General features: G+C 33.4%; 2 protein-coding genes across 2 annotated transcripts; both read left to right on the forward strand.

Moving 5' to 3' along the window:
• The first annotated feature begins 43,338 nt into the window (after positions 1-43,338).
• Positions 43,339-45,584, forward strand: LOC133177309 (uncharacterized). Its single transcript, XM_061312366.1, has 2 exons — positions 43,339-43,552; positions 43,837-45,584. Exons 1-2 carry the CDS (start codon positions 43,339-43,341, stop codon positions 45,582-45,584), a joined length of 1,962 nt encoding a protein of 653 aa, XP_061168350.1.
• Positions 45,585-60,180: 14,596 nt separating this feature from the next.
• On the forward strand, positions 60,181-60,582 carry LOC133177310 (uncharacterized protein F54H12.2-like). Its single transcript, XM_061312367.1, has one exon. It carries the CDS (start codon positions 60,181-60,183, stop codon positions 60,580-60,582), a length of 402 nt encoding a protein of 133 aa, XP_061168351.1.
• The last annotated feature ends 11,507 nt before the right edge of the window (positions 60,583-72,089 follow it).

Genomic DNA, 72,089 nt, shown 5'->3' on the forward strand with positions numbered 1-72,089 from the left:
TGATGAAGAGCGTGTAAGTTCATTTTTTTTAAAATCCAAATTACACCTACTAGCTGACAATATTTGATGATATGATTATGTGTTTAAAATCTAGGATAAAGACAACTTATATTTTCATGAAAGTAACATACTTTCTGTAACGTAACACTTGAAATACAAACGTTTGTGGCTTCTGGGGCTCTCTCTGTAGCTCTTCGTATCGAAATGTAAACACATTTGCATAGAACACTGAAGAAAATTTAAATATTCATAACCTTTAAGTCAAATGTATAAGAAGAAGCATATTCGAGCTCCATTCTTAAAATAAAACGTAACGCCCACTTGCAATGACAGACACAGGAAGCATCCCACAGATTTGTTAATTTCAAAGCACACGTGCTTTTCTGTTGAATCTGCGAACACTTACATGATAAACAGGTAAATTTTCTATCAGTAGACAAGAAAGATAAAATAGTTTGCATAAACAATGGCCCATTTTATAACAATGTACCCGGTGTATTGAGTCTGACAGACGTTACGTTCAAAATATGAGAAGAAATAAATTCCAAATTTTCTTTTATTTGAGACATAATGTGCTTTAAAATACTTTTGTATGTTAGTTTTATCCTTCCTAAACAGTAGTGAATGAAGATATTCTGTGTACAATGTATTATCGCCGTATATTTGTCTTTTATTTTGACATGGTTGAAAATGTCCCCCCCCCCCTACAAATGCGTAATTCTAGTGGAATTATCAAATTCATTTCAAGAAAAAAAGTAAGTTGATGAAAAAATCTGTTTATTTTATCTTTTTTATTTATTTGCAATATACTTTTCAATATAAAACATTTCTTATTTCATTTTTTTTAAATAATTTATTTTATATTCCTCTTGTTAAATTCATAAGTCAAGATGTACTCAAGAGCAAAATTAGACCCTATTACTCATCAAATAATATAATTTGAGCAAAACGTCTATGGTAGCATTTGTATAATTTGCTCCGAAGTGCAAAAAATAGTATTTTCCTATATAATTCTATAGTAAATGAATCTGTATTTTGAGATGGTCCCTAAAGAATAACCGGACGGTAGATTTTCACTGAACTTGTCATGTATACTGAAGTCAAGGTAAGATACATATTGTATAAAATTAAAGAGGTTCTCTATAGTAGTTTTCACACAATAAAACCCCAGTCGGCTTCCTTAAATCTAATTCTTACACTGGAAAAATTGAAGAAATTTTCTAGTGTTACTCTTTGGCAAACGTCTAACATCACTGTATATTTTATTTTGACTACCGGTATAATGTGTAAGGAAGTTTGAAGAATTGTTCAGCGAAAATATATTTGTTTAACCTTTCTCATCAATCCCTTTTCACCACCTTTTACCTGGGAAACTTAAGTGAGAATACAAAGGAAAAGTATTTTCGATGTGAATCCTAGATAATTTAAAAATGGTATATTCAGAAATATTTTAACTAATGGTAGGACCATTATCTGGATTCTGTATTTCATTATACACAAAATTATGTATATATCGATTGAAATTATTAACACGGGTACATGTATTTATTACTATGGAAAAAGACAGTAACTGCAAGCTGCAAACATACACGGCTCAGGAATATTTTGCGTCATAACAGTTGGAATCTTTTTCTTAAAAGCATTCTCACTGATATCTTTAGGTGTCATTTCCTAAGTTTGTTCTGATGGCTTTTTTATTGCAAACTTTGTGAAGCTTTCTTCGGTAAACTCATTGTTTTCTGGAATACCACGTTGACCTAAAATTGGATGAATCACTTACATTGATATTCAAAGGTTCAGGCATGCTTTTTAGTTTTATATCACAACGTCTATCCTAGTGCTATGGGATACTTTAAACGAAGGACAGTGTATATCATGTTGCTAATTTTCTTCAAAACTGCCCTTTTTGAAACTTAGTATCTTTCATTTATTTTCCCCGTACTCCTGTTATCTGCATCTTAGATGTGGAATGTTTTAAGAAAATACAAAATTCTTCTCTGCATTCTGATTCATGTTTAATTCAATGAAAGTTTTGAATAATAATGAATGATTTATTTATAAATATCTCAATAATAAATATTATATATATTAATATATTAATCATAAAAATTATAGTTATAAATGTGGAAATTCTTAATTTGTTCATATTATTTTAAATTTAGAATTCACGAAGTATGTGCATGTACATGTTTCAAATAATACTGTTAAAAAACCCTCTATTTCTGATGATTTTCCCTCTGTCTTGCACAGTGTCACTTTGATAACGATTTCTTCCCGATTTTTTCGACAGGTTTCTTTTCGTACAGTTTAACTTCTTTCCATAATTCGATAAATAATAATAATTATAATAGAAAGAAACAATTCTGCCATTTTTAAATTCTAAGTACCGGAAAATAACTTTATGTGTGCCAGATATTGATCACTCAGACGTTTCTGTATGAATTAAATCAAGGTCATAATATTTGAGCACAGTTCAGGACACCGCCTTTATCAATACAGACTCCCTTTTTCAAGGAGTCAGATTTTAAAAAAGGTGAATATAAAATGTTATTAAATATATATTACATGTAATGAAAAGATATACAATAAAATTTGAAGAAAGACATGCAATAGCATTTGTAGAAAGGTAGTTAACTTTACAATGTGTTGAATCTTTATTTTTTCTTCCTGAATATAAAATAGTTCGAAAGGTCTCAAATATTATATAATCGATTTTTTAATTGCTATTTTGGGGGTACTTTGTGTACAATCAGTCTTTAATAATGTACATAATTCAATGTTTATCAGTTTTTGATTTCCATGAATGATGTTGCCATGGAAACTATACTAAAAGTAGATTTAAAATGCAGAAAAAAAGTCATTTTTAACTCCTGTTTGCCCCCATGATGAAAATGAAAATTCCGAAATCTTATTGCAGGACTACATCTACATGACACCATCAATCATCTTCCAAAAGAAGATTAAAATACTTCATAAAATGTAAGAGGAGTTCTGGGAACCAGGGGCCCGTTTTACAAAAAAAGATTTACGACTAGGACCAAAAATTTAAGCTGATTGTGAAATTTTGCAAAGTCAATGATTCTGTCAAAAATTGCCAGCGTAAAATTATCTTTCTACATTCTTTTAAAAAGATTAAAACCATTTTCAATATAATGTAAATTAAAAAGTTATAAGCAGAATCAAATTTTGCTCTTAATCGTAAGTTCTTTTGTAAAACGGGCCCCAGGGTCTTTTTTGTATTTAAAAAAAATGAATTTTTCGACCTCTCCCCGCCCCCTTTGACCCACTGAATGAAAATGAAAATTCTGAAAGCTTATTGCTATATGTATATGGTTTATCGGCCCGTGTGTCATTATTTTATCAAACGTAGAGTATTCTAAGCAGTGAAACATACAATTTTGCTCTGCTGAAAAATAATAAGAAGTTTCAAATTCATTTTCCTTTTTTCTGACGAAAAATTCTGAAAATAAGTCGCCTTTATGAAGCAGACCTTAACAATGACTCTGTTATGTGTAAATGTGTTTAGTTTTATTATCTAATCAAAGAATTGTTACAAAGCATTGTTATCAAATAATCACTTGCTCGAGAAATGACATGCATAGTATTCATGGATAAGATAATTGTGCATAATTTACCGCATGACCTCTCTTTGCGGATTTAAATATCTATATGTTTACAGTTTTCTATTGTTGATTAAACTATTTGTGATATTGTCAACACTTATTATTTGGATTTCCACCTGTGATTAACACTCAATACAGCTAGTTATATGTTGATTTTTAATTCATTTTTCTTTTTGTTTTCTGGCCTGTTTGCCGTGCTTTTGCGTCGTTTAAGCTATAGAAAAGAGTCATCATTCAACTTTCGTTTTAATCTCAAATCTCCTGTAGGTACCCCGTAGCCATTGGAGCGTATTTCTGATAGATTGAGCTATCCCGGAGACGTACACCAGGTAATGATTTATATCTCTTTTTTTTCTTTGTTTCTAAACCTGTATTGTAGTAATATCTTTAACGCATTTGTTAACTAATGATATTGTAAAATATTTTGAAAGGGGGTCGAAATTGGTTGACTGAATTCATTGATATTATTTCATGATCCATTTAGAGATCACTCCTTCAAAATATCAAAAGATGCAGATTGTTTCGTAGCTATATGTATATGGTGTATCGGGCCGATACACCATATACATATAGCTACGAAACAATCTGCATCTTTTGATATTTTGAAGGAGTGATCTCTAAATGGATCATGAAATAATATCAATGAATTCAGTCAACCATTTTTTTTTACCAAACTAAGGTAATCTAGGCCTCGAGACATACAATGTTGCTTATAATGCTAAAAAATAATAGCAGCTTTCACTGTGCCTATTTTTTGACAAAAAATTCTGAAGATATGTCGCCTTAATATAGCAGAACTTTACATTGACTCGGAAATGTGTAAATGCGTTTATTTATTTTTTTTTCATCAAAGAATGCTTACAAAGCGTAATTATTAGATAATCACTTGCTTGGGAAATGACATGTATATTAGTCGTGGATAAGAAAATTGTGCATATTACGTTTAATATTCTTTTTTACCGCATGACCTTTTTTTGCGGATTTAAATATCTATACATTTACGGTTTTCTTTTATTGATTAAACTGTCTGTCAACAATATTCTTTTTTGGGATTTCTACCTGTGTCTTACCAGGTAATACAGCTAGTTTTAGGTTAATTTTAATGCATATTTCTTGTTTTCTGCCTTATTCGTCGTGCTTTTGCGTCGTTCAAACTAGAAAAAAAGGATCTCTATTTTTCAACTTTCGTTTTTAATTTCAAATATCCAGTAAGTACTCAGTAGCCATTGGAGCGTATTTCTAAAAAGTGTGAGTAATCTTGGAGACAGACACCGGGCAATAATTAATGTCTCTGATTTTTCTTAGTTTCTAAAACCTGTATTGTATGTACATTCATGTACATATTTCGTATCTAATGATATGGTAAAATATTTTGAAAGGAGGCTTATGTCAAATCCAGTCCTTTTCATCAAAGATATACAGGAAGGTATATGTAGGTACTGTATTCCGGATGAAAAGGAATGAAATTACAAATTTGAAAAGCAAGGAGGTTTTTTTTGTCATAATCTGCGAATGATTCTACAATATTCTGAAAAAAAAACTTTAATCAAAGACTTCTGTTTTGAAATCTGTAGAACTTGTTTTATTTCAACTAAAAACAATCACCAAATACTTCAAAACATTGCAAGTAACAATAATTGTAACTACTAAGTAATCACCTAAATATACATTGTATGTACCCTTGGCCATCATTTAGGCAAGAAATTGGATTAAGTTGCTCACATGATGCAGGTAAATAATGTGCACGATTGCAAAGAACAATCATGCACCAGTATGATTAATTTGAAAAAAAAATTCTGGTTCCTTGGTCCAACGTATGCTTTGTTGTGAGTCGGTCATGTATTGAAAATACTTTTCAAATATTCCTTATTGATTTGCATATTTAAGCACATTAATTAAATGAAAACAATGGCTCCCAAAGCTTTTGATAATTTTATAAATTGACATGTGTATCTCCTTGGTCTAACGTTTAGGTACTAGAATGGGAGTACTTGGTAATCTTTCATAATGCAGCATTGTCAAAGTAATTTTTCTTTTTTATGGATATTACAATTTAATCAACATTTTCAGCTACGTGGAGATATCTTCCAAATTTTGAAACGTTTGAGGCCCTTGCCTATTGTTCAGACCATAGGGTGGTGGCAAGTACGTCAAATAATGCTTTCACACCTTATAACGAAGTTTATAAAGTTCAACTTTGGGTCTACTGTTGTACTTAATCCTTTGTCAGAGAGAGAGAGAGAGAGAGAGAGAGAGAGAGAGAGAGAGAGAGAATAGAATTCATATTTCCAGGTAAAGAACCAGACTAAATTTCTCAAGTATTGTAAACATTACACCCTTGATTATTTTTTACTTCTAGACCCTCTAACAGTCAAACTGTTTGCATGATTACTGATTTTCATGAGTGTAGTATAAAAAAGGGAAATGGCATTGTTTTCTGTCACCGTCGCAGGAAGTTAATTAAGACCGACCGATTATCAGTTTAAGGTACAGGGTAGTCCGATCCTAGGGTTCCGAAAATCAGGAGCTGAGTAAATGAATATGCTCACAATTCTTTTCTGAACTCTCAAATTAATGTGTATTTACCCATGATATTTCTTGAGAGTTTGTCATTATAGATGATCATATTATATAATAAAATTATCAAATATCAAATATGTTTTCAGGACACTAATAAAAGCACCTTCTCCGCATTTTCTAACTGAAAATTGATCAACAAATTTATTTTAGGATTAGAAAATATAGGTAAAGTGGCATTTGGAGAAAATCGCATTTTTTTTTTTTTTGGGGGGGGGGATTCTTATACGATACTTTAGTTTTTTTTTTCTCTATTTACTCCAATTGATATATAATACACAGCATAAAACGCTTGTTCTATCATTGCAAGACATTACAGATCACTTCTAATTTAATATCATGCTAACAGACTTTGGTATCTAAGAACATTCGATTTCTCTGAAAAACTTTTTTGTACTCTTATGGGGTATAAATGTCAACTTTTAAGATACCGTTACTAAGACCTCAGAGAACATTGAATCATATTGAAATACATGAAATGGAGCCTGTTGCAAGAAAAGATTTCAATTTGAGGCTTCATTTTGAGATTTTCGAATAATGATTTTTATGCATAACGTTAGCCGTGATAATAAACACAAAACATACCAAATATCTGCTATAACCTTTAAACCAATGGTATTTTAAGACGTATTGTACTCGAGAAAGCCCAAGACACTTCTAATTATGATTAGTTAATCTTTTAAAAAGTCATTATTATTAAGACATCAACTCTATTTCAATTCATTTTTCTTATATATGAACTCTTAGTAAATAATATGACATTATAAGTCTTCTGGAAGAAGTTCAAAACGAAATTAATCAATTTTATATATTCCTGTAATACATATGTGCCTCGTAGCATCACTTTTAGTACCACTTACTTTCAAAAACATTACCAACAAGAGGCCCAATGGCCTTAACGGTCACCTGAGTATAATACAACAATTTAGAGGATCCGTTGAGTATAAAATGAACTGAAAGGTGAAACTTTGTTGCCCAAAAGCAAGAAAAATAGGGTGATCAGGATCAACAAAATAATTAGTCTAGTATTCATTAACAGTTCATAAATTAGGTTCTCATCTGTTCCCCATTTATCACTCTCACCAACACTATATTAACAAACTATCAAGTGCTTCTGTACTATTTGAATCCCTTGTTGAAATCTCTTACATTGGCCTCTCTTGGTCTTTGATTAATATTTTTTAAGACGTTATTTTTGTCTCATTTTAATTCATCTATTACTTACAAGTCTACCTGATCATTAAAACTATGAAAATACTTTTTGTATTATACAATAAAAATTCTTGCATAATTCTCTTATTCTATTAACCTTTCAAGTACATTAATTGCAGTGATTAATTATCAAAAGTAAATGGCAGATAACTCCTCTCAGTAGAATACAAATTAATAGAGCCCTGGCCAGGACCAGAACACTTGACCAAATGGTCCAGATGTTCAAAAATCTGGTAAAAATACCCTTCCTTATTAAAACTTTTACTCTTTTTGCCTCTGATATGCCCAGGTGCAGAGAAGATTTTGAAAGAAATAATGCATTTTTACTACAAATTCACTATATTATCAATAAAGCCCCCCTACTCCCCACCAAGCACCAGAACCTCTTATCCTGGGAACAGAAGTTTGCTCACCATAAGTAATCACTTTGTTTATCTGCTTAACACTAAAGAGCAGACAGGATTATTTAATAGAATTAATGCATTTTCAATATATTATCAAGAGCCCCACCCTTACACCAGCACATCTGACCCAGGGGTCATGCAAATCACTACTTTGGAAGAAGCACTCTTGCTCATCATAACTATATACTTAGCTTCTTTGCTTTTTAAACAGAAGCAGAAAAGAATATTTTCAAAGAAAATTTGCTTTTTCACTATATAATCATTAGAGCCCCCTCGACCTTTTCACCAGAACCCTTGACCCTGGGGCCATGAAATTCACAATTTTGGAAGAGGCATCCTTGCGTATCATAACAGTTTGTTTGAATAATATCCAGGAGCAGAGAAGAATATCTTTAAAGCATCAATGTATTTTCACTATATAATAAATAGAGCGCCGCCCTAACATTAGACCCCCTGATCCAGGGGCCATGAAATTCACAATTTTGGAAGAGGCATCCTTGCTTATCATAACTATGTATTTAATTTGTTTAAATTATACCCAAGTAGAGTCGCGGAGTAAGGAGTCGATCCTTACGTCGCGGGTTCGAATCCCACTGTGGGACGTGGAGACCGGTCCTTCGGATGAGACCGTATAAACCGAGGTCCCGTGTCGCAATAGGTGCTGGCACGAAAAAGATCCCTCACTGCTCAATGGCCCTAAGTGCCGAGTATAGGTCAAAATTTGTAGCTCTCCACCGGCAAGTGGTGGCGTCTCCATATGAGTGAAAAATTCTCGTGAGGGACGTTAAACAATAAACAAACAAACAATAAATTATACCCAAGAGTAGAGAAGAAGATATTCAAAGAAATAATGCACTTTCACTATATGATCTATAAAGCCCCGCCCTAGCACCAGAACCCCCTGACCCTGGGGCTATGAATTTCACAATTTTGGTAGAGTCACTCTTGCTTATCATAACTATGTATTTAATTTGTTTAAATAATACCCAGGAGTAGAGAAGAATATTTTCAAAGAAATAATGCACTTTCACCATATGATCTAGATAGCCCCACCCTAGCACCAGAACCTCTGACCCTGGGGCCATGAATTTCACAATTCTGGTAGAGTCACCCTTGCTTATTATAACTATGTATTCAATTTGTTTCAACAATACCCAGGTGTAGAGAAGAAGATTTTCAAAGAAATAATGCACTTTCACTATATGATCAATATAGCCCTGCCCTAGCATTTGGTAGAGGGTTCAATGCTTATTACAATCATCCCAACAGTTTGACTACTTGATGTCCAGGAGTAAAGAAGAAGATTTTTAAAGATTGCATTAATTTTTGTGGTTTTAGCCCCACCCCTCAGGCCCCAGGAAGAGGGGGGGGGGGGGCAGGGACCATGAAATTCACAAATTGTGTTCCCCTTTACACATAGATGCCATATGCTAAAATTGGTTGAAATTGGTTCAGCGTTTCAGAGAAGAAGCTGAAAATGTTCAAATGTTAACACAGGACGGACGACGCACGACGACGAACGAAAACAGATAGCAATAGGTCACCTGAGTGACTCAGGTAACCTTAAAAAAATATTGATAAAATGTTCTACAAACATAATTATAACCCTCCCCACCCCACCCCTACCCCCATTTCTTGTTTACTTAAAATTAATAGAAATATAGAAATTGGAAGAGAAAATGTCTTCACAATTTATACGCTTTATATTCCTTACTAAAATAAAATTAAATGAAAGCAATATAAAAGCATTTTCTTGCATATGGTTCAGCTAATTTTAATGTAAAATTATGTTCTATACATCTTCTGAGGTTCTATGAATTATTTCATGTTTTAGACAGATGTAGAGAGCGGGAAAAAAACTTTGGAAGATTTGAAAGTGAATGGGGAATGGTTGTATAATTTGTTAACAGGAAGAATTTTAACACTTATACGGCGAATTCTTTAAATTGTCTACTTGACGCTAAAAAGAAATCAATTTCTAGCTAAATATATGATAATTCTTCTTCCAGATATCATCCAAGACACAGGGATAAGATGCTGTTGGAAATTACTGTCTTTCTGTCTTGCAGTGTCACAATTTCGGTAAGAGTATTTTTAAAAAGCATCATAGCATACTACGATTCTTGTCAAACCTGTTCAATTTAAAAATACAGTGTATATTGATTTTTTGTTTAAAATTTGTAGGAGGATTAAACTTTTTGCTACAGTATTCCTCAAATGAAAAAAAAATGGGCATCTGAAAGTATCACAATATTCAATAAAAAAAAATTGAAAAAAAAAATGAAAAGTGATAAATTATTGATGCCTACACGTAGGAAATTTACTGACAGCTTTAAAATAAATAATATGGCGCTAAACATCTCACTTTAGCGCTAAATAGTAACCATCTTACTTTTGGACTAAACAAGTTACTGTGACCATTTTATAATGGCACTAGAATAATTAATGTGGCACTAAAATAATTTCTCTGGTCCTACATGTAAATGCATCTATTATAACTGCAATAAGAAGGTTATTGTTGTACTAAAAATATTATTATGGCGCTGAAATAAGGACTGTAACTCTAAAATAGTAACTCTGGCCTTCAATATCTTACAATGGCCCTAAAATAGTCACTTGTGTTAAAAAAAAAACTTACTGTGGCTTCTAAAAAACACTAACTGTTGCGCACAGAGAAATCGTCTTCGTGCTTGTATATTTCTCATTAAGCACGTTGGTCTTACGAAGTATGCCGACATGAAGCTTCCTAGTTCATGTCTTCATGGATTTTCAAAAAGAAAAAAAAATCATTTCTTACATCTGATAAGAATATCCGAGATGCGTTGACTTGAACAGCTTCACTGGATTTGAATGATGAATGATGTTTTCAAGATAAAGAACAGTTACATGTTACATGTATGTAACATGTACATGTAATATATAATGTTACGATAAAAATACTTTCGAAATTGATTTTGTTTAACGTTTCATGTACTTTATCGAGAACGTTTTCATTAAACCCCATGTTCAGTTTATAGTAAAGATGGTATGAAATTTCCAAGATCGAATTGTCACAAGAAATCTATTAGAGGACTTGTCCAACAAACTTTGATTAAAACTACTACTCGCTGACGCCAAGGCGTCAGACACTTAGAACTAATCTTTACAATATTATACAGTATGGACTCTTTCGGTGGTGAATATGGTTTGTTATTCACATCAAAATTGATGGAGGCGAAGACGAAGTCAATGCTGATTTTTTTTTTTTTTTTTCTAGTGAATAACAAAACCAATTTCAGCACTGAAAGAGCCCATTATTTTTTATTATGATATAGTCCGGATTTGAATAAATAAGACATTGAAGATTGCATGACGGTACCAATTTTATTTTAAGAACTAGACTTTTATAGAAAAAAAATGTCCAGATTACAAGTTATAACTTCCACGTTTTTTTTCTTCCTCTGTGGGTACATGTAAGACATCGAAATGTTTGGAAAAAAATCATTCGATAGCCTTGCCTTAAATTTTTCCTGCTCAGATACACAGCTGGTTAGAGTTGTTGCAACCATTGTTTACAATGTTGCTGGAGGTGTTGATTGTGATGTCACAATGCCACCGCATGCGATCTGACCCTCCGGTGAACACGGCTTTAAATCTATTGAATATGTAGTGGATCTACAAGAGAAGTATAATCTGTAAAGGAATCTTGCTTAGGATAAAATGGTTTATAACCTATTGTGTATAAGCTGCGACGAAAAGTGGAAGAACCACTCATATGTTTAGGTAAGATGATGACTGATTTATTGTTGTTGTTTAACGTCCCTCTCGAGAATTTTTCACTCATCAAGCACTTTTCGGTGGAGGGCTGCTCTATACATATAAGTTTAAGTTTTATGTATGGGATTGAGGTAGAACGTATTCAGAATTAAAGGTTAATTATACATTAAAAAGATTATACATTTGAATGTTCTTACCCTTGATAAATTACGCTATATTTACTTCCATGAAGTACATCTTAAAGAAATATATATGTTTTTCATATGTAATATACAAAGTTTCTTATCATTTACTATAGACAAAACGACAGGTCCCTTTTTTTTTGAACATTAAATTTTACTTATCGCATAAAAACGTACGTTACACAGTTTGTGTTTTATATTCATTAAGTCAAATATATTGTTGATGATAGGTGATGTATGGGTCTGATTCTAATTTATATTTTATGCAGCCAACAGTTACTTGAGGAAATGATAAAGTTTTTGTTCGATTTTCATCCGATTAGAAGCTTTCCGAAAATCTTCTTGACTATAGTCTCGATCATTCAGACGCATGTCTATATCTCACAAATCGAAGCGGTTTGATAATCAAGACTAATTTCCTTGTTATCGAAAGAATTTGAGCTCATGATTGATCTTGTTCATGGCTAATTGTCCCCACTAATAATTAGTACATCTTGCATCCATATTTGGTCGGTCATTTTCCACACTTAACTCATGAGTGATTTTGAAGTCTAAAGGTCAAGGGTATATCTATGCATGTAGAAAGTAGTAATAGTAATTTTTTTAGTTATAAACACTGGACTATGAAGTCAATTGCATTCAATCTGGGAGATCAATTTGCCTGATTAACGGGTGTTGACAGATTAAACTCTAGGACTAAAAATGAATGAAAAAGACCATTTATTTAAGTTTTATTTTCAAAAAAAAAAAAAAAAATGATGGCGTTGGTACCTTGCCTCAAGATTAAATTAATTTAAGAATATAGGAATTACAGACACGCCTAAATAAAACAAAATTATGATATTTTACTTCATTTAATTCCCGGGCGACAATTGATGGCAACATAAATGTTTTCTTGTTTTCTGATTGATAATAGGCTACAGAATCTTATTGTGAGGAATCTTTACCTACAATTGCCTACGTGAACGATTGCCCCAGAAACTGGGCTGACTGGATAGAGAGGGCTCAGAAAAAAAGATGTGATGCTGTTTCACATGATTGCACAGAACAAAAGAAAGAATTTGTTTACCACTGTCTATTAAACGAATGGGGAAACGCTACGTTGGAGGTGTGTGCCCCTGAGCGCTTGATAATAGGTAAAATGCTTGGGCCTATGTTTTACAATCTACCGTAAGCAAATTTGTTTTATTCTTGCATTTCAATAAAGATTAATGATATTTCAAAGTTATCCTCCATGTATTGAAATTTAAAAAAAAATATGATAGGAAAGGACACAAGCAACAATCTATTGTGAGTCATTTTAATTTCATTTTAACTGCTTTAATAATCAATTTTTAACTTTGTGGTATGGCTATTTTACAAAGAGGAGAAAGTAAATAAATTATCTTTATTTAATTTTATATAACTTGCTACTCTAAAAGGCATTTTCAGAGCTAATTTTTTTCTCACTGCAAATCGGAAAGGGAAAAAGCGAAACTTTGGAAAATAAAAACAGATTTATAATAAAAAAAAAATCAATTGAGGGGCTACGCTGTACATTTCAGGTGATGTATACTTAAATTAAACATTATTTATTGAATTTCTACATGTAAGATAGCAAAAAATTAAAAAAAAAAAAAAAAAAAACACTTGTATTTAGGCCTTTATGTTGATAAATTGCATGGGATTTATTTAAAAAAAAAAAGATTTTGTGAAGATTAAAAAGAACATTGTCATAAGAATTTTTCGCCTACAAAATGCTTCGAAATTCATTTAGAATAAATTTTACTTTACAACATTGCAAAAAATGTAATATTTTTTTAAAAAAAATATTCTTATCAGTAAATAATTGCATTTTGTATTCGATTGCATTTTCTTACTTTATATATATATATATATATATATATATATATATATATATATATATATATATATATATATATATATATATATATATATATATATATATATATATATATATAGATAGATAGATAGATAGATATATAGATATATAGATATAGATATATATATATATATATATATATATATATATATATGCTCTGATATACAAAGTTATAGAAAATTTGCAACGTAACAGTATTAAATCTATTTGCTTAAAATTTAAAATGAACATAATACACATTTAAATAAACTTTATAGAAAAATCTTAATACCTTATATAATTGAAAAAAAGTCTGGTAGTTAAGGTCATACTGTTAACTGTACCGAGGTCAAACGTTCAAGCTTTTCGAAAAAGTGGCATATATCACTTTTATATATCGCCAAACCCCCAAACTCCGTCACTACCTTAGCTCCGTCACTTTCGGGAAACAACGGCTGTTTGTAAACGAATGCGATTGTTACGTCATTTTACATGCTGAAAATCTACAATCAAATGCCGACATATTTTTACAGTCAAGTTCAAGAATGCGTCAAAACTAAATAACAATTACACTTTATCTATTGTATCTATCATATTTTATGTGAAATCAGTAGGTTCTTATTCCTTTATGCGCTATTCCATCGATACCTCCGACATGCGCGTCAATATGCTCATTTTTACATGTCAGTCATATTTATGAAGGTCTTTGCCAAAGGATTAATATAACATACCATATTGAATATGACTAAAATATTTCAATTTTATTCTCAATTTGCCAAAATACGCTACACTTTGGAGATAACGTAGCCTGACGTTATTACATGTACACATAAAATACTTTATATAAATTTATTTTTTGTTGTTGATACTTTTTTCTAAACATACAATTTAATACTATTTTAAATCTTCAAAACTAATTTCCTATGTTAACAAGTTAAAGATGAAGGGAGAGAAACACTAAACTGGAAAAAATTATAATCAATACGTTGGCATATTGTGGAGGGCCCTGGTGACGGAGTTGAGGTTCATTAGACGTAATGTACACGGATGCGATACGCGTTCTATTTATGGTAGTTTTGTATAAGTCCAATAACTCAGTTTTTCAAAATAGTTCTAAAAACAATATCTTAGTTCATTAGTAATTGTAGTTCATTAGTAATTGTAGCAAACAGGAAAGAAATAAAAAGTAATTCAGAGAGTTACCTGTCGTGGTTTCTGTTTATGGTGACGGAGATTGGGTAGTAGGGGATTATTATATATTTACATCCACTTAATATTTTCTCCTTTATTTCTTTAGAAAACCATTGCCGTTTATCACTCAGTAAACACCACTAAGCATATCACCTGTACAGATTTCTTAAGCAGTGGCTCTTCCATCAATTAAACGCACAATGATGTACATATCAGTAATACAATATTTTATCTACTTAATCTTACTTTAGATGATTATTTGACCAGCTATGAATACAAGCAATAAAATGTCTTTCTTTTTTGTTAGTATGGGAATAAAATGTGCAGCTATAGCTTCTTAAAAGCTTCTTAAAAGCGGGTTATGCAACTTTAATTCCCATACTAACAAACAAAGAAAGCATTTTATTGTTTAAATTAAGTACAGTATACTTTGGTATACATAGTGAACTGATTGGTACTATATAGCAAACAAAAGATATTTTTTCAGTAGACTACTTTAATTTGTCCAGTCAGCTTACCATTAAAGATCAAATTAATTGCAACAGAAATACTTATATTATATACATGTATAATCCAAAGTGTTCACAACATATATGCGGAAATTAGGAAATCATTTTTAATACCAAAATTTTCTTTGGAAATTGCTAGAGAAAAGGGACAGAACACTCTTGTCATTATTATAAAATTTGGCAAAAGAAAAAAAGAAGGTAATTAAAACTGTGTATAACAACATCTATAAAAGAAACATACGCCATTTTTACCCGGCATCAAATTATTCTATTAGATGTCAAATTTTTAGGATAGAGCATACTTACAGTTTTGTGTCACAGTCTTTATACAGAATTTTTTTAATATTATTTTTCATCATTTATATACTAAACACAGTATATGTAATTAATTAGAACTTAAATAAATCCAAACTTGAAACAAATTCAAAATTATTATATTTTTCTTTTCCATACTCTATATCTATTCATTAACAATTAAAAGAGTCTAACACTACACAAAAATCAGAAAGTATCAAGTTAAATTCAAAACAGTTATTTTGACATAATTGTTTGGTACATTGTATCAAGAATAATTAAATCATATAACGCTATAATGAGATCAGGGACTTTCTTCCTGATATTCTATAATAATTCAAACGGATAATCAGCTCATGCCAAAACAATAGTTTTTTTCAGTAAATTTTCTTAGATTTTATTTTCCTTTATGTGATTTTTACACTTAAGATTCCATGTATCACTATATATATATTTCTATTTCTTAGTGTATTTGTAAATGAATTTTAAATTTATAAATGGAAAAGAAAACAAAGATATAAAAAAAACAACAATAGATTATAGCTAGGATTAGATGCAAAAATATCTTATCATTATATCAATGCTGTATTACATGATATAAATATATCTTTAAATTATGTCACAGTCAAAAACTTGATGTCAGAGGTTCATTACTTGAAGTGAAAATATTTTTACATTGTGTCAAGTCTTTATTACTGAAGTAAATGTGTCTTTATACATGTATCATTTCATCTCTTCATTCCGTGATGTCGATGTATTCTAATACGCCTGCTGTGCAATTGATTAAAATCTGTCTGATACCATGTTAAAATATCATATTATGTATACTCTTAACACTATGTTGGTGCCAGAAGTTCATCACACGACGTAAAAATACACTTAAAAAATTTTAATTTATACTTACTTCAGATTGAAACATTTAATTAATTAATTAATTAAACATTCAATATATTAAACATTTAATGTAACATGATTACAAAATCGACATGGGCGTCCGTTTTTTCAGGACTTGGAGCGGGGGGGGGGGGGGGGGGGCGTCCGAAAAAATTAGAGGGGAAAACAGATATTTATCCAACCATTTTAGGACAATAATATCTATTTCTAGAATCTGCCATTCATCTAAATCTAATAACGGTGTCTTAGAAAAGAAGGTACAAACACTGCATTAACAGCAGATAAAAATCTAAGAAAAAAGTCTTGCAGCAAGATTAAAACTAACAGACACGAATTTCTAGCAAGATTTGGTGGCCAGAAGTTATTAGATTAAACTTCATCGAATTTCGGCGTTAGAGAAATAATTTTACTTCAATAAATTCCTCAGTAATATCATCCAATATAAGTTTAAATCTGCTATTGATCGATTGATTGATTGTACGTATATTGTTTTACGTCCCATTCAAGAATTTTTCACTCATATAGAGACCTCACCATATACCGGTCAATGCCCTAACAAAAATACTATAATAATCGTTAGCTAACTATAGTAATTCAAAGTTTCAAAGTTATCACTATAGTAAATAAATGTTTTCAAAGTGATCACTAAAGTGTCACAGTGATCACTACAGTAAATCAAAGTTTTCAAAGTGATCACTAAAGTGTCACAGTGATCACTACAGTAAATCAAAGTTTTCAAAGTGATCACTAAAGTGTCACAGTGATCACTACAGTAAATCAAAGTTTTCAAAGTGATCACTAAAGTGTCACAGTGATCACTACAGTAAATCAAAGTTTTCAAAGTGATCACTAAAGTGTCACAGTGATCACTACAGTAAATCAAAGTTTTCAAAGTGATCACTATAGTGTCATAGTTATAACTATAGTAAATGAAAGTTTTCAAAGTTATTACTATAGTAAATGAAAGTTTTCACAATCGGAAATTATAGTTTTCATAGTGATCACTATTGTATTTCAATTTTTTCATAGTTATCACTGTAGTGTCATAGTGATCATTATATAATTCAAAGTTTTCAAAGTTATCACTATAGTAAATCAAAGTGTCAAAGTTATCACTATCACTAAGTTATCACTATAGTTAACTATAGTTACCTTTAGTATTTTTTTTAGGGTGGCTTCAAATTTACACCTATACTCGGCACTCAAGGCCATTGAGCAGTGAGGTTCCTTATCGTGCCGATATCTAATTCAGGAATTTTAAGTGAATGGTTTTATATTACATGTCATTTTTTTTTTCTTGTGAAGTGTTAATGTTAACTTAAAATTGATATCACACAATGCACTTTCGACAAAACCTTATGAAGGAGTATCATTAGTGAAAAATTCCCTATCATACATCATATGGTAAACTTTCTGATCATATTAAGATATTCACTTAACATAATAAAGATTTAAAGTTATATGAGATATGCTGGCAACATGCTATGTACATTTGACACAATGCAAAGATATAATATGGAATCACATAAAAAAAAAGATTTGCCAAAAAGTAGCTGCAAATTTACACCACGTAATAGATTTCCTTTATCCTTGAGCATGTAATTGACATAATGTAGTAAACAGGGATGGGCACGATTACTGAAAAAATGTAATCGATTAATAATCGATTACTTAGAGGAATTTTGTGTAATCGATTATTAATCGACTACACTCATTTTTGTCCGGTAATCGATTACTTTGGGAGATGTAATCGATTAATAATCGATTACTTCCAAGTTTTTATCCCTTCAAATATCAAAGCAATATTTAAATGGTAATGCTGATGATATCCACTGAAGTTTGAATATGTTCCTGCAGTTTCAGTGCAGATTCTTTTAAGGTTTTATTCTGGCTAACATTCTCACTAAATGCCCAAATGAGGGATTCTCTGCCATGGAAAGTGGATACACGATTCCTACAATAAAATATGCCAAGGAATTAAATATACCTTCAATCTTGGATCTGAACCTCCATATTTATTGACTTGTTGCAGAAATTATTTAATATTTTATTGTGAATTACTTCATTAGAAGTATTTGGGCTGCCCGTATGTTGACAGTACACATTAAACATTCCTGTACGTGTCTTCTTTAAAAAAAAAAAAGTAAATTAGAACTCTTAGTGATAAACATGTAGATTAAATATGTCATTAAGTAATTAAACCAGTAGCACAATTTCATTCTTTATTGAAATAAGTGTTTTGAGAGCTATTAATTGTATTAACAATTATGTTTGTCTTCATTGGAACTATGAATTATAAAAGTTAAACACTAGGTAGTTCACAGTTTACACCTCATTAACTACAAGTCAGGGGTGTCTCAGTCAATTAATTAGCCAAGATAAGCAAACACAGTGACACTTACTCCCTCTCTTACAGACACTTATAACCTCTCACTGATATAAAAGCAACCTTACAATTTTGAATGAAAACATGAGAATGATTTAGAAAATTGTAAAGTTACTGAAACACAAGTTTGAAGTTGTTTAAACATTAATTTTCAGATACGAATAAGTACTTCCATTTTTTTTTTTCAAGTACAATGTAGTTTATTTACCAAATTGTTTATATTTAATACAGGACTTAAAGCTGTTTTTGCTATTTATAATTGTCTCTTACAAGACAAAGTTTTTCAACATCTGAAATATGGAAAAGGACATGGAGCAAGAGGACAGTGAGTCAAATGTAAAATAAAAATATGTCATAAAAATCTGTATATTTTGTTAATAAATGGTTGAAATACACTTCTGAACTGTTTAATACTAGACCAGTAGGTCTATAATGCAAATTTTATTGAGAACATCGTTAAACTTATGATAATAAAAGTTAGGAAATCCAACCATTACACTAGGTGGTTTATATTTGATATTAATGTATGACTGACTGGAAATTATTCTCCATAATAACATCCATTTATGTATAAAATAATCGAAAGTAATCGAAAAAATAATTATAATTACATTGAAAATTTTAGCTGTAATCGATTAAATTACGATTACAAGTAATCGAACATCTCTTCGATTACAGATTACTGTCGATTACTTGAAAAAAAAGTAATCATTACAATCGATTACGATTACTTGATTACGATTACCCCATCCCTGGTAGTAAAGACTAACCATATCTGAACATTTTTTTTCCGTATCATGCATTGGCATTCTGACCTCATATAATAAAGACTTGATATTAATGTACACAAATTCAAATCGTGTAATGAATAACATCACATAGAAAAGAGTTCAGGCAATGTTATGAGTCCAATCATTCATGAATTTTGAAATCATTAATAAAGAGTTGACATTATATTATTAAATAATATTAATGATATTTTAACCACTACTAACAAATTTTCACAACTATCAGTTACTAAAATTGTTGATGATTGAGATATCTAGGATATTGTGCATTGTAGGTAATTGTGGGGAGTACAACCCCGGAAGAGCTAGCATACAGGATAGCCTTGTAAGCTGCAAAAGCTGCCCAGGTTCATATTCTTCTAGGAATGCGTACCTATGTAAGACTTTAAGCAATTGAAAACTATTTTGTTTACCATATTTTGCTTGATTTTATACCCTCTCAATTTTCAGAAACATGTGGCTTTGTATAATAATGTACTGTTTTGCTTTCTGCAATCCGTTAAGCAAGATAACATCTTTTAGCAATAGTTACAAATGTTATATGTTCCACATATAAACAAGTGGATTTCACTTCAAAATTCTACATTTTTAAATGTTCATTACTTTTTTTTTGATAAAATGCCGGAGCAACTAAACAAGCTATCAGACCTGAATTAGATAGAGGTCAAGTTTTAAAATAATTGTATTTAAAGGTTCACTATTGTAATTTTCAACAGGTCAAATCAAGTTTAACACATTCATAGCAATGGAAGCGAAAAGTTTCTTTTGTATTTTTAGTGGAATTAAGTATGAGTGCACATTTGTTGGCTCATTTCTTTTGATTATGGGATTTTTTTTTCAAAATACACGTGTAGTCCTCTGATGAATCGCCGACAAACATGCGCTGTCCATGTATTTAGAAATTGAAAAAGTGTCCCTGATTTCCAATTGATATTCAAAAAATCTTTTGGACCCATGACATAAATTTTGTTTTAAAAGATTATATTACATTCATAAAATGTATCAAGAATCTCAGTTAAGGTATAGGTGATTTATATTACGGAAAGAAATAAGCATTTTAAGCTATTCACGGTTTTTTCATGTCTCTCATGTCCACTCATCCATCAAAAAAAAAAAAAAAAAAAAGAGCTAACTCAATGTTTCTACATTTTTTACATAGTCGTTTTGATAAAGAGATTATAAAAATTAAGATGCTATTTTAAATGGAATTGGAGAGTAAAAACGAAAGCATATTTTATGTGAAATTGTTTGAAAAACAAATGCAGAAAACTTCAAGAAAACAATAGAACAATATCATAAAGCATATTCAGAGATGCAAAAGATAACAAAAATAGTTTTCATATTTTGTTTTTCGCTAAAAATTAAATGTCTCGGTATAGCAAGAAATAGTTTTAATTGAAAAAAATACACATTCTGCTACAATCGTCAGTAATCAAATGAATTTCAAATGACAGCAAAAACTTCTCTTGTAAAATTGTGAAATTCCTGGTATCTGAATCGGAGTCCACCTCAAAAGTGTTGAGATTTTTATGGATATTAAGTGTAAAGATCGCAGGGTTGAGAAAATGTGGTCACAGTTTGAAAATGCAATTTAGATACATTTTTCTGTACTTCTTCACATCAAACAATTTCAATGGATATGGGGAGCAATGAAATCTTTCTCTTAATGGTGACAATTATATATGAAGGATAAGCTCAAGTTTCAGGCCTCAAAATTGGTTAAATCAATTCATTTATTTAAAATACACAGTTTTTATAGTGGTTTTGAAATTATTCATGTAGTTTCATTGCATTATGTCTAGGAGTATGAAGAATATTATGCAAATGCAGTGTAAAATTTCAAACTTATTTATGAAATGAAGATAGTGATTAACAATTTCAAAAATAAACAATAGTTTGTAGTAAACATGGCTTATGAAAAGCAAGTACTCTCCTGGCATATTTCATAATATGCAGTTTTGTTGTTTTAATTTTTCTTTTGTGTTTGGTGATTTTTATTTCACAAACAATTTGTTCTGAAATTGTCTTTTCGGAAATCCATTTTAGACGCCGAATGTTATGACCATGCTTTGAAAAAGAAGAGGGTCAATCAAGAAGAGAGTCGGTGAGTCTTCCTGTGCAGAGAGAAAATTACAAATTTATTTTTGCACTTTAATAAAGTTACTGATCTTCTAAAGTACATGTAATAATTCAAACGTCACATTTTGAGACCTAGTAAGTATTTATACATTTACATTATATTAATCACGCTTTGATTTTTTACTGTCGTGATTAGTGTCTGATGTGAGAAAGTCACATTCACAGTATGAATCTAAAAAAAAAAACAGAATAAAATCTATAGATTTTTAATGACCTTTATTTCTTCAGACCAGATTGAAAAGTGATTTTTACAATACAAATCATGTTAATTGTTACAATCGGTAGTACATATGAAAAGTACAAAAAGGTAAGCATTATTATTTATAAACAAAGTCATGAAAGTGATGCCAACAATACTGTCGGAAAAAAATCCATTTATGAAAGAAAATATCAACTTTTTTTTATTAAAATAAAGAATAAAGCTTACCTACTAAACTGTTACAAACCTTTGTCAAAATCTTATGTTAAATAGATAAATAACTCCCTCGGGAAGTGACACATTAAGTTCAAAATCCGGAAGTGAAGTTCTAGTGTAAGCTGCTATAAATACGCTGGTGGTCTGACTGATGACGAACGAATTAAAATTTAGCAACGGACAAGGAGAACAATACGTACATGTATCTTATGTTTATTATTCTGTGAACTTCTAGATTTACACAAAATGTTTATTAGCAAGGACCCAGGTAACGGGTATATTCGTAAAGTCAGCTTGCGTAGGACCAACTCCTTACTCCGCAACGCTAGAGTAGACGCTCTAACCACTGCGCCACGCGGGCGACAATTGAAACTTGTAAAATTATCTAAGGTTATGCTCTGATATCATGCTAATTTTGTGCATCATGTGGAGTCTTCAACTACGACAGCCTTTTGTCTCTCATGCAAAGGAGAGCAAGTATGCCTAATACTGGAGTAAATCTTGATTCTGAGCTTTTGAGAAACATTTCACATGCAGGGAAATTGCGATACATGAATGACTCCATTTAGAAAAAAAAGTCTATATACAATTAGTAATTGATACCTACTCAACAATTGAAATCAAGGAGGTGCTTCTATTAAATATTATTGCAGCTTTAGCATATTTTAGGCTTTTACGTTAAATCACGAAATGCTTACAGCTTTCAAGAAAAAGAATTTTTTACGAAACATTTCATGACAACCAAGAATTTTTTCCTAGTTTTTTTTTCCTAGATTTGTGTTAAAAATACGAGCCCTTGCAATTCCTCATTTCAGGAGAGGAATTTATTTTTTAAGTTAATATTAGAACGTAATAGACAGAAAAGTTGTTTATTACATGAATTTTGTCTATACAGAAAATAATAAAGAAACGGTTGTCCACTATATCTAAATACCATTTATATTTCTTTTATTGATTACTATATTTAAATTAGTGGCGAAAAATTTTTCTTTTAAATGTGCATGTTATCATGTCTGGATGTCTGCGCTAATCGTTTAATTTTTCTTTCAAAATAAAATTTCATAGTTACAAGACTGTTTCCTAATGGTTTGAGGGAACAAAGTAACTGCCTTTTATTGTTTTCTCCTGACTACTCAGATATAAGGATTCACATTTAAAGAACCACTAATCATTTATAGCTCACCTGAGCCGAAGGCTCTATTGAGCTTTTCTGATCAAAGATTGTCCAGCGTTCGTCTGTTGTCTGTCGTCCGTTGTCTGTGGTCTGTAAATTTTTCACGTTTTCGACATCTGCTCGAGAACTAGGCCGATTTCAATCAAACTTGCAACAAAGCATCATTTGGTGAAGTGGATTTAAGTTTGATCACAGGAAGTGCAGCGCCCACTTTCAAGGGGAGATAACTAAGAATTCGTGAAAATTTGGTGGCATCTTTTAAAAATTATCTTTTCAGGAACCACTTGGCAAGAGAAGATTAAAATTATGTGAAAGCTTCATTACGTACTCTAAATTCAAGTTTCTTCACATTAAAATCCCCTTGGGTAGGGCGGGGTCCCAAAAGGGAGTTTTACATAGGAATATATAGTAAATGCTTTTAAAAATCTTTTCGAGATTAGCAAAACCATGATAAGTCATATTGTAATAGAAGTATCCTCGGTAGTGTAGATTCAAGTTTGTTCCAATCATGACCAATGGGGGTAGGACAGGGCAACAACAGGGGGTCAAAGTTTACCATAGGAATATATAGGAAATATCTTTAAAAATCTTGTTCTCTAGAACAGCTGAGCCATTATTAATGCAGAGATATTCTCAGGTAATGTAGATTCCGTTTGTTCAAATCATGACACCTGGGGCTTGGGCGATAGAATTCCAACCCCACATAATACCAGACCCCTGACCCTGGGGTCACAAATTTTACAAATTTGAAAGAAAAATTTTGATTACCATAACTCTTCACTTAGTATATTCGCCAAGTACACAAGAGCAGAGAAGAAGTAATTATTTTTTTTTTAATTCTAACGCATTAATAAACGCAAGAAATTAAAAAAAAATTAAAAAAAATCTAATGCATTTCTCTTTATAATCAATAAAAAAAGGCCCTAACACCAGAACTCCTGACCATGAAATTCACAATTTTTAAAGAGGCATCTTTACTGGACTTAGCTATACTGAGCTTTACTTAGCTATAATTTGTTTGCTTAATACGCAGTATAAGAGAAGAAGATTTTCAAGAGATCATACATTTTTATTGTATAACCATAGACCCCTGTCCTAAAACTAGAACGCCTGACCCAAAGGCCATGAAATTCATAATATTCCAAAAGAGGCACCCTTGCACTAACTTGTTTGCTAATACCCAGAGGCAAGGAAGATTTTCAAAGAAATAATGCACATTCACTATATAATCAGTAGAGCCCTCTAACACCAGAGCCCCTGTCCCTGGGCCACAAATATGACAACTTTGAAAGAAGCAACCTTGTTCACCATAACAATTCACTCAGTTTTCTCTATTAATAACCGGAGCAGAGATGATTTTCAAAGATTTAATGTTTTTCACTGTTCTATCAATAGAAAAAAATAGAGCCCTGCCCTAACACCAGAGCTCCTTGCCAAGGAGCAATGAAACTCGTAGTTTTGGAAGAGGCACCCTTGCTAATCATAATTTTGCATTTAGTTTGCTTGCTAAATACGCAAAATCAGAGAAGAAGATTTTCACAGAAATAATACTTTTTCACTATATTGTCAACAGAGCTACCCCAACACCAAAACACCTGAACCTGGGGCAACTAATTTTACAGTTTGGGAGATGCATCCTTGCTAATCATAACCGCGCACGTTATGTATCTGCTAAGTATACAAGAGGAAAGAAAATTTTTTAAAAGTCCATGAATTTTATAATTTTGGTAGAGAGGTCAATGCTTTTTACAATCATGCCAACGGTTTGACTGTTCGATGTCCATGAGAAATGAAGATGGTTTTTAAAGACGACACTAGTTTTGATGGTTTTAGTTCCACCCCTTTGGCCTCGGGTGGTGGGGTAGGGAAGGGGAGGGGGTTACAGGAACCATGAAATTCCCAATGTTTGTAAGCTTTAACCCATTGATGCCATGTTTGAAAATTGGTTGTAATTGGTTGAAATTGGTCCAGTGGTTCAATAGAAGGTGAAAATGTTCAAATGTTTACGATCGACGCACAACGGTCAATGGACGAGGAAGGAAAATAACAAGATAAGCAAAAGGTTACCTGAGTGACCTTAGATCTGGTGACCTTAAATTGGATACCCTCATTTGTTTAGTTTGGAGCAGTTCGCAAAATCTGTAATTTATTGGAATATCTCGCCCATTGGTTTATTTTTAAAGCTAATTGGGTAGAAGGAAAAAATGTTCTAAGAAATATATCATTTTAATGGATAATTAATTAAAATCTAAATATATTTTTGCATTACAGATCCGAACCGAAGCAGTCAAGCTCTGATTCAACTTTGCTTGGTCTTGTTCTTGGAGGCATAATTTTTATTGTAATAATAAATCTTACGATTGCTGGCGTGGTTGTGAAATTTTATCAATGTTTTAGAAAAAAATCAAAAAACGCTGATAAAGAAAAATATGTTCAAGAAAGCACAGCGGAGGACAGGAAAATAAAAGAAAATAAAGGTAGTTGTGAAATGTTTTTAAGTTTAGATAATGTGCTTAATTGAGAGAAAGCAAACATGTTGTTGATTTTTTTAAATATTATTTCATATTTTACTTATATATATATATATATATATATATATATATATATATATATATATATATATATATATATATATATATATATATATATATATATATATATATTACATTTTTATTTCATCCTAAATGACATATTTCAAAATATATATAAATGTATACACATCATAATACCAATGAGTCTTCTGAGGAATCAATTCTAAATACATTTTTTTTATTGAGTAATACTCAAATCTCCAGCCATTTAGTACACCTCATTTCATATACATATATGTAGTCTTTTTCTTCTGTCTTATAAGACTTTTCCAACTTGCGTTAATGATTCAGTGTGTATGTGTTGGACGTCCTGGTCCGGGGGGGGGGGGGGGGGGGGACACTGAACATACCATTCGTATTTCACATATATCATTATGCTTGGGGGAGGGGTGATTATATGCTGCTATGTTATGGCAGTCCGAAACATTAAATTGCATTCAAAACACGGTCATTACATTTCCAGCTCGGTTTTCATTTCAATACTTGGACTATGAACATTAATACAAGCGATTTGTGCAAATGGATCCCTAACAAAAAAGAACTCTAGTTAACTATAGTAAATATAAGTTTTTACTGTAGTAAATCAAGGTATTTTTAATATGAATTTCAGATCGATATATTTAATTTTTTTTTTTTAATTCCTACAAGTAATTTTCTTGTATCTTTACATATTTTTCTAAAAAAAAGATGCCTCATCGGTAAGTCATTTAAGAAATATCAAGGCTCTAAATCTTAAAAAAAGTTCTAGAATAAAGTTCCATATAGTAAACCAACGTATCAAAGTAATTACTATAGGTAACTATAGTAAATTTTTGTAAGGGATCTCTCAGCTACACATTATTAACACATTTGTTGTGATATCACCTGGCGCAGTTTGATCACGTGACTGACACTTAAAATATGGAGATAACAAACAGGAATCGAAATGATAAATACGTAAGGATTGACTTTATATTTTAATTAAAAAAAAATCATAATACTTATGAACTTTTCAAGTGTTACACATAAATCGCTTTGGCTCAATTGCAATACAAAATTTATTTACATTTTTTTAATACAAAATATATATAATAATATAAATATATAGAATCACTATATCCTAATGTACTTGGAAAGTGCTATGGACGGGCCATAGCAATATTTGTGTACAAAATAGTTTATAATACTTTCAATTTACCCCCACATTTGATGGTATGTTCCGTTCTTCATCGTAATTTACTGGTACATGTATATCAATGCGAAGCGATACCACTTCCATCCCAAGCAAGATTCATACAGAGAACATTCGCCTATTACGATTTTTCACAAAAAAATAAAGTCAATCCTTATTAAACAGTTCTGTCTACCTGTTATATACGCGCATATAAATTCTACCTCTAACCACGATCTTGTAAACGGGAACATTGCAAAATATCGTTTTTTGTTTTTGTTTTTGTTTGTTTGTTTGTTTGTTTGTTTTTTGTTTTTTTTTTTTTTTTGTTTTTTGTTTTTTGTTTTTGTTTTTTTGTTTTTTTTTTTTTTTTTGCAATATCGTATTGAATACACTTCATTTCAATCTAGTACATTAAAAAAGAGAAATATTGTTATATTCAACAATAATTAAACATTTCATTCCGAAAGCTATAGTCAAGACACATGAATTTTACAATAACATTCTAATACCGTACATCTGCTTTGAAAATAGGCCTTTCACGATAACTGCGGTACTACTTTTTTGCAAGGCATATTACTAACGTATGGCGAATTTTTTGATGACAGATAATTAAATGACGAATATTTAACAATTGCTTCTATGTCATATTTCACCAAAATATATCATTTTGCCCTGCAAAAGAGAAATACTGCAGATATCGTTTGTTTTTGTTCGTTTAATTTTGATTAATGTCCCTCTCAACAATCGAGAATGTTCACCATATGGAACCACTTGCCGGTGGAGAGCTGCAAATTCTGACCAATATTCGGCACTCAGGACCATTGAGAAGTGAGGGATATTTTTCGTGCGGGCACCTACTGCGACACGGTACCTCGGTTTATACGGTCTCATCCGAAGGACCAGTCTCCATGTCCCGCAGTGGGATTCGAACACGCGACCTAAGGATCAACTCTTTACTCCACGACTCTAGAGCAAGCTCTCTATATAACCACTGGGCCACGCGGGCGACCTGCAGTTGTCGTGAAACTGTTCACAAGACGTGAACTATATGACACTCTGACCGTAATGATTGTTCAAGCTTGCATTGACTTGACTTTTCCAAATAGATCTTTTTTTCATAAAAGTGACCTATTAGTAACCTAATAGTAACTTATGCCAGGGCATTAATGGCATACGTTTCCATCTACCGTGGAATATCCAACAAACTAACAGTGATTTCTAAAGTTTATTATAGATATGTAATGAAGAAGTTATAGAACTTACATATTTGCACTCGGTTGCTGTAAAAATTCTCTTGCAAGCTCGTGCATCCATGCAGCCAACTCGTGCAAATATTCACAAATATAAGTTCAATAATTCTTTCATACACTTTTCATGTAATTTTTTTCCCAGAACAAAAACGCAATATTTTTTTTTTATTTGTATTTCCAACAAAACATTGTAGAAAAGAGAAGTTTAAAACTTTTGAATTTTGCTGAATGAGACGATGTCACTATTCAGCTATGGGGATATTTTCATATTTCAGGAGGAAAAATGTGGGTTTTGTTTTTCTAAATTTGAGATGATTATCGGTTCTATACCTGATATCATCCTGACTATTCATTTTAAAGTAATATATCACCAGAGTAACGATTTAAATTATGCGTGTATACGTACTTTTTCCCCTTGCTTTTTAACTTTATTTTTCATTTAGAACGTGGAACGATAAATCTAAAATACACAAAAACAGACACAACAGAATCTTTGCTTAGACAAGACGAAGTTGGAAATGAAACTGCGACTTCTGTGACTTGTACTGAAGAGGATGCTAACTCAGTCGTTGAATTTAGGTACTAAAAGAGAGTGGGGCTTATTTGGTTATGTAGCAGACACTTGCTGCAAAGAATTTCGGTCTTCCTAACAAACTTTTTTCTTTTTTTTTTTTGAAAAAGTAGAAATTAATCTGAAATCAATTGAATTTTTATATATTTTTGATTGTTTCAATTCACTGATCAGTTACTTTCAGGTTTTAAAAATTTTAAAAACGAGTTTTTTAAGATAATTTATCAATTATAATAGGTGTAGGCAAGATTTGTTAAAAAAATAATGAGAAACTGTTAATATATTAATAGCATGTATCATTTTCTTATGTTTACAAGATGAGACGTTTATATATTTTTTAATTTATTCTAAATATAGGTAAACATAATGCAGACTGACTAAGGAAAATGAGGAAATGAGGAGAATCTGGATTCCATTGTGTATACATGTAAACTTAAGATAAATTTACTGCCCTTTTCAATGAGACATATCAACATTTCTGTAATTGTTTTAGGCCACCAGCTCTATATTTTTCTGAACGGGTAAGGAGTGGTCCATATATTTTGGACTTTTGGTCTCTTTCCCTTTGTTGATATTTTTCCCCAAATTAATGAATTTTCAAATAACAATCTGTAGGCATTCACATAATTATTTTTTTAAATAAATAACAAATAAATACGACAAATACATTTAATATCTTTTTCCTGTAACATCACAAAAAAATAAATAAAAAACAATAAAAAATTTAAAGGCATATCATCATTCATTACAAGTGCTATCAGGACGAATCTGATTTTTTTCCAATTAAACATCCGATTATTTTGTTTGACAAAAATAATTTTTTAATATTATTTAATATATTTATTTTCTAAGTAACCGTCTTGAACTCAAAGAATTATATGATTAGTTCAATTTTTTTACACTGAGTTTTTTTGTTCTAAATTTTCTTAAATGAAATAAAAAGTGGATAGTGAATCTAAATCCATTAGATTTGATAATTCATAAAACCTTTCTTAATAATACGTGGTAAATACTGTCTGCTGCTTGTTAACATTTTTTTCTAATTTCCAATGAATTAAACAATTTCAGGTAATTAAATCATTACAGAAAGTATATCAATCATTATAACATCGATTTCAATTCAAGTAGGGACACGCACACAAACGCAATCTCTCTCTCTCTCTCTCTCTCTCTCTCTCTCTCTCTCTCTCTGATGAATGGTTCTACATTCAATTTTTTTTCAATTGTTGATTGTTTAAAAAATGTCACCTGTACATGGGGTATATATCTCCCAGCTGATTCGATACGCAAGAGTATGCATTACTTATGAACATTTTATAAAAAAAAAAAAGCAGGCTATTGACAAACAAGTTGATGGAAATAAGATAGCAACAATCTCGTTTGAAGTCATTTTTTTCACAAGTTCTATGGTCGATAAAGTGACCTTGTCAGCAAATACAATGTATCATTAATGCTGACTGACGTTTTTCATACTAATTGTAAGGTCATTTCTTAAACACGGAATTGCCTACGGATTTTTCCGTTTGCCTGATCATGACAATGAGCACACGGCGGGTGTGGCAGGTTGATAGAGGATGCTTTCTCCTCCATATCACCCGATCCCACCTCTGATGTTTTTGGAGGTTCATGTTTGCTCTGCTTCAAATTTGTTTTGTTTTAATGGACTTTTGAGATTGATAAATGTTGATTATCTTTATATCTCATTCGTTATAATTAGGTATCATGATAATTTTTCATAGATATTCAAATGACAAAATATATTTTATTTTATAATATTCTAATCGCTTTCTCTGCGAGAGAAGACATTTCAAACTTTTTTTTAAATTATTTTGTTCATAATATGTTCTAATTATATGTAAATGTTCTTAATTCACATGATATTCTCAATTCGTATGTTTACATTTTAAATTCCTTTTTCATTGTTAAATTTCTATATGGAGTATTCATACAGTATCTTTATCTTGTATGTTGCGTAAATTGTTCTGTTTAATTATTTAATTGATTGTAAAATTCTGAAATACATAATAAAATAGAAACTCTTGTTCGAATCTAACCTTGGACCGTTTATCTGGAAATAATGTAAAGAATCGACTTTGAAATGTTTATGAAATCTTACTTTCAATCCTTAGATATCTAGAAGAAACATTGATGGTACATGTATGTTTATACTGAGTGAACATTTTCTTACCTGAAATATATTATTCATGTCGATTGTAATAAGATCCAGGCTTCACCGGGTTAACAATTTACGTAGAACAAATTACATTATCACATTTTTTGTATGTTTTGAGAACATTTTAGATTTAAAGTCGGAAAAGCAATGTTTTCTTCATGCAAAAATGACCCTGTCCATATACGATTTAATTGAGCAACAGCCTGTGTCCATTTCTAAGCACCATTACATGTATAAAGTGTAGACTTACTGCTGCCACTTCCTATAAGAAAATTCCTTTTGAGAGTCATCTGCTTAATACAGTTCTATCGATACAATATTTCAAAGTTTGGATCATATAATGTGTTTTAATTGAAATATTGAAATACATCGGTCATCTTTTAAGGTAGAGATTGATAGGTTGATAACAAAAAATCTAACCATTGAAATTTTCTGGATTTTATAATTAGATGTTTGAGTTGAGTCTTTGTTCTAATTCATTTTACAAATTCAAGGTAGGTCACCGGACTTCTTTATGAGAAATTTGATATTTTTAACGTAGCCTTTATCATCCACCTAAGAACAAAAAAGCAGGGTTAAATATAATAAGAAGAAGATATGAAAAGGGCTATAAAATTTTGATTGTTATATCAATTATTATTTTTCTTATATGAATTCAAACATCCATCTATATGAATTAATATTTGACATCAATCTTAAATTTATTAAGCATTGTAAGCAAAAAACAGAATTACAACACGATGCATGGTCAAATTACGTTGAAATACTGCCTTTTCATCGGACAAAGACTCACACTCCTGCTTCAAATGTGAAAAAAATTACCCAGCAAATTGCCATTTTATTACATACTATACTAAGTCAATTAGTATCTTAAATTTCAGAAAAAAAAAACATACAGCCAAATAGGGGATATTTTCATCCTGACGAAAGTTTATAATTTTTCACACTACCCCTACCCACTTCTTTTTACAAATGATGCTTTTTTGAAGAATATGGTGACTAAGAGGGATTATCAAGAATTCATCAAAATATTTTGCAGAAAATGGGTCAAATCTCTGTAAGAGTCTTCTTCTAAATTACATTTTATATCACACAGCAAATAGTTATACATCCTAGAGACATGTTGCACTGGTTGACATTTTTGCTCTTATATTTAAAAGATACGAACTTTTTTCATATCCAGAAATTGACTTTGATTAATTTATTACACATATGTCCCTTGGATGAATTATCAATATCTTTCGACCACTTCTATACATATAGAAACATGTCTTTTCATCTTTGTTTGACAACATAAGCATATTTTCATGAGCAATTTCGTGTTCATTCCAAATATAAGACAATAGGCCCATTGGCCACAACGATTACCTGAGTCACTTTAGCCTTGCTGTTCTGCATCAGAACCCCCTCCCCAATCCCCCCCCCCCAAAAAAAAATACATGGATTCTTTTGTATTTTTGATCACCTTCTGTGGCACAACCCTAAATACAAGGCGTGTGATTTGAACAGAAATGGATACCTAAGGAAGCTTCCACATTCATATGATTCGACAAGAATTTGGTCTTGAGGAGTTTTAAAAACTTTCACCCATATAATCCCCTTTGTGGCCCCACTCTACCTCAGGGGCCATGATTTGAACAATTTAGAATGTACACTCAGGGCTCTAATTGGAGACTAATTTAGTCGCCACGGCGCCTAAAATTTTTGATTGACGCTTAAAATTTTTCCATAAGTAGCCAAATTGGCGACCATTTTAAATTGACTTGGCGATCGTCGGATTTCGGAACTTTTTACATTTTTAACAATTTCAGTTTTTCTGAAGCAAAAGGAAATTTAAAAGAAGAGGAAATTACGAGGGGGTATCAAAAAGTTCGTGGACTAGCATCATACAATTAAAACCGCTTACATCAATGAATTTTAGAATAATTAGTTAGCATCATCTTTTCTACCTTTAGACTAAACCATCAATCATAAATTTTATTTTTTAATAAATTAGTAATGTTTTTGTAAACAATGGTATGTCCATGTGGCGCAACCTCGAACATGATGTTTTTTTCGACCTGAGTGATACTGAGAAAATTCTTTTGTTATGAACATTTGACATCCAAAATCCCGTTAATCAGGTATGTGATTGGACACTATTGTTCCGTAAAATATTAAATTTTTACCTCTTTCTGTACGTTCTATGAAATTTTATCGTAAATTTTGTATTGAGTGTCAAACAATTAAGGGCTTGAAAATGACGTCAAAAAGAGGGAGGGGTTTCTTTTTCCAACATTCTATGAAGTTTTGCCCCCTGAAAAAAAGGTATAGACCTAGGAAATGTTTAAACTGGCCACAGAGAAATAAAATGCATCCAGAGTATTTGTTTTTTAATGCCAAAATAAATTCAAAGAGAAAAGGAATGAACAGTTAATGTCGATTTGTAGTCAAGGTATGAAAAGTCAATCACGTCAAAAAATGACATTGATCATGTGTGGTAGATATTGAACTCCAAAAATCAAAATATGCTGGCATAATCAAGCGAGGATCTCTCCCAATGTATAAATCCATTTACAATATTACATGCACTGAAAGCAGCTGTTCATGACATTGTAAAGTCATATAAACAAGACGGGTTTAAGTCCTTACTCAGCTCCAGGGAATCTTATCAAGATAAGTATATGAGGTAGAAGTATCGGACATTGAAAAACAATGAAGTTGTCGGACGTCATGAAACTAAACGGCGACAGCGCCGGGTGATCATATAATGTCGTTTTTATTTATAATAATTAATAATTTGGCTAGTAATCAACGTATCAAGCTAAATTTTTCAACATTTCTTTATTTTTTGTTGTTTTATGTTCCTTATAAATTTTGAAAGCACAGACTACATAGTACTAATTTTATCGCCTCAGTCCACGAACTTTTTGATAACCCCTCGTATTTTTAGCACTGAACATGTTTTTTCTTAGCCACTTTGTTGTTGTTGTTTTTTTGTTTTTTTGTTTTTTTTTATTGTTTTTTTTTTTTTTTTTTTTTTTGGTTTTTTTTGTTTTTGGTAAACACATGTGCAAACAAAATATCACGTCGCGTCATGGGTCCCTATATTGATTACTACTAACTTTTAAAGTTTGCGCCTAAAAAATATTGCCTGGCGACTAAAAATTTGCATTCGCGACTAAATTTCTTTGATAATGCGCCAGCTGGCGCTTAAATTTTAGAGGTCATTTAGAGGCCTGACACTACCCAAGGAAGCTTCCACATAAGTTTCAGCTTATCTGGTTCAGTGATTCTCGAGAAAAAAGATTTTTAAAGATTTTTCTTATATATTTCAATGTAAAACTTTGATTCCCTATTGTGGCCCCAATCTACCCCTAGGGGCCATGAATTGAGCAATTTAGAATCTATACTACATGTGCCTAAGGAAGCTTTCATATAAGTTTCAGCTTTTCTGGTTCAGTGGTTCTTGAGAAGAATATTTAATAACCCCACCCTATGTTTGCCTTTTCTTGATTATCTCCCCCTTTGAAGGGGGCTAGGCCCTTCATTTTAACAATTTTGAATCTCCTTCACTCTTGCATGCTTTGCACCATCTTTGATTAAAATTGACCCAGTGGTTCTTGAGAAGAAGATGAAAATATGAAAAGTTTACAGATGGACAGACAGACAGACGGACGGGCGCCGGACCAGGTGATCATAAAAGTTCACTTGAGCTTTCAGCTCAGGTGAGCTAAAGCCATTTTTTTGTAGTCCAAACATTTCAAGTAATTTCAAATATGTTGGAATGTCATATGATACAATATTACAGTGGCTGCAACGTTATTGTTGACAAACCAATCGTGTAGAATTGTTCGTGTAAGGTGCGTGATCGTTCGTGTAACATGCGAGATCGTGCGTGTATCAGACTCAATCGTTTGCGGTTTTAATCGTGCGTGATCGTGCGTTAAGAAACGTTAAACTTTAAACGTTTCTTAAATTTCGTTTTGTAAGTTTTTATCGGAATGTTATTTGTTATACAAGTATTTCTCTTGTCTTTTTTTTTTTTTCAATCCAAATAAAATAAATGAAGAGTGATTTACATAATTAAAAGCAGTACGAACTAATTATCGCTTGGAAATAAGCAATATAATAAGTCGTACAATATTGTGTTCTCGTCAAATAGCGTAATTTTTTTTGTGATAAACCGCACTTAGATGATTAAGGATTTTTTTCTCTGATGTTAATTATGTTTACTGCTAATTATGGTCAAGAAATTTTGAAAATCAATAGATCAAAATAGATAATTTTACAAATAAATAAATAAACAATTCTCAATGCTTACATAAATATTTAGTCGGCGAATGTACATGTACATGTATACGACATGATTGTCGGGATTTCGTTTTTCAGTGTTTTTCTCTTGAGCTTAATTTTAATTATTTTTATAATATCTGCAAATAAATGTTTGTAAAATAATTGTTGATTTAAGAGATTCGCATATGGAAACATGGATATAACATAATTTAATTCATTTTCATGCCATTTTTTCAAACTTATCTCTTTCTGCATATTATGAAATCCAATTCAATCAAAACACACGATCCATCTACATGTACATCTTCTGATAGAAAAAAAATCAGTTTTCTTAAGTCGGAGAATTACTTAAATAATTATTTGTTATTTGTAATCTAGAATAATTCATAAGTCTTACATGAATTTGGTTCCAGAAATATCCATTTCTATTTTTTTTTTTTTTTTCATTTTTCAAAGTCGATGAAATAATATCAATATTTATTTGCAAACTAAAATAAGTATTCAGCCTTATTTCGTTTTGAAAATATCCATTCCTAAAGAATTTGAACTATTTTGCGTGAGGAATCGTGCGTTTGCGTTAGCAATCGTGTAAGATCGTGTAACGTGTAGAATCGTGTGCGTGAAGGATCGTTCGTGTAACAGATTTTATCGTGCGTTAATCGTGCGGAATCGTTCGTGTAACGTGATCGTTCGTGTAAGTTGTCAACAATAACGTTGTAGCCACTGTATGACCAAGAAGAACAAGATACTTCTTTGATTTAAGAAAATGTAAGAAATTAAGCGATGCTTGATGGATATTGATGCTGTAAACCTCTTTTCCATAAAGATCCATTTGGAAAGAGTAGGATAAACCTGTTATTTCGCTAGCTATTTATAACTGGCTTACTGGCCGACAAAGATCAAAGTAAACATTGAATTCATCTTTGCCAACGTAAAGGTAGCTTAATGGTGGCTCGTAGGTGCTTCATGGTAGCTTCTAGACAATCTTTAAGTCATCATTAGGCCCCAATTGAAAAATGTGTTCCCAGACCTTTCTGAAAGATTTCCATGATTTCAAAAAAGGAAGTGGTGGTTATGTGTGTGTGTGTGTGTGTGTGGGGGGGGGGGGGGTAATAAAGTCTCATGTTACTTAATCTTCACTTCTGTTATAATTTATTGATGCTCAGCAGCTACCAATTTTCCAACGTTGCCAATAACCCGATAGGAAAAATGTGTAATAGCTGCTACAATGACAAAGCTTTGTATACCTTATATGGCTATTGTTATTATTGCGCACAGCGGATCTTACCACGAGCAATTGTCCAATGATTGAAAGAATAGCAAGGTATGTTGGCCAACCACATATTTACATTTAATTTCGAACACGTGGTTCAGGTCAATCTACGATACAAATGTTATTAAATGAAGTTGCGAGAAAATCAACTGAATTGAAAATATTTTTTATTGCTTTTAATTTAAATAGTAAGATTAGAATCGATAAAAAGATATCCTGGTCATACTCTCAATGATAAAGGAAGGAGGTTTTCACCTCATAAATTGAAACTGGCGAGTTTGTAATTTGTCGTTACTGATTGTTGACTAGAAAGAACTCGACCCACAATATGCCTCATTTGGCCTATTAAATATGAAAAAAAATTAAATGGCTTCAGAATGAATGTTTTTGATAATTCTCACCCTAAAACATTAACACATTTCACATGTACAATATTTCCGTCAAAACCGGATATTTATTATGTCAAACTAAATTCTAAACCTCACCGTGGTTCGAGGTTTTCCGGGAAAATGCCAAATTTTACACAATTAATCGTGATTTACACATACAGCACACTCGTTACCGCAAAATATTAAAACAGAAAAAGAATAATTACTATTCGAAAAACATTTTCCAGTGAAAATATTTTGCGGTAACGAGTGTGCTCATGTTGAAAAAAAAATAAAATAAAATTTCAGTGCGTGTGAAAAATGCTATGGCCACGATCCATCATATGTGTCTTCGTGTTTTACACAAACTTACAGGATCGATTCATGAGGTGTAAATATATTGATAATGTAAGTGGAAACGCACTCATATCCCACATGTAAAAAAAAAAGTTAAATGAGGCGGCATTAGGCAAATCAGACGATTGGAATAAATGCTGGTTATAAAAAGGGTAAAAAATGCCCATTTATCAACAGGTTTTTTTTTCCCAAAGTTAGATGGGGTCACAGGCAAGAACAACTTTCATACTTACTATATGTATAAATACCACAAATACAAATCTTTATGTCAATTATTAGCGTTGTTTGTGCTTTGACAAATACGAAATTTGACATTACTTTTGAATTTTGATGCTTTCAAAAATCCGGTAATTTCAATAGCCGATATGCTAATGGGTGGTTCATATTACACTTAAGATCCATAGATAAGACACAAGGTGATAGAAAAGCAGTCGATTGTTTGTTTTTAAGACACTAAATGTGGTAAAAAATCTAAAAATGACATTTTCTGAAATCATACATTTATTTGGAAAAAGCATGGGTGTATATTATGATCATGTATGTTGTACATGACGTTACTTGTTATACGTCATTTTTGACGTCACAGAAGATACATGCAATCAATATAAAATGCTTATCATTAAAAAAAATCGAAGGCTTTTTATGCATAATGGACCTAATTTTCGTTCGTTTTATTAAATGCATTTAATTAGAAACGGGAAAATTATCTTTAAATAGATATCATTAGAATTTTAGCATTAAGATAGTTAGAAACATCTCTGTAAACTGGATCCAAAATAGAAATCATGTGCTGATCCGTCAAATGCACATGTCCGGTTTAATGAATCCCCATGTCGGTAAATACAATATTTATATCTACATGTAGCAGCAATCAATCTTTATTTTTGTAACTTCATGTCAATTATTTCATTAAAAAAAACCCGCATGATAATTCTTATGCGCCTGCAAAAAAACGTGAAAAGTAACGTTTTTTTAAAGAAAGGATGAGTTCTGCTTTCAACACATTTCAAATATGTTTCCAGAAACAAGATGCATATTTTACAAATATGACCCTTGACATTGTTTTTTATAAGGAGTGAGATGAAGTGCAAGTGGGATGTCAAATTAAAAAATAAATGACAAGCTAAAAAAAAAACAAAAACAAAAAACAAAAAAAAAAATGATATTTGAGAGAAGGAATTTAAAGGGAATTGAAATATGTTTAAAAAAAATTCAGAATTATTTAATCGTTACTGTTATGATATTGTAAATAAGAGTAAAATGTGTGCATGTAAACTACTTGTATATGAATTGTTTCTGCCAAGTTTTCTTGACCAGCACCTCCCTTGTACAAATAATTGTACAGCGATAAAAAATTAAGCACAATCCATTAAGGGAATATATATAGATAAGTATTTCAATATCTGCTCTCTCTGTACTCTATGTAATGTTTCGCGTATTTGCTTCCCTCCGTGTACCTTCACAATCCCGGCCCCGGGCCCCGACCACCCACAGGTAACATGAAAGGTTTCACTTTGAATTCCGCCGAACTTTTAGCTATGCAATTTTTGGACAATCTTCTGAAGTATCTAACTTTAAGACGTACATGTAAACATAAAACGCTGTGAAAGGGAGTGTGCATTAGAGAATATATTTCTCTCCTTATATTATGGAGATATTTTTTTCAATGAAGAGAAAGATCTTAAAGGGGGCTCACTTTTACGGAGAATAATCTTGCTGTAGTTTTAATATGTAAGTTTTGATTTGGATACCCCCTCCATTACTTGTTGCCGGAAGGTAAAAATGCAAAAATTCAAGTATTTGGAAGAAAAAATGTACTGAATAGTTAGAGGAAGCCCCCCCCCCCCCTTCCACGGAAATAGCATTTCAGAGCATGGTGCACAGGTGTTTTTGTTTTGTTTTTGTTTTTTGTTTTGCTTGTTTTACAGGCTTGAAGTGCCTGTGGTGTGATTCTATGCATGAGTGTTTGTGGCACAGACCTGGACCCTCCCCCCTTTCAAAAATTGTTCGTGTAAAATCAAATTTACGCTGAGTATTTGCAAAATATTAATCCCTGTATAGATGTATCTCACTTCCTATCTTGACGTATAAGAGCATTACATACGCAATACTGCTCACATGAAAATCAAAATGTGAAAATGAAATTGAAAGTAGTGAATGTTAAGCAATACATCAATAAAACATACTAAATTTATTACATTTATAGGTAAATAGAAACTGATAAGTTATGAGAAGAAAAACAGAAACATCATTTATTTATCTCCATTTTACAACACGTCACGAATCACTGTCCAGCTTACACTTGTTATTTTACGGGAATAAAATATGGCCTAGCGATTGGCTGGTTCGTGAAGATAAATATCCGCGAGCTTGGGGTACGTGCGAATCTCGCGGATATATCTCGCATGCGTATTCATCAAAGTTGTTTAACAGTATAATGTAAGAATTTATCTTGATGTTACATGAACTCTCTTTGTTTATAAACATTCAAAATTATAATCAAGTATAACACAAATTTCTACCTTTATTGATTTCTTGCAGTAAATATAATTCAATTATTTCCACAACATTTTGTATTTAGGAATAACAAGTTTTGAATGAGTTCCGTATTTTACGAACTCCTTTCTGTTTCTCTTTTACGTGAACAAAAAAGATGAGATGTTCAATTTATTTTTACAAATGTTAAGAAAATATATCCTTTTAACTTCCGTTGACTATTTTCTCTATGATAATTTATTTAGATATAGGTTTTTAAAAGCTCAAATATTTACTATTTCATTGATCTAAAAATACCGCAGTTGTAGTCATTTTCCATTGAAAAGATGTTTGCAATTCTATCCAGTCAGAATTGATATATCAAATGAACTCTTTTATCTGCTTTTTTTAAATTTATGGTTCTAAATTAAAGCAATATGAGCTGCAACTTTTATGTCCGAAATTTTTGTGGCAAAATTGTAATTAACAATTTCAATGACAGAAAAAAAGAACATTTATAAACTTCTGTTGTTCATATCTGCGATGGAAGAACTATTTAGAAGTTTTCATTGAAGCAAAATTACATTATTGTCGTCCTGTACAATATTAATTTCTTATATAATACTTTACATTCCACTGCACAGGAACCTTTCTTCTGATAAAATTAATATTTTATTTTAGTCTAATTGATGATAAAAGTTTAAATTACATACAGAATTATCATAACAGCACATTGTAACAGCAAAATAAAATTCTCAAAAATGCAGCTCATATTGCTTTAAATGGTGTTGATTTAATAAATATCTATCCCCAGTCATTTAATTTCAAGTCTTAAATTCGTATATTTCTACATAGTAATTGCAAACTTTAAGTCATTTCATCGCTCTTTGACGTGACGTTACATTACAAAAAATGACGTTTCTATTGCCTTTTTCTATCAAAACACTGCAATATTGCAATATCTATTTTTCAAAAAGTATAATAGATATTTAAAAAAGGAAAACGGTAATGAATAGCAAAATTCTATATTATCTATAATAAACATAATATTAATTATTGAGAAAGGCCGTTTTTGATGCTTCGTGGACTTAGTTCTTTAAAGTTATACAATGTACATAATATATGGTAGTCTGTGCCACGTTCAGAATGTTTTGCAAAGAATATCAGCGCTTTAAGGATAAGAACGAGCAGCATCTCTTAGGCATATCAATGGCCAACATTTTTTTTCCTTACATTGCAATACATTTGTATGCGTAAACACACGCGTCTTTTGTCTTTGGTCAGGGAATCCTCGTGACATTTGTATTTACCGATAGTACAACAAAGGAATACGTACGCTAATTGCCTTACAGAATGGCTTTGAGAAACCTAGAATTCTACTTCAATTTATTTATTTGTTTTTTTTTTTTTTAAACGTGAACATAAAGAGAATAAATATTAAATAAGAAATGATAGATAATGATAGACATATTGTTTTTCATCTGTGAAATATATGGAAAAATTGTCAGTAGTATAAGGCGTCTAGATGGCTGGGTCAACTGAGTGCACTTTTGGCCCGGGGGATGGCTGGGTCAACCCAGTGCAACCCCGGGTCAAGGTCAGAGATATGAAAAAACCTGCACGTGCTCAGCACCCATTCCACTTTCTCAGCACGCACCTGGAAAAACCCTCACCCTCTCAGTACACACCTGGAAAAACCCAGATACTATGAATACATAAACTTGGCAGCGATTCAAATCACAGCTACCTAGGCATTATGACATCATACACTGTATAAATATTTCATGTGTCTGACTTGAAGCTCATTCTGTTGTCATTTCCATCAGCTGTCGACATGGATTCTGCTATGAAAAAAACTGTTACATACCCAGCAACTGATGAGATGGAGAAGACGGGCGAAAGAGTTAGAAAGAATTATTTACAACAATAAACACAGAGAATTAGCACTCAGAAAAAGAAATGCGAGAATATTAGAGAAAATGCAGAGAGCCCAACCCCTACAAGAACAACAAAAGACTGTGTCGGATGAAGAACCATACTCACCAGCCCATCCACCCCAGAAGCCAAAGGCCATTTCCCAATATTATCAAGTGAGACTGAATCAAGTCAAGCATTCCAGAAAATTTAAAGCGCATGAAGATTTTTACAGTGTGAATTTTAAGAAATTTCCAGAGGAGGAAAACAGGGATTTGTTCGGCGATTATTTAGAGACATGCTGCAAAATGTCAAATATAAAGAACAGTGTAATCCTAACGATTACCTACGCCTGAACATACGCCACCCTTCTCTGAAATCCAAAATTTGGTACGAGTTTACTCAATGTAAACATTTAAACGAGGACTTCATTTTAGACAAAATAGAAGCCGTTCAACAATCCAAGCAGGATTTTAAACTGGGAGACGGGGCCATGGAATTCAACATGTTTCGGGTCAAGTATCCAGAAGGGAGTGGTGGAGACAAAACCAAACATCTGATGGTGAATAAGGAGAGTTTTAAGAAGGAAAAAAGAACTATCATTGAGATCGACAATCCCTGGGATAAGTTTTTTTTAGCTAGAGCTATGGTGGTCACCCGGTTATACAGTGAAAAACCTGAACATCCAGACCCCGAATGGGAAATACGATGGAAACACATGAGACTAGGAGATACTCAATCATTAAATCAGAAACGAGAAGCTATAGCCCTCATGGAACAAGCTGGGTGTGATATCCATCAGCCTTGTGGACCCGAAGAATGGGGGAAATTACAACAAGTGTTAGCCCCTCGCTATCGATTGAAAATATTCCAGTTCAAGTCCACGTCCTCTAAACTCAGTTTAGAGCCCGTTTACAACGGCTACGGAGAGGGAACTTGTTTGAATGTCCTGTTAAACGACCAGCATTACGATGCCATCATATCTATGCCTGGTGTGACAGGGAATCCCTATTATTGTGATCATTGCGATGTGGGCTACAGTCATATTGAACGCCATCGTACCCATTGCCCTCACCGATGTAATTTTTGTTTAGCTAACACTCCCTGCCTTCAAGACGGGAGCCGCATTCAATGTAGCAAGTGCCAGGGATTTTTTAAGAGTAGGACTTGCTATGAAAATCATCTGCAGCCTCACAGTAACAATACTGCCACCACCGTATACAGTTTAATGGGACGATGTAGGCACTGTCAGAAATGGATGTCTAAAAAATTACTCGCTCATCACCAATGCAAAGGACAGAAACAGTGTAAGATCTGTAAGAAAACCGTAGACCCCGATCATCAGTTCTACGTTCAACTCAAGCCTGAGAAAAAAAAAAGAAGGGCAAAGAGACTTTACAGTTCTACATCTATTTCGATTTCGAATGTTCGCAGGAAACCGGCATCCAGGTCCCTAACCTGTGTGTGGCACACCGCGTATGTCAACATTGCGGTCACTTACCCATAAAAGATCCCTGTCCTCACTGTCAACACATGGGACCCCGTCAACACGTGTTTCGAGGGCCAGAGACCTTAAAGCAGTTCATAGACTGGTTATTACAACCCACTACAGGAAATAAGAATTCCGCTTTATTACACGACGAGGCCATCATCATCGCCCACAATTTCAAAGGATACGACGGACAGTTTATTTTAAATTACCTGGTTCATTCCGCCTGCCTGAAACCTACCGTCATCATGAACGGCAGTAAAATCTTATCATTGCAAATCTGTGGACTGAAATTCATCGATTCCTATAATTTTTTACCCTTTGCACTGTCCAAGATGCCCTCTGCTTTCGGATTCACCGAACTGAAGAAAAGATATTTTCCACACTTTTTTAATACGGAACAGAACCAGAATTACGTGGGGCCTTATCCACCGGCAGCTTACTACAATCCAGACGACATGACTATTAATGGACGACAGGCATTTTACCAATGGTACGATCAGCAGGCCGGAAAAGTGTTTAATCTCAGAAGGAATTTTTAGAGTACTGTGTCTCTAACGTCGATATTTTGAGACGATGCTGTGCTCAGTTTAGAGCCACACTTAAGAGCTTAGTCCATGTAGACCCCTTCCAAGAATCCATCACTTTTGCCAGTGCCGCCAATTTAGCCTACCGTCGAGGATTCATGCCGAGCGGACACAACATACAGCATGCAAGAAACGGGGGAGAAGTCAAGATCGGAAGTTATACCGTCGACGGATACCAAGAAACCACTCATACCGTGTACGAATTTTACGGATGCCATTGGCACGGATGCCCCACTTGCTATCCTAATTTACAGACCGAAAGTCATCCTCACCGGACCCAAATTACCTATGAACAATTACACGAGGAAACTTTAAAAAGGAGTTCTGTTTTAGAGGAAATGGGGTACTCCCTCCGTAGCATCTGGGAGCACGAATTCGATCAAGAAGTGCAAAGAGATGTAACTCTACAGAATTATGTATCAGGTCTCAACATTCCATATCCTTTGAACCCCCGAGACGCCCTGTACGGAGGCCGGACTAATGCGACTAAATTATATTGTGACGAGGGGGACATGAGATATGTGGACGTCTGTTCCTTATATCCTTACGTACTAAAACACAGACCTTTTCCCCTAGGCCATCCTCAGATCATAACAGACGACTACCAGGACGTAAGAAGTTATTTCGGTCTCATTCACTGTCGGGTCTTACCACCCCAAGGTCTCTATCACCCCGTTTTATCTTATCGTACGGGAGGCAAGTTATTATTTCCCTTATGTCGAACCTGTGCGGAACGACAGGACTCTACCTCTAAACATCGATGTCAACACACAGACCAGGAACGCAGTCTTACGGGCACCTGGGTGACTACAGAAATACATAAAGCCCTGGACATGGGATATAGCTCAGAGTGGATTTACGAAGTTCGGCATTTTCCAGAAAGCAGTAAAGATTTATCCAGACCTTACATCGATACCTTCTTAAAGATCAAACAGGAAGCTTCTGGATTCCCACCTGATTTTCAGACGGAGGAACAGAAACTAGATTACATTCGTAAAGTATTAGAAAGAGAAGGTATCAGGATGGTCCTGTTAAGTATAGAAAAAAATCCGGTGCGAAGAACGATAGCCAAACTCTTTTTAAATTGCTTGTGGGGAAAATTCGCTCAACGCCTGTTATTACCTAAAACTCAATCCTTGACTGAAGAGGAGGAATTACAACAACTCTTACAAGATTCGACCATTGACATTAAAAGTATAGAACTCTTAGAAAATAAAGAGCAACCAGAATCTGACATGATGCTGGTCAATTATCAAGAGAAGCAGGAAATTGTGGAAGAGTGTCCATTCGGAAACGTGGTACTGGCCTGTTTTACCACAGCTCATGCCCGATTACACCTCTACGAGACTTTACAACCTTTGGGAGATCGGGTCCTTTATTTCGATACGGACAGTATCATATACCAACATAAGGAGGGACAATTTAATCCTACCCTTGGCAACAGTTTAGGAGAATGGACCGACGAATTAGACGGGGACCACATTATCAAATTCATGTCAGGAGGGCCAAAAAATTATGCTTACCTCACAGACAAGGGAAATTCCGCATGTAAGGTCAAAGGATTGACCCTTAATTATCGGGCCTCCGATATCGTGTCACCAGAAACTTTAGAAAAAATGCTCAAGAAAGAAACGAAATCCAAGTCTCGTATCCCTACAAAATACAGAGGACCCGTCAACATGAAGTCAAGACAATACCTTTAGAAAAACAATATAGAATTGTCTATGATAAGAGACAATTGATCGAAGATTTTAACACTTTACCTTATTTTATTAAAAAAACTGTATTTCAAGTGTGTTGTTATTTTATGGGAAAACCCCAAAATGAAGGGTTATAAAAAAGGGAAAAAATATTTTAACACTTCAGTCAAGGCTGATGTTGATAAGGAGCCAGACGGCTCCTCATCACCCTAACTATGCTCTGCTCTTTTTTTTTTAATTCATAGATTTTATTGGTGCTTTCACATAATTATACAGACTATACAATATATTAGTTAACATTCAATACATACTTTCATTTCTACTGCCTGATACTTTATATTAAATACATTTTCTCTATAGTAAATGTGTGTTGCATTTCAAAATCACATTTAAATTGTATATGACATATTGTACATTTATATGAATCTTCACTGTGAAAGCTTTATATACAGAAATAAAATTAAAGAAAGGAAAAAGGGGGTGAAAGGGTGCAAAAAAGTGAGGTGGGGGAACAGTATTAAGTATTTTAAAATATACTTGTACATTTGTAAATAAACTTGAGAAAAATCAATACATTATATCATATCACAAATAGTTTTCCAATGTTTTTCATATTCTGAAAATTTACAGTTTCTTAAAAGTATAACTTTTTCAACTAATATTATATCCACAATATTTTTTTCTAGCATTGAGATGCTTAATTTAGGCACATTTTTAAACCTACTAGCAAAAATAAATTGCTTAACAGTAAGTATTAATATATTGTGTAGTCTAAACATGTTTTTGTTGTTGAATTTGCCAAAAAGTATATCCTTTCTATCAAAATTAATGATAAAATGAAACTTATTTATAAACCATTCCTCAATGTGACACCATATTTTTTTTTAACGCAGAAACACTCAAAAAATAAATGTTCAATCATTTCGACATCTTGTTTACAAAAGGACCATACAGGTGAATCCATTAGTTTGAGATTGTAAAGATATTTATTTGTTGCGATAATCCTATGCAGAATTTGAAATTGCATCCACGGAAATTTTGCTTCTTTTGTTACTTTAAAAGGAAGTTCAAATATTTTGTGCCAGTCTATATCTCCAAATAATATTCCATTATTTCCCCATTTTTCTAGTGCCTTAATTGCTTCCTTTTTCTTCCTAATGAGTAAGCTATACATGTCTTTACAGCCTTTTGTACTTTTATAAAAAATATAAAGTGAATTAGAGATAAAAGGTCCAGTTTCTCTTTTTTCAATATCAATACTTTTCAATGTTTTTAAAACAGCTACTTTTAAACCTGCATATTCTACAAAATTTGTTCTTACATTAAGATTTATGAGGTACTCAAGGCTTACAAATTTTCCTCCAGAGTCAAACAGATCTCTTACGAAAACAAAGCCTGCATCGAAATAACTTTTCAAAAATATGGATGAGTTGTTCATTTTAATTCTTGGATTAAACCATATATGTTCATGAAGAATTTGCATATTATTTTGACCAGAGTCAATGATCTTTACCCAGTTAAGTAAAACCTCTTTCCAAAACTTATTACTTATTTTCTTAGATATATTAACAGTAAAGTCTAAACCTCTTACCCATAGAGATTCTACTTTCATTCCTAATTCTGATTCAAGAAGTTTTAGCCATTTTGTATCTGAGTTAATCAGTCTTCGGATCCATGTTGATTTTAATGCACATAGAAAATCTACATATTCAATCATTTTCAACCCCCCCATTTCTATAATCTTGAATCATAACATTCTTCTTAACCTTATGAATTTTACTTCCCCATAAAAAGTAGTAAAGATATGATCTTTTTCAAATTCGTCTAGGAATTCCTTATAAGGTTTCGGAATAGTCAATATCAAATGGTTCATTTTTGGTATAATCAGGGATTTAATCACTGCTAATCTACCAATTGGAGTAAGTTTTCTTAACTGCCATTGTTTTATCAACCGCTTTATTTCATTTAATTTTGAGGGGTCATTCAGTTCAACCATTTCGTCTAAATTAATAGAAAATTTTACACCAAGAAGATCAAAAGTAGAATTATTCCAATCCAACTTCCATCTCGAGTGATGAAAAACTTCTTTGGAAAATTTCTTACTGTCAATCCAAACCATTTTCGTTTTTGTGAAATTAATTTTCAGATCAGATATAAGAGCAAAATAGTCAAGTTCTCTTAATATACCATCCATAGACTGTGGTGATCCATCAGATATAATTGAAGTATCATCAGCATATTGTGAAAGTTTATATTCCTCCCCATCAATTGTAATTCCCTTTATGTCTTTATTATTTCGAATCAGAATCCCAAGAATTTCAGCACAAATTAGAAAAAGGTATGGGTCCCCCTGTCTACATCCCTTCTGAGGGAACAGGTAGTCAGAAGAAATCCCATTCTGTATGCCACATGATTTAATTCCATTATAAAAAGTTTGAATCCAATTTTTAATTGACTTCCCAAAATTAAAAAAAAAGGCTAATGTTTGGTATATAAACTTCCATGATATAGTGTCAAAAGCTTTTTCAAAATCAATTAACATTAATAAGCCTGGAATCTGCTTTTGTTCCGTGTAATGCATTAAATCATAAACCAGTCTAATATTTTCACCTATGAATCTTCCCTTTAAGAAGCCAGTTTGGTCCTTATTTATTATTTTATTGAATACAGTTTTCAATCGTTCAGCAATACAGCCTGAGGCTATTTTATAAATCACATTCAACAAACTGATTGGGCGCCAGTTTTTTAAGAATTGTTTTTGTTTTCCTGGTTTTGGTAGGCAAGTTATTATACCTAACTTATTTGATTCAGTAAAGTGTGATAATTCATATGAGTTGTTTATTGCTCTTGTAATAAAGGCACCTATATCCTGCCAAAAGAATTTGAAAAATTCGCAAGTAAAACCATCTGGTCCGGGACTTTTCTCATTGTTCATATTTTTCAAATAATTAAGAACTTCAGAATTGGTCAATGGGCCTTCAAGACTTTCTGATTCTTTTTTATTTAATTTAGTGACATCATATATTTTTAATTTGTCATGAATACTTCCAGAATCCACATTCTCCCTACTTTTATAAAGATTTTCATAGAACATCTTGACTTCATTCAAAATATCAAATCGGTTAAAAATAATTGTTCCATCCTCCTTTTCAATTTTAGGTATAACTTTTCTCTGATAGTTTCTTGACTCAAGACTGGTAAAATATTTTGAAGGTTTTTCTCCTTCTTCTATCCATTTTACTTTTGACCCAATACATTGACCCTTAAATTTGATTTTTCTAATGTTCTCTAATTCTTCATGTTTATTTTCTAGTTCTTCAGTAGATTCTTGGGTCAAGTTCTGTTCCAATTTTAAGATTTCTTTTTCTAATCGCAATTCTTGTTCAGCTATTTTCTTTTTTTTTTATAAGTTGAAAAAAAAATTGATTTTCCTCTTATTTCCATCAGTAATGTATCTAAACACAAATGATCACTTATAGTAAATTGAAGTGTATCAATTTCAATAGAGTCAATATTATCAAAATTATAGACAGGGCAGACATATCGTAATTTAATATTTTTAATTTTTTCTTTTATGAGATTTACATATTCTTTATCAGCAAGTAAAGAATTATTTAATTTCCAAAACCCTCTCCCTTTAAGAAATTCATCTGTTTTAACACCCATGACAACTGGACAGTGATCTGAACGATAGCTATTTTCAAATTTTACGTAATGAGCCAAATTGAGTGATGATTCTGATATTAGGAAATAATCAAGTCTTGCCTGTTTTATTGGATTTTTTCTTCTCCAGGTAAATCTTTTTAAATTTGGACTATTTTCAAGGAAAATATCTTTTAAATTTAGTGTCTCCATCATCTTCAAGACTTCCATTCTTAATTTAGGGTTATTTAGGTTTTTATAATTCATAGAATCCAGATCCTTATCTAAAATCAGATTAAAATCACCACCTATAATCACATATTGTGATGAGTAATAATCTTGAATCATGTTTAAAAGATTTGTATAAAAGGTTGGTGTGTCTAAATTTGGTCCATATATATTTACTAACAAAAAAGGAAGATTGTCTATGGTTACATCTAGAATAAGATAATTGCCATTGTCATCTTTATATTCATTAACTAATGTCATATCACAATTATTATTAATGAGGATAGCTACTCCTCGTGAATTTGATTTGTACGAATTAAAAAAAGCCTTATATCCCCATAATATTTTAATTATGCTTTCATCTTTTTCAACAAAGTGTGTATCTTTAAGAAAATACACATTTAATTTTTTTCCTTTTAAAATTTTGAAGACATCCCTCCTTTTATTCATATCCCCTAATCCTTGGCAATTTAATGTAAGTATTTTTAGGAAGTTTTCATGTGGATTGTCATCCATTCCAAAGTGGATGCTTAGCAAAATTTACTGTTCCCCAACAGCAAGAAAAGAAAGAGTTGATAAAAAAGTTCAAATCTATATACAATACAAAGAAGTAGTTGAGCTCAAAGACGCCTACTGTCATTTCAAAAATTTACAAAGTTTACCAAAAACCTAACTTTATGCTAACCTTAAAAAAAGAATTGTTAAAATTATAGAAAAGTAGTTTCGGTTGGGAGGAAACCTATGCTCTGCTCTTAAAGAGAGAAGCTACCTTTGAAGATGGATGGCCCGAGTCTTTAAAAGGATTATTACCCGACCTAGCCAAAGCTTATTTTATTATAGGGGAGTGAGTGATACAGTCCCTGAAACGTTCTATTTTCCCATTTTTCCGTTCGTTCACCGTTCGTTCACCGTGCGTTCACCGTTCCCTCTCCGTTCACAGTTTTGCGTTCACCGTTCACCGTGCGCTCGCGTTCACCGTTCACAAAGCGTTCAGCGTTCGCTCTTCGTTCCGTTCACTTTGCGTTCACCTTGCGTTCAGCGTTCACCTATCGTTCAGTTTTCATTGTCATTCGGAACTCCGAAGTGAAAGGACTTATCTTTTTGTAGGGAAGGAGTAACAGGTTTTTTAATTTAATAACTAACATATCGTGTTTAAAGAATCATTATTTCATGTTGAAAAATATCTACGATATATATTTTTGTTATTCTAACTTAGCTGTTAGGTTATTTATTAAATTACTCTGGAAAATAAATTTTGCTATAAGCACATTCTGTACCTATGTAGAACGATGCATGCTGAAATATTAAATTAAACTTAAGGCAATGTGCAAATACTTCAAGCACTGCAACATTTTGTTGTATTGTTAAAGACGACAAATCGTTAATGGTGATATAATTATCCAAGTCAAATAATTACGCAGCAAAATTACGAAAATATTTATTTCTAACACGTTTTTTTTCAATTACTACGGAAAATATGATAGAACTAGTTCTGAGAGTTATACATAGTACTGCGGATATCCTGTTAATTTAATATCTTTGGAGCGAATTAAATTGATAGTGTGGTTAAAGGAAATATTTATCTGAAATGTACTGCAGTACAGAATTTCTTTAACACATCAGGTCTCCTTCATTCGAAATATTCCAGAAGACGATGAGAAATTAGTAACCAATTTAACTATTCCTCACTTACTCATTTTTGACGACATAACGGGAGGAAAAGCCATCGAATCGATCGTGGATTGGTTTACCCGTAAAGCGCATCATCGGAATATCAGTGTGATTTACATCACTCAGAATTTATTTGATCGGGCACCACAGCATCGCACCATTAGTTTGAATGCTCATTATTTAGTGTTGTTCAAAAATCCCAGAGACAAATCTCAAATCAGTGTCTTGAGTCGACAGTTAGTCTTACCTCATTTGATGTCGGCCTATCAAGAAGCCACCAGTGTTCCTCACGGGTATCTCCTGGTTGACTTGAGTCCACAGTCCCCAAACGAATACAGATTGAGAAGTCGTTTGTTTGAATTGTTGACTATACACATGCCACAAGAGTATAAATAAAAATATACCAGCATTAAACTTGTCATTTATCATTATACAGTCGTCATGGGTCGACCTCTCTCAGCCAAGAGTAAATCAGTGAAAACGTTACGACGTTTACAGCGGGAGCGAGATCCTGCCAAGCGAGCCCATTTAATCGAATTAGGGCGTAAAGCCTTATTGAATTGGTTTGCTATGGGAGCTCGAAATTTGATACGTGGGGTCTTACCTATCAATAAACAGTCCCAAAAGTTTATTAATAATCATCGTCAAGATTTAAGTATCATAGCCGATAAGTTGGCGAATGATCAAGACAGGAAAAATGCCATTTTAAAACGCGGAGGAGCCGGTTTTCTAGGCGGAATCATCATTCGTCATTCATTTAAATGGAATGCACCTAAGAAACAACGTGTTCGTCGTTTAAAAAGTGTGGTAGTGCGAGTAGATAATAAGAAACAAAAATTGTTTCCAGATTGGATGGTCCGAGTAGGAGGAGCAGCTCAAAAGACCAGAAAGAAGAAAAAACCTCCTAAGAGAAAACCTCAAAAGAGAAAACCTGCTGGTGCTAAAAGAAAAGCCCCTGGTGGTAGAAAGAAAAAAACTACTCCAAAAACTCCAGCTCAACGTAAAGCTATACCTGAAAGTCTGAAAAACGAAATCAATCAGTATTATAAGGAACAAAGACAAAAAAACCATTGGGGAGTTATTAAAAAAACAAGCTGAAATGAGAATGGATCGTCCTATGGGGCCCATAGGCAGTCAAAGAGCTACCGATTTAGAAGTGTTTCCTCGAGTCAATGTGGGAATTCCCTCTCCTAGAATTAAAGTACCCATTCACACTCCTAAAATAGCACGCTTTCAACCCCTTACCGCTTCTACGCCTCAACTTCCTAAAGGAATGAGATATAAATGCCGATATTGTTCCAAAATCTATGTCACCCAGAAAAATAGAGACAAACAGGAGAAGGACAAACACGACATGTATGTTTCTCCTTGATAGTATAAAAGGTGGAGAAACCTGGGACATGTCCTCATTTTAACCCCATGATGGCTAAGAAGAAGAAGAAAAGAAGGACTTGCTGTTGTACACGATTAAAACCTCATTGACCTCTTTTAAGAGTGTTATCTGACCCTCACTATTCCTCTCCATTAAAGACGGGTATTTTAAAACATTGTTCTGGAGATTGTATTCTCAAAATCTGCGAGATCGTGTACAACCTATTAAAAGGAGTGTTACCTCTTAGTTCGGCTCATAAACGAAAACTAGCTTCAAAGAAACACATCTTCAGGAGACTGGTCAAACCTCAATCCATTCAGAAACGAAGAGCTTTATTACTTCAACAAAAAGGAGGAAACATTTTACCCCTTTTAATCTCAGCAGCAGCTTTACTGTTGAATGCCGGTCGATCCGTCTATAAAGTCATCAAGAAGAAAAAATGAGTCGTAAAATGGTGTTAGTTCCTGAAGTCTTATTGAATGATCTCAAAGCAAAATTACCCAAACCTCCGGAATTTCAATCAACCATCAGTTTAGGTCAGGAATTGGACGAGATTACAAGACGTGAAGATTTAACCCCAGAAGAAAAAGTCGCTTTATATGGTCAGGAACTTCATAGATATAGGAATTATTTACAACAAGCTAGACAGGAGCCTATTTCTAAACCGAAAATTCCGGCAGCAGCAGCTCCAGCAGTAGCTCCAGCCCCAGCAGCAGCAGCAGCATCACCAGCAGCCCCAGCTGAGATTGAAGATGGAATCCTTGAAACAGTGAATAAAAACATGAAAAGAAAAGCTGGATTAATATTAAATCATTTAAAGAAAACCAAGGTGTTGAGTTGGAATAAAGAAGGTGAAATTAGTTATCGAGGTCAAAAAGTTCCCGATTCTAACATTGTGGATTTAATGGCTGATAGTATGAGATCTCATTCTCGTAAAAAACATCCCCTTCCTAAAGGATTAGATGAATTTGCTCAAGCTTTAAAAGAGACGCATACCCCCCTGGAATACGTGAGCAATGGAAACCTTATAAAAGCCACGCAGAGACCTGGAAAAATCAGTACTCCTAAAAGTATCTTAAGTGATAGTGAGGACGAGGGCGATAGTGGATTTAAAGATGCTTCTTCATTTTTGACCCCTATTAATAGACCTGTAGGAGATAAAGGAATTAGAAAATCCACTCCTAAACCTCTGTTAAATTTAGAGAAGGCCATGAAAAAATCTAAATTCAGTCCAAATTTACCTAAAAAGAGATTAGAACAAATCGACGAAAATTGGCTTCAATAACCTAAGAAATGAAAAAGAAACAAGTGGAAGACATTTTAAAAGAGATTTATTATGATCCTAAAAGAGGGTACGGATGAATACAAGCTTTGTATCGACAGGTCAAACCTTTAGGAATTTCCCTGAAAAAGATTCGAGAATGGTTAAAAGAGCAAGATACTTATACCTTACATAAACCCATTCAAAGAAAGTTCCGGAGACAACAGACTAGTGTGACAGATATAGACGAACAATGGCAATTAGATTTAGCAGATGTGTCCAGTTTAAAGAAACACAATGATCGATATATGGTTTATTATGTGCCATTGACGTCTTATCTAAATATGCCTGGGTAGTGCCTTTAAAACAGAAAACAGGACAAGGAATGATTCGAGGATTACAAGAGATTTTTCAACAAGACGGTCGACGTCCCGTCCGCATTCAATCGGATCAAGGAAAAGAATTTACCAATCGAAAATTCTTACAAGCTTTTAAATCCATTCATTTTTTTTTACCACTCGTAATACGGACACTAAAGCCAGTATCGTGGAACGATTTCAGCGTACACTCAAAGCACACATGTGGCGTTATTTTACTCGTCATAAAACCAGACGGTTTTTAGAGGTCTTACCGGATTTAGTGTATGCTTACAATCATACCTATCATCGGAGAATCAAAAGAGCACCAGCTCAAGTGAATGCTTCTAATGTGTTAAATTAAAGTCTGGAAAATTTTATATGGGAAATCAAATCGAAAACAGTTTCCTAAACCTCAGTATAAAGAAGGAGATCAGGTACGCATCAGTAAAGCCAAGCGCACATTTGAAAAAGGATATTTACCTAACTGGACCACAGGACTGTTTACCATTTCCAAAAGAGTTCCTGGAAGGTATCCTTACGTGTATAGAGTGCAAGATTATAACGGAGAGGAATTAGAAGGGGCTTTTACGAGAAAGAATTACAAAAGATCATTAAAAAAGACGACGTATACGAAGTGGAGGAAATCTTGGGGTATAAAAAGCGACGCGTAGGGGAAAAAAAAATCATTCAAGAAGTCAAAGTAAGGTGGAAAGGATATCCCTCTAGTTTCGATTCATGGATTCCCCAAACGGATCTCATCAAATAACTCCTCATTGGAAATTTTGTGGAAAGAATATTCCTCGAGAAGAAATCGTATATTTTGCACAATTATTTATTTGTATTTCCTCATCATCACCACTGTGGTCATGTTAGCTTTACACGATCCTAATAGAGAATATTGGATGGTCTGTGTCAGTTCTAGGTTACATCATGCCTAGTCCTACGATGATGCATCATACACCTACCCCTAAGAAGACCACGAATGCACAGGGTTAATGTCTAAAAATAGATACACAATAGAGTATATAAAATGGGAAAAAAAACAAAGATTTTTTTTTCATTTCTGATCTGACTGAGGACAGAGCAAAATGGAATTTCTAAGCTCAGAGTATTGTTGGAAAATACAAGAGCATACAGGTTCCACTAAAAAAGGAGAATGGATGAAAAACAAAGTTGAATGTATCCAAGATTTCATGGATAAGAATCCGGGAGAAACAGGAGTCAATGATATGTACCTGTATAAGAGAATCAAATTACCGGACCATGAATATGCACAACTTATAATATTATTATTAGGGCCATGGCAACCCCAGTATCAGGAATTCAAATGGAAAGTAAAATACGTTTTGGCTCACAAAACAGAGGGACCAGCAAGGACCCGGATTCAAGGGAAATGGATGGAAGAATTGTATCAAAGATTATGTAAACAAAGTGCTCAAAGAAGGATACGACATCATGGACTGTGCTTGTGAAACAGAATATTTGTACATGAGAAGAACTTTTCCTATCCAAAAAGAACTATGCCAAAGTATTCCATGTTTGTTACTTTAATGTTGTTGTTGTTGTGAATTAAACCTAAGAAAAATAAATTCTGGTGTTGTTGGTTTTTCCGCATGGACTTAAAATAGATATCCCAAGGTATATAAATCTTTGAGTTCACTGTGCTCATTTTTTCAATCATGCCTTCTGTGTGGAGAATGTCGTATTTTCTTCACCAAGAAAATAGTACCTGTCCTCATTGCTATAGGCAGTTGAGAGAGATCAGCAGATTACCTGAGTATGACAGTGACGATGACCTTATTGGTTGGTATTGGGGATGTAATGAATGTGGAGAACGTATACCTCACTGGGAAGTAGACGATTCCCCTAGTTTGTGGTATTGTCGCTGCGATTGGTGTCTGAAATATTACCTGTGGAAATATGGGATTGATTTTATGATGCCACTTTGGGCTAAGCGCATGAGAAGAAATACCAAGATCGAGAAATGCCCCTCCTGCTGGGAAGAAAACACCAAAGGAAAATGGAAATGTTAACAGTGTATGAAATATCCCTGCTGTGAAAAGTGTTACAAGTTCATTATACGGCTTTCTTACAGAAGTTGTCCTTTGTGTCGATTTGAACAATAAAAAAAACTGTAAACAAACAGGTCTTATTTTCTCAGCTGAATACATGACATTTGATTACATGTGATGACGTCACAATAGGCAGCTTGACGGACTTGAATCGGTGCCAAGTCTATGCCTAGGTAAAAGCTTGTTTTTCCCAGGTTGGGTGCGTGCTGAGAGCGTGCAGTTAAGAAGGTGCTGAAATATTTCACATGGAAGTACGGGGCAGAGAATATGGTGCCCCTATGGGTCAAAGTGACCAGGAAGAGAGCCTTAAAGAAATGTCTGACCTGCTGGCACGAAAACACGGAGGAAATGGAAGTGCCAACAATGCCGACAGTATCCTTGCTGTGGGGAATGTGTCGAGAACTTCGTCAAGACTTGCTACGGAAGTTGTCCACTATATGTAGATATGAAGGAAATAAATCATCAAATCAAATATGTTGTCGGTTTTTCCTGAGATATTAAAAATAGATGGGACTAAAGTCTATCAAAAGGTAGACCCAAAAAATCATTCATTCTGAAAAAGTTCAGTGTCCAAGTAAGACGTGTTTCAAAGATGCAGTATCGTTGGTATTGTGAGAGCCTCATCACTCAGTTTATTTACATGCAAGGAGGGTGTATGAAAACTAAAGTAAGAGCGATCATAGATTTCTTTGAAAATCATCCGGGACATTCCCTGGAAAACGTATGGCTGGAAAAAAGAGTCAAAATCCCGCATCCTGAAGGAACTAGAATGAGGGTGAAAATCAACCAACATTACGAGTAATATAAATGGGTCAGCTGTACTCATCATATGAATCGTCTGACACCGATGACCCTGGTTCTGAACGAAAGTCTCTGGTACTCCGACATAGAAGAGTGTGTGAGATGGAGAAAAAAGAACTGACGTTACCAGATTATTACGGCGTTAGACAGTACGTGTGTAGTCGCATCCCCTTTTCCCAGATCAGAGACAATCTGAAAAAGGAAGGACCTGGTGTTTTGAACAGAGTGATTGATTACAGATCAGAAGAAGACACATGTGAGTTAAGGCTAGGTAAAGGCGTTTCTATGCAAATGAGCTAATAAAAACGCATAAGAGGTATATTTATTATTTAGAGGAAGTTTTGATTTATTTTCATATGCATACTTAGTACCCACGATATGTTACAGCCAGTACACATTATGACGTCATATTATGACCTCACTGATCTTGCCTACTGGAGGTATTAATCACATCAACAAAACAGCTTCGGCGCAAGGAATTACCCTATTTATTTTTACATAAACATTGTATAATGCTAAGAAGAATATTCTATAGATTAATAAAACTGCTGCACAAATCCCAGGCATTTTCTTATTTGATCGGAATTTGAGGAAACTTATACCGGACTGTACATTTTTACCCTTATTCAACTTAAAACTTTACTAATAGAAATTATACGACTGAGCTGTTGATATTTGTGCAGCAATACCAGCAAAATTTAGAATATTTTGCTTCTAAATATACCTTGTTTCAGTTAAATAAAATAGAGCATGCCCTTGCTCCGGAGCATTTTTGTTGATCCCCTTTATAATCTTGTGTAGTAAAGGACAATGACGTCATAATATGACCTCATAATGTGTACTGGCTATCTCATGTCATGGGTATCAAGTATGTATTAGATAATAAGTTTTAACTTTCTCTGTATAATAGATTTTGTCCTTAGGCATTTTAATTAGATTATTTGCATAGAAATGCCTATATTTAGCCTTAACTCACCTGCGGAAGAAAAAGTGTTTAAAAAAAAACCCAATAAATTTTGTTCTTTTTTTTTTTTTTATTTTTTTTTTTTTTATTTTTTTTTTCTTTTTAAGTGTTGTTATAAATAGAAGGTTCAAAGGTCCTTTCCCCTCAGTATCTCACTATACATGGCAGAGATCAGTAGTTTTTACATGACTTTACCCAGTGATGGGTCCATGCAATCTTTTCCGAGTAATACGACTGCTCAATTTAAAACCTTATTACCACAAACAGTAGATTTAACAGATGGACAATGGGAAATGGCTTTAACAGAATTGATGGATCCCATTTCATTGAAAAACATCACAGAAGAGGAGGCTTATTTTGACTTCCTGCTCCCTCAGTTTAATGCTACAAGAGTCCAAGATCCTAATGTTTTTTAATGGGGCAGATTTAAAATGAAAACCATAGATGCGATGCCATTAAGCCAATGTCCTGTACTGATAGACTATGCCCATACTGAATTTGCTGATCTCATAAGGAAAGACCAGAAGATGGAAATTAGGCGAATTCACTTTAGACCGGGGCTTTACATTCATCCCATGGCTTTAACAGGTGAAATTAGCCTTGGACTGGAAAGAAGTTTGAAAAAATTATGGAAGTTTTTGGGTGATTCTAAAAAAGAGAATGCCATGAAATTAATATATCATGACAAACATGATGAAGTGATGTATCATTTTATCAGAAAAGAACTTAGAAAATATCCCTTATGCATTCGTTTCCCCACAGCCTTAGCTTATAAGCTAGGAATAGAAAGTAAGAAGGTGATTCTTCAGAACGATACAGAAAACATGACCAAATGGATCAACGTTAGTTACGTGGGCAACAATACCGTGGATTTATATGAAAATCTGAATTCCATGTACGTGTATTGTGACTTTATTGAACCCCAGACGGTAGGATCCAATGCCTTGAAATTATTAAGAGTGGTTCCTTGTACACTCAATCTGGAAGATAAAAAACAAGCCAAATGGGAACCCGTTAAAGCGGAATATTTGAAACTAATAAAAAACATTTCAATAGCATTGAGATTCATATCATGACTCCTTTAGGGACTCCCATGCCTTTCTTAAGTGGAAAATCGGTCGTGAAACTTCATTTCAGAAAAGTGTACTGAGATGAGTGTACAGCTTTTTTTGTTACATCCTATTGGGGGTGATGATTTGTCTGGTATGCTGTCTGTATTGTATTCAACCGTGAGACAGGATATAAAAAGGAGTCACTTGAGTGCATTTAGGTCAGTCTGACACGAGTCATGAAACATGCAGTATCATCCCGGATTATTGAGACAAAGAGGACACGGACAGTTTGTCTATCAAAGAGGTTTATTACTTCAAAAAGGACACGGTGTAGGTGGAATTATATCTGGATTGGTTGAAGCCCTTCCCTTTGATTCTAGTGGATTACCAGAACCATCCATATTTCTTCCACCCCATTTAAGGCAATTATCCCAGTATTTGAAATCTCAAAGAGGGGGAAATTTTTTAGACTTCATTTCGGGAGCTGTACCTAACTTACCTATAGGGATGACTTTAAAAGAAGCTGTCCAATTAGGCTCAGACCGGCGACAAAGAGGTCGAGGATTTCTTAAAGATGTATTCAAAATGGGTCGTAATCAAGCCTTGATTGCCGGAGCTAAAATAGGAGCGGATGTGATTAAAAAAAGAGAAATATCAAAAATGCTCTTTTAACTCATGGACTCAATGCCGTTAAAAATACAGGCTTATCTGCTCTCAATAGAGGAGGAACTATACCCTTTAAAAAGAAGAATAAGAAGGTCAAAAGGATAAAGGGAGAAGAAAAAGAAGAAGACGACAGAGAGGCAGAGGATTTTTTTTTTACAGATTTACTAAAACCGGGAGCTAAACATGCCTTGACTGCTTCTGCTAGAACTGGGTTAGATGTGTTAGAAAATAAGAGATCTTTAAAAGACGCTGTCAAAACTCAGGGAGTAAAAGCCCTGAAAAATACTTCGGGAATGGTGAAACAAAGAATGAATCTAGGAGGTAGTAAGAAAAGAAGAAAAAAGACACCTATGTTAGCCCGAGGAGGTCCTAAGAGAAAAAGAAAAAAACAAGGAGGCAATATTCCCAAGAAGAAAAAACGTCCTTTAGATACCTTTGATTGACACTATAATTAGAGGAGTCGAGTGATATTGACCTTCATTTGTGAAAAATCAATCCTAGTAGACACATCATGTTGCAACCAGATTCCTGTGCGTGTGGGATGAACAATTTACAATTGTTCCAAGTCCCCCCGACTAATATTGCTTTAGAAGACTCCAAATGGGAAGAATATTACCCCATTTCCAGCACTTTAGACTCGGATACGGCTCCCATTGAATTTGAAATTAAAGGACAAGGAGATCAATATCTGGATTTATCTCAAACGTATGTCCAGATGGTGTGTAAATTTACCAAAGATGATGGTACTAATCTGACTGGGGCTGGGAATACTTGCGCCCCGGTGAATAATATCTTACATTCCTTGTTTACGGAAATCGATCTCAGTGTCAATGGAAAAATAGTGACTCCTGGAACCGATACTTATCCTTACAAAGCTTATCTGGAAAAATTACTTTCTTACAAATCCAGATGAGAGCTTGTAGTCTGTGGGAAAAAGATACAGCAGGACACATGGACGAAGTGGGGGTAGCAGACCTTGGAGTGGCTCAAAATAAGACATTTGATATAACCAAGGGTGCACAGGGTGCTGCTGATACTGTGACCATTGACGAACCTATCGTCCCAAAGTTACCGGCCAATTCTAAAAACGAAGGATTTAGAAAACGTCACCAGGCCATAAATGATAGTAAGAAAATAATCTTGTTTGATCGTTTACACCTGGATTTATTTCAACAAGACCGATTTTTACCGAATGGAGTAGACGTCCGTTTGAGATTTAATCGAACTAAACCTCAGTTCTATATGATGATCAAAGCAGGAAGTACGGGAAAAGTCAAAATATTGAACATGATCTTGTGGGTGAGAAAAGTCAAACCCACGGCAGTCATGATGAATGCCATTCATCAAAGTTTGAACACTCAAAGAGCTAAATATCCTTTGAGAAGAGTCGAAGTGAAAACATTTACCTTACTGACAGGAACGCAGTCTAAGATTACGAATCATCTGTTTCAAGGCCAGATGCCTAAACGTTTCATTTTAGGCTTTGTGGAGAATGCGGCTTTTAAAGGAGATAAAACTAAAAATCCCTTTCATTTTCAAAACTTTGGGATTAAGAAATTAGATGTCAGTATCAACGGAGAGACCATGAGTACTCGTTGTTTTGAGCACAATTTCAATGAAGATTTATATCTGAGATCTTATCTCAGTTTGTACCAAGCCTTGGGAAAATTAGGAGAAGATTGGGCTCCGGACATCACCCTAGAAGAGTATAAAAAAGGATACACTCTTCGGGGCCTGGAGAAAAAGCCATCGTGGTGAATACGGATCCTAAAGATCAACCTGGAGAACACTGGGTGTGTCTGTATGTGAGCAGTCCAGTGGAGGAATATTTTGACTCTTATGGATTTCCTCCCTTACAGAAAGAAATTCAAGACTTTATCCAGCGTCATGCTCACCAATGGATTTATAATCCGTATAGATATCAAGATTGGAAGACAGATGTGTGTGGAAAATATTGTGTGTATTTTTTACATCAAAGACACAAGTTGAGAAAGAAAGCAGACGAATGGTTATTCCCCTTTGATTATAGCACAGCTTCACAAAGAGATCATTATGTAGCTCAATGGTTTGAAGACACTTATCATAAATTACCTACGGGTCATGGACAAACAATGTTTCTATCAAAATGAAATGTAATTAATTGTTGTTTGTCGTTATTATTAATAAAGAATAAAAACTTCACTCTGTGTGTTATTGGGTTTTTTCTCAGCTGAATACATGACATTTGATTACATGTGATGACGTCACAATAGGCAGCTCGACGGACTTGAATCGATGCCAAGTCTATGCCTAGGTAAATCCTCGTTTTTCAAAGGTGAGGTGCGTGCTGAGAGCGTGCAGTTAAGAAGGTGCTGAGCGCGTGCAGGTTTTTCCACCTAGACTTCATTTAGACTCATCAAGGTATAAATACAGGGGTCTGATGAAAAAAACACCTCATACCTCATGAATCACTTCTGGAGTAAAAGTCAGTTTGGCAAGAGAATTCCTAGAATAGAGGAAGAGATGGAGATGGAGAAATTTGCATTATTAGAAAAGAGATTGACTCAGCCTAAGGTCCTAAAAGAAAAATAGAGGTGACAACTCTGGAGACAGAACCTTGTAATGTTTACTTGGGTAGAGATGAGAAGATTCATGACCCTAAGAACCCCTACAGATGTCATAGAGTGGCCATCAATTGGACCTTTGTCATTCCTGAGGTCAGAGAAGAAGAAGAAGATCTAGACATGTTCATGAGTAATGAAGATGAATTTCAGTACTTGATCTTACAAAAAGAAATGCATCCCTGGACAGGAAAAGTTCATCAAATCAGAGGATTCATTCAAATGAAAGAGCCTGTAGGAGGATTGGAAATGTTTGGAATGCATATGGCTGCAGAATTTGCTATGTCTCACAGTACCCCAGAATTGGAAAGCCTGTTTTACAGGCAAGGGGGTCACTATGAAGAATATGGGATTCTAAAACCCGAGGAAAGAAACAAGGAATTAGACTCCAGAGATTGGATACAATGGGTAATAGGGGACTGGAAAAGAAAGGAAGTGAGAGATTATAAAGACGCTATGAAGAGACAGGTGTTAAAGTATCTGGAGAAAGATGTAGCAAATTCTGAATAAAAAAAAAAAAAATCTTTAAAATTCTTTGGTTGTTCTGTTCTATATAAAACAGGTTTTTTTTTTTATAAATAGGCTCATTTGATCATGAGTCTCCAGGAGATAAAGGGTGATTTATTAAACATTCCTGTAGAAGCTATTGTGAAACAGTGTAACTGTTTAACAGTCAGAGCTCATGGATTGAGTCAAAGTATAGCAGATAAATATCCTCAAGTGAATTTGTATGCCACCAGCAGACCTTTAGGGTCTAGAAATTTAGCCTTAGAAGAGGACAGGGATAAGCCAGGAACTATTAGGGTGGTTTCCTCACAAACACCTGTGGTCATTTGTTCATTAGCTCAATGGGATTATGGCAGAGCAAGTCACAGACCTAAAAGAATCTCCACTTATCAGGACATCCCACAAAATAGAGAGCAATGGTTTCAAGCCTGTTTAAAAGAATTGGGCAGCTTACCTTATAAAACTTTTGCTTTTCCTTACAAGATTGGATGTGGCTTAGCTGAAGGAAATTGGACTCATTATAAACAGTATATTGAACAATTTGTACACACTTATGACAAACTTGTGTACATTCTTTATAAACATTAAATATGTGTTTTTATGTGATATAAAATAAATGAAAACAAATGTTTTATTTTATTATTTAAAGAATTCATGTTAAAAAAAAATTATGTTAAAAAAAATTATGATTAAAAATTAAAAAAAAAAAATACAGTGACCTGGTGTTCTGACGCTTTAGTTTATATATACTGTACACCTTTGTAAAATTTATCTTTTCGAAATATATGGGTGGCCGTGATGATATTGAAAGTACCTTTTATGAATGAAGTGTCATGCTCCAGCCTCAAAGGTATATTTAAACAGGAAAAGGTCCACAGCAGTCTGATGCACTCATAAGCAGATCTTGGGCAGTAGAAACACTAGGAATTTTTAATTCCATGCAATCAGATCATCCTGTTGGCTCACATTACAGTTTTCTTTTCCTGTAATATAATGTTAATATTAAATGGAAATTCAGAATTCATCAGCACTTGGAGATAAAACCTGGTATCTTTACCAACTATGCTAATAATTTACATAATCATATCTTTTACTTATCCATTTTATCAATTTTAAAATATAAACATGTATAGTAAAAACAGAATTAAAATTGTATCTCATTGAAACTTTAGCTTCAAGTTTGTTTGTTTCTATGTTGGTTGATTAACTGTGTATTTCCAAAGGAAGAGAGCCAGACTTAACTTCATAGAGAATTGATTATAGATGGTTAGGAACAAAACACATCTTCCATGTTGAGGACTGTAGAAATAAAACCATTTTGTTATTATGACAAAATACTACATGAAACAATGCATGTTTAAATGTAATGCAAAAAAAGTAATATCTCTTATATATCATTACCTAACTATACTCTAATCAATTAAATTAAATTTCATTCATAAAATATATTTTTTAAGACAAATACAGACCTATTTACTATCGACTATAAATGATGACATAAATAGCAGGCCATACTTTAAGCACATGACAAAACATTATCTCAAATCATGCAGAACTGCGTTAATTAGCATAGCTAACATTAGACATATAGGTGAGGGATAACATAATCACAACAATAAACAATGTGTAAAAACTTTAAACTACCTACACCGTGGATTACAAGCACCTAACAGGGGGTGAAAACTTGCCGTGAGAGTACCATGGCGGCAAAAACACAGAAAATTAAGTCGTACTTAAACACATTCACTAAACATTTGAGAAAATCACTGTATAGAGATCAATAAGATTTCTAGAAATCCTCCCTTTTTCTGACTGAAAATTTAAGATGGATAGAATGAAATTCGTATGAAAATCATGTGTATTTACTTTATTGGACATGGGAATTAAGAGTTTATGAGTTTAACAAAAATAAATAAATAAATTAATTAATTTTAAAAAAAAGATAAATTAAAAAAAAATTAAAAAAAAAAATTCTTATTTCATTTTTTTCAATTTTTGATAAAAAAAATTAATTCAATTTTAAATAACAGTGACCCCTGGTGTTTATACGTTTCTTTTATAACCAGATGTTTTCAGAAGGTATCTTTTCGTAAAATTTGGGTTGGTCCTTAAAAGGACCGTTGTTGAATTTTTTCTTTAGGGTTTACTCCCTTTTCCTGAAGTGGCCTCTCAAAAATCTCTCCATGGCTCTCTTGGTTGGGTGAGGGGATCCTCATACCTGCAGAGAGGGCAACCCAGTCCTCTATCTATAATCCTGGCAGTACATAAATAGCACGCTGACCTCTGCTCACATCTCCTGCAAATGTAATTGGTCTGTTCATCCTCGGTGAGACATAAAACACAATAACTTTCAATAATGTCGGCCTGAATTCCCCAGGTGGGGATGCAGCCGGCAAAAGTGGCTCTGGTCTGGGGTTGTGTGGCAGTCCCGGGTCTCTGAGGAGAGGGTGGAGGCGATTCGGGTGAATATGGAAGATTAAAATTTCTTCCCTCCTCCTCTGGCGATGGGTGTTGAATGGATCTGAAAACCCTCTCCGAAGGTGACGGTAATGGTGGCCTTGGTGGCGGTGGCGGTGGACTGGAACTGCGCCTGCCCTTGGAAACCCTCTCAAATGGTGACGGTAATGGTGGCCTTGGTGGTGGACTGAAACTGCGCCTGCCCTGGGACCTTAAATAGGGAGTAGGTCTTGACCTGGATATTTTTGGCCTGTTGTTGTTGACTTGTATCCACATCATGGGGCATCTAGATATTTCTTCTCCGGTGTCGATTCTTCTCATCGCCCAATAACAAACTATCTCAATCCCTGGTATAAGGTAAATATCCCCATGAAAATCCTCTGAAGAGCTAGCCATGGTCGAAGTTGCTGTGAAATCAGTTAGTATCGAATGACAGCTAACAGCTGACAAGCGTCGGTATTTATGCACACAGCGCGACCCGAAAAGAGAGCTCCCTAAAAGCCCGGCTGACAAACAGCTCAAAAAATCATGGAAAGTTCAAAAGTGTGTTATTTGTGTTTGTGAATTCATATTTTGGATTAAATAACATATTATGGAATTATACATTCAAACCTTCTAGTTATAAGATGAAGGTAAGTTTTGAGGATGATTTCACAGTATTTTTCATACATGACATTATTCCCTTGTTTAGAACAGGCTTATACATGCCGAAGCGAAGGGTTAACATTGACTGACCTGAATACATAAAATAAATAGTTTTAGACTTTTTAGAGTGTGACACAAAGAAAACTTAATGTATACAATAAGATTGAACCTAGGGAAGAGTGTTGATATAGTTTTTAAATCAAAAGAATTGTTACAAGTGTAAAAATAAACGTAGCGTCGGTTTAGATATAAACACAAGGGAGGTCAAAGGTCAGCCATTTTCAGAAATTTAAGATTCTTTTTAATCCTGACCTTTTAAGACAAAAATTTTGAGATTTATAGTATCAGATTGGTTTAAAAACAATTTGTGTACACTTTATTTGCAGTGGGAAAGTTTAGATTTTAAATTAAGAACAAAACATCTCAGCGTCTAAAACCCATACATATGATGACGTCATATTTATATAGAAATAATAACAAAAAAACTTAGTGTCTTTTCATCCTTTGATTTTTTTGTTTAACAATTGTTCCAAATGTTGAATTCTGCTTTGAAATCTTATTCGATCGGCTACTAGAGCCATCCATTCAATTTTCCGATCTTCGGGTGGTAAATAATGAATTTCATTCAAGTCTGTATTAAAAGTCACACATTTCTTAGTATTTCTGATATTTCCACATATTTCTTCCCGTATTGAATGCATAATTTCCCCATCGTTTCTATTTCCTGCCAGAGTAAAATCACTTTCCTTGCTTGGGGATGGCACAAAAAAAATGTAAGGCTTTCCGAGATAGTGGGTCAGGCTGAACCCATACCATTTCTGGGGCAGAGTTTCTTTCACTTGTTGACATAGAAAATGCAGTGTAGCTAGTCTCCCCATGTTGGGATGATGTAACAGGGCCAGGCATTGTAACCATAAGTCCTGAATGGTTTCTATGATGGTAGTGGCTCTCTGAAACACTTGTTCTGCCTCGGGAGGGAGAGGTTGTTCGTGTTGCTCTATCCATTGCATTAACAAATCATAGCCTTCTAAAATCAAAGAGTGGTATTGCTTCGACATGACAATTGATTATGAAAAGAAGACAAGATATTTGTCTTATTTATACCCCTGGGTTTTTTTTTTTTATTTATAGAAACTTTGGAAAAACCAATAGACTTAATTAGAGTAAGAAGGTGCTAAGCACGTGTGGGTTCTTCCAGGTGAGTGCTGAGAACTTGCAGGTAAGAACGTGCTGAGCGTGTGTGGGTTTTTCCAGATCTCACTTATGTGAAAGCATGATGGGGTAGTGTAGATTCTAAATTGTTTAAATCATGACCCCCGGGGGTAGGGCGGGGCCACAATAGGGAATTCAAGTTTTACATTGAAATATATAGTAAAAATCTTTAAAAATCTTCTCAAAAACCACTTGGCCAGAAAAGCTGAAACTTATGTGGAAGCATCCTGGGGTAGTGTAGATTCTAAATTGTTCAAATCATGACCCCCGAAGGTAGGGTGGGGCCACAATAGGGAATCCATTTTTACATTGAAATACATAAGAAAAATCTTTAAAAATCGTCTTATCAAGATCCACTGGACTAGAAAAGCTGAAATTTATGTGAAAGCATGCTGGGGTGGTATAGACTCTAAATTGTTCAAATCATGACCCCCGGGGATAGGGTGGGGCCACAATAGGGAATTCAAGTTTTACATTGAAATATATAAGAAGATTTTTTAAAAATTTTCTTCTCAAAAACCACTTAGACAGAGAAGCTGAAACTTATGTGGAAGCATCCTGGGGTATTGTAGATTCTAAATAGTTCAAATCAGGACCCCCGGGGGGTAGGGTGGGGCCACGATAGAGAATCCATTTTTACATTGAAATATATAAGAAAAATCTTTAAAAATCTTCTTCTCAAGATCCACTGGACTAGAAAAGCTGAAACTTATGTGAAAGCATGCTGGGGTGGTGTAGACTCTAAATTGTTCAAATCATGACCCCCGGGGATAGGGTAGGGCCACAATAGGGAATTCAAGTTTTACAATGAAATATATAAGAATTTTTTTTTAAAATCTTCTCAAAAACCACTTGGCCAGAAAAGCTGAAACTTATGTGGAAGCATCATGGGGTAGTGTGGATTCTAAATAGTTCAAATCAGGACCCCCGGGGGATAGGGTGGGGCCACAATAGGAAATCCAAGTTTTACATTGAAATATTTAAGAAAAATCTTTAAAAATCTTCTTCTCAAGAAGCTGGACCAGAAAAGCTGAAACGTATGTCAAAGCATGCTGGGGTAGTGTAGATTCTAAATTGTTTAAACCATGACCCCCGGGGTAGGGCGGGGCCACAATAGGTATTACAAGGGGGGAAATCTGGTAAAGAACAGCATGGCCAAAGTTACTCAGGTGAGCGATGTGGCCCATGGGCCTCTTGTTTATTTTCTCAATACCTTGATATCACGGGTAAAGTTAAAGAGGTTTGCATGTTCTGATACGTAGTATCTACATAAGAATCTCTAGAAATCGATAAACAAAGCCTCGTCCTATCTTCCAAATTCGTCCTATCTAAGGATTTCTTAAAAATTACGGCTGAAAATGAGCCTTTCGACCTATACACCCCATCGACATATACCCTAAAACTTACGGTATTGGCAATTTAAAAGAAAATCTTGAACCATTTATCCAGAAAAATTGAAACTTATGTTGAAGCATCCTCAATTTAAGTAGCTTTTAGTTTGTTCAAATCATCGTACCTTATTGTTTTCCATGATATGTGATTAAATATCTGTACATGTGTGTCAGACATAGTTGAACAGGATAACAGATGACCAAACTCTACTTGGCACCTTAAATATTGTGCATTGATATGAATACATATAATATGAAAATTGTACTATGACATACAGATCACCCGAAAGTAGGGTGGGGCTACACTAAATCATATATTCTTGTTCCTTGCAATTGTCAGATCTTAAAAAAAACACTTGATACACCACGCAACTTGTGTGGCATTTCAAGTGTTATAAAGATCATATGACCCCATGAGGTGGTCCTGAATCCCCCCCCCCCCCCCTTGTTTTGGTCAAAGTTATAGCCATGGTTGCTCAGGTGAGTGATGTGGCCTTTGGATCCTTTGTTGGTTTGAAGTATTTATTAAATTTTTACTGAAAGACACGAGGAAATAAGCAATCTACCAACAATTAAGCTATGATACAGGTAGCCATCTAGTGGATAAGAAACGTTGATATAGTACATGTATATACAATTACTTTGTAATTTATTTTTGGATCACATTCAATTTCAAATGCTGGAATGATAATGTTTAAGGTAAAAGTATTAGTTTATGGATTATGTAGAATATTTTCTGTGGAATAAAATTTATATTACTGTTCTTTAAATGGAATTCAGGTAATTTGATATGATGAGATCATGTGTTGCAGACCTTCATCAGATGGAAACAAAGAAATGACTGAACATATATGCCAGTACGTCGTAGGCATCTTTCAAGCTTGCTGAGCATTTGTTAAAGGTCAGTATAAAGCATATTTTTAATCTAGAATAATCAAAGGCCTGAAGGCCTGAGAGGCGCATCGCATTGAAGATAGAAAACTCAATTTTTTTTCTCTCAGAAAAATTCAACATACATGTTGAGGGAATGAAAAAAAATCAGGAATAAAGAAAATAATAAAAAATCGTTTCTTTAATGTTAAAAAAAGTTTTGCGTCGTGGAATTTTTAACCAGTCGGTCGGCTGACGGTAAACAAACCTTTCTTTAAAGATAGTCCAATATATAAATCATAATTTATTGATATTTAAATTAATTTATAATTGATTTCGATTTTTTTAATTTTTTTTTTTATTTTTATTCTTTAATTATTATCATAGTAGGAAGATGAAATAATGAATGAGAATTAAGAATAAATTGATTATTGAGTAATTCTATATAATTTCACATCTGAACTTTTTTAGTTTCTTACCTTATGTGCACTTTTTTAAAATATCAATACTTTGTCTTGGACTAGTTTTCTCAAGCAAAATGGCATAATACCATGAATACGTAAATCATAGTGATACATGAAATAATCAAAATAGAAAAAAATAGAATCGGGCGTGGTATACGGTATACTATGAAACCCGCCAATGGCGGCCGATTTCTTCCGAAATTTTCGATATAATTGACTATAAATCCTTAGCGGCAAGGATTGAACTCAAAAAGACTAAGTTTAAAAGGTATGTATTAGTAATCCTATAAATTGGAATCCACAGTTTCCAGTTTTTTTATCAGTCATTTCATGATATTCAACCAACATTTCACCAAAAACCGATCATATCAATGTTTCGTGTCACCCTTCCTCGTGGATTTTTTTTCCGCCACATTTGTTGCAAAAATTTATTCAGTTGGACATCTTACTATTCGTTTCACCGAGTGAAAAAAATAATAATATTCCTTCTATTTCTATAAAAACAACAATCTCGTTCCTATTGTTAGTGATGCTTTATTAAATAAAATGTTTGAACATTTTTCTCAGATATTCGTACAAACAATGTCGCCTTACAAGGCCTAATAATTTATAGTACGAGCTGTTGTGATGCAAACAGATCTTACTCCGCGTAGTGCACATATTTGTTTGTTGTTGTTTTCTTTCTTTCTCGGTTTTTGTTTGTTTTTCTTTTCTTTCCTTAATTTAACTTTGTTGCTTTTAAAGTATAAACAACATATAAATGTGAGATTTTATGTTATTTGATATTCAAAAATAGTTAATGAATATCACCAACTTGTCAATATACATTTCCACTATTTTCACTAGCGTATTTAGAATCAATTTTTTTGGAGTCCTTTGTCGCCGCTGTAATTGAAAGAAAGAGTGGGGGTCGTCAGCAATGAGGCTACATCGTTGATAGCGATGCGTCTCAAAAATGTAAAGTTTATATAATAATATTTCAATGTATGTTAAACATACTTTATTATTATATAGTCTATTTATAGTCCTTGCATAATGTGTACAAGCGCAAACGGTTCATAACACTACATAATCACCGGATTTGAGACTGTATTCACCGGAGGGTCAGTGCGCGTGCAGCGGCATTGTGACGTCACAATCAACACCTCAAACAATGTTGTAAGCAATGGTTGCAACGGCCGCAGCCAGCTGTGTATGGAAAAATGTTATACATTAAACCTATCGCAGGATTATTTGGACATATTCCACATAGCATAACATAGCATAACTCGGAAAGGAAAACACGGAAGTTACAAATTGTAATCTGAACATTTTTTTTTTCTATTCTTAACGACGGAAGTTCGAAAATGAAAATGGTGTCGTCATGCAGCCTTCAAATCTGGACTATATAATAAAACAACAATTATTGACTCTTATGGTGTTGAATACAGTTTTTTAATCACCAGAAAAATATCAATATTGACCTCGCCTTCGTCTCGGTCAATATTGATATTTTTTTGGTGAGTGGTGAATAACAAACCATATTCAACACCAAAAGAGTCCATAATTGTATAATATTTAATCCATCTGGTGAATGCTGGTATCATTTATATAAAGTATTTTTAATATGTTCATGTATTTTTTTATTTAATGTGCAAGTCAAAAATTCAAACATTGCTCATATGATGATAGTAGAAGAAAAGAATTGTTAACTTCTGAAAGAGATCAACCAAGTGCAAAAATCAAAAAGACTTGAACACAGAGCTCAAATTTTTTCATAATTATATTTTTTCATTGTAAATGTCTAGAATTAAATAAATGCAAATGTTAATTTGCTCACAGTCAATAAAGGGTATATGTTACTCTAGCTGTGGGTTTACTTTACAACCCGGGATATTTGATATATGTGTAATTGTAGTCTCAAGTTTTGAAAAAGAATCTTGATAATCATTTATTGAATAATGTATCTTACTACAGGTTTCAGACATTCTTATCTTTTGCTAATTTTTGCTGCAATTTCATATTTTAGATGCAATACACGTACCTTCAATCCATACAAGACAAAGAAACGCCGATAGGAAAAGCTGATTCCATTAAGCAAAGAATGGTGATGTACCAAAGAAATAGGCGTTCTGATGAATGTTAAAAAGTATTCAAAGAACTAGACACCAAAAGTGCCACTCTCAAATCAAAGCGATCTAAAAGGCAGAGCATCAGAAGAATGAGGACAAATAAGGAACCTAAGAGACAAACCTGATGATGTAGCGATTGAACAGAAATGGGCTATTAGAGATC

The sequence above is a fragment of the Saccostrea echinata genome, unplaced genomic scaffold (assembly GCF_033153115.1).
Source record: "Saccostrea echinata isolate AGI-Se365-2 ecotype Australia unplaced genomic scaffold, CSIRO_AGI_Sech_v1 ptg000117l, whole genome shotgun sequence".
Classification (NCBI taxonomy): domain Eukaryota; kingdom Metazoa; phylum Mollusca; class Bivalvia; order Ostreida; family Ostreidae; genus Saccostrea; species Saccostrea echinata.

Coding starts and splice junctions, on each gene's coding strand:
- LOC133177309 (XM_061312366.1), top strand. CDS start 43,339: ATGGGACCCCGTCAACACGTGTTTCGAGGGCCAGAGACCTTAAAGCAG. Junction 43,553..43,836: donor TACCGTCATCATGAACGGCA/GTAAAATCTTAT, acceptor AGGAATTTTTAG/AGTACTGTGTCTCTAACGTC.
- LOC133177310 (XM_061312367.1), top strand. CDS start 60,181: ATGTTGCAACCAGATTCCTGTGCGTGTGGGATGAACAATTTACAATTG.